Here is a 72089-nt window from a genome sequence, read left to right as displayed (position 1 = left end):
TCGCAATATAAGGAGAATAATCTCATCAGAGAAGTTGTTAATCTATATCAGTAATCGAACTGATACCTAGCGATTTCCACTTGAAATCTCGTTCGAATCCTGCCTCGGGCAAGGATGTGTGTGATGTCCTTAGGTTAGTTAGGTTTAAGTAGTTCTAAGCTCTAGGGGACTGACGACCATAGATGTTAAGTCCCATAGTGCTCAGAGCCATTTGAACCATTTGAACAACTGCATGGCCCAGTAAGCAGAGGACTAAGATGGGTGTGACTTAGTTACAACACAGACCTACCTTCTGATGCTGCGTAGTTGACATGCAGCGGCACACACTCGACCTGTTAATCTACCAGTCCTTACCTGTGATGCTACTGTTATTACACTGTGCATCCATATGTGAACCTTTGCATGAAGACAATGAATTCTGGAAGGGGATGTACACCATGAAAGAAGGAACAAACTTACCTGGTAAAATAGAATATATTATTGTGGCCCTTTGTCTTTCTTTGACGTTTGTGTTCATACGTACAGCATTTATGCAAAGTTGACAATATCACTCATCAAAAGTCAAGGAGCATGCATGACTTATACTAGTTCAAGTTGCCAGTTCTACACTTCTAAAATAGGTACTCACAAGTACCACTAAAATCACAATGCTGCTCCGCCATTTAGGACATAGACACGAACTGCCAGGATAGTATGCTGGCAGTGAGTCACGCGATTTCTGCAAGACACAAAATACGCTAATCCCACAGCCATGACCAGATGTCCGTCACCGTCAATGTTTTGCAACGCTGAGACAGTATGCAACCACATGATCAAAATCGTCCATCCTTTGGTTGAGTGATGATGTGTAACGCGCCGTACACTTCGTTCAGTTATCCTCTTTCTGTGTCATTCTGAAGATATTGCCACCATCAAAAGTATACTTTGAAGTAATATAGGGGCCCAGTCACAGACCCCTACAGTCGTCAAGAGAGAGCCGAGTAGGATGCAGTGGTGGGGACCCAGCTGTACTCGAGAGCGGCAAGAAAACATTATTGGCAATAACACATGTATTAAGCAGTACTATGGGATTGTCTCCTAACGCGCATCAGTCAGGCGGGCAGAGCGGCGGCCTTATCAGCAGGGGGAGGCCGGCATGCGATCGACTTGCAGTTCTGTCAGTTCAGCGAGGCTTCGGGTAGCGGCAGTTGTTACAGGTACTCCAAACTCAAAAATGTAATTCAAATTTTTTGAAATAAGAGGAATAACATCCCTGTCAGACACTAAAAGTTCGTCCAAGTTCTACCTTGGCAATTCGTGGAAGCTGAGCCGCATGCTTCAGTGGCCAGCAGATTGCCAGCTAGGGGGAAACGGAGAATGAGTTGCAGCACACGTGCAAGCTGTTGCTGCACAAGGGAGCGACACAGAGCGGTCGTCGACCCGTGGACGCCGGTGGCCTCCAGCTCGAAGTATGGACAGCGAAGATTTACACTCGGCAGACACGCCCCCAGCACCACCTGGAGTATTCGCTGTCACGCTGGAGTCAACCCTCAGCCTTTGTCTAGCAAACAGGAGCCAGCAGCGTCGATGTGTGCCACAGGAACGAGAAGGGCAGCAGGGGCAGCGGCCCTCCCTCGCCAAGGATAGCGGTGGACAAGAGGCAAGTCTCCAGCAGGCCTGCAGGGTGATGGCAGTCTCTGCACCCCATCAGCGGAGGTTGCCAGCAGTGGCAGAGTCCTTCCTGCAGGACTTTCTTATCCACAGACGATAACGGTGGATAGGCGTGCCGACGATCGACTCCCGTAGCCACCCTCTCATTGGATAGCTGTAAATGAGAAAAGGGGTGAGACAATGCACTGGGCAGTCAACAGCAATCAGCACTCATCAATGAGACATTTATTAACAAGGGTGGTGTATTTATCTAGGTGCTTTCCTTGCGCTCTGCAGCGGTGAGGATGACAATGACATCATGTGTCCTCGTCTTCCGTCGTTTTCTGGTGGTTCAGCTCCTGAATACTTATTGATGTACTTAGGCCTTCCATGCGGTACTCCTTTGCCACTAGTGTGAAGGTTCACTCAGTTTCCACAATGACAATACATTTCACTTCCAAATCTGGGCCCTCGGTCGCTCCCTTTTGCAGCAACAGCTTGCACGTGTGCTGCAACTCATTCACCGTTTCCCCCTAGCTGGCAATCTGCTGGGCACTGAAGCATGCTGCTCAGCTTCCAGGAATTGCCAAGGTGGAACTTGGACGAACTTTTAGTGTCTGACAGGAATATTATTCCTCTTATTTCAAAAAATTTGAATTACATTTTTGAGTTTGGAGTACCTGTAACAATCTCATCACACCTACTTTGCATTAGTAGTTACACAATGTACAATTCTAATCATTCTTTCATTACCATTCAGCTATTTACATGGTTTTCAATGATTGATACACCGAATCGATAATGTAGAGTTTTCCAGCAGAAGTCATTTCTTACACAATAATGCAGTTATTCATATACTTATAGGTTCATCTATTAGTTTAAACGTAATTCTCTTACTACATCTGAGTTTTGTTTACAGACCAATCAACGGGTATTTGGTACACACGTATACCTGAGCGTGTACTGACTTTACTTACAAACGGAAGTACATTACACTAACCGCAATCAGAACCACTACATCGCTGGTAGGTGTCACGTGTCATGCTTATAGTCGTGATACTGTGATGTTATCTGTTGTGGTATTCCTGTTCGTGCTGAAACATTTGTTCGGTCGTAATTCTCACTTTTTGCATTGCTACTAGTTCCTGTAGTGGGCGTAGAATGTCTGGATTCAGGGTGTTGTTTAGGAAGGTTGGGTAATGGTTAGGCAGCACCTCTAGCGTTTTCTGAGGCCAGTGTAACGCAGGTTGTTCCCACTTCCCTGTGGTCCTATCAGTGATCGCAGCTGTTAGGCGATATATCGCGTCTGTAAGTCACAAGTGATGCAGTTTATTGTTATTCCACCATTCCGTAATTCTACTCTATTTATGCAGGTTGGTTTCCCATGTTCATAATAGTTTACTATGACTATTCCTGGTGGAAAAACTGAGTAGACTCATGTTAATATTTCCCTTTGACGTTCACTTACTTCGGCTATTTCCAGGAATAACCGGACGTCAAACGCCAGTAGGCCAGTTTTCATCACCCTACTTGGGCAGATCGTAATATTTTCCCTCTGGCATCTCTGTAGGTCTTCCAACGACATTAGAGCGTAGCCTTCTCTTTGCTTTGAAATTATTAATACATCTTTGGTCAGTACCTGTACCCATTTCCCTTCAGTTTCCCACTTGAGTGGGTAGGGGTGTGTGATAAAACATTGATGCCGCCCATTGATGCCTGATACTGGGAAACGAATTAACACACGTAGCTATGCACCATGGGAACTCATTTCAACGATGGACACGTGATATAATAGTGCAAAATTTCCTACTGTTGTTTCTACTATGTGCCGTACTCCTGCTGTAAATTCTTTTTGCACTTTGTGTAGCTGGTGAGGAATTGCTCTGGTGGCAATAATGTAGAACTTAAGCTGTCCACGGATAACATGATGCACTGCTTCTTGCAGCGTAGTTACTGCCATCCTTGCATCATTCAATCTGTTAGTGCTCGTAGCAAACCTAGCTACGGCCACTGTCCCATCTAATGCGTTCAGTCGACTTAGCACTGTAAGTCACTGATTCAGGCTTGCACAGTATCTCATGCATTCTGCGCTAATTCCTTATGCACTATCCTGGCATTATTTAGCAAATGCTGTTCTAAGTTTTACAACTCAGTGGTATACCATTCCGCTCTGGATCGAGTAGCCTTAGCTCCCCATCGTGTCATTCAAATTCCGTATACCTTTGTGTGCATATGCTACAACATTTATGCAGAGTTGATAGTGTCTCTCATTACAAGTGAAAGATCATGTGCGACAAATACTAATTCCAATTGAGAAAAGAAATCCGCTCTTTCAAACTAGCTACTCGCACATATGATTAAAATCACTCTGCTTCTCTGCCACTTGGGACTTAGATACGAACCGCCAGCATAGTCTTGGATATACTGGCAGTAAGTCACACGATTTCTCTGACACAAAATATGCTAAGCACACACCCGCGATCAGATGGCCATAAAGCGTCAACAAATCGCAACACTGAGACAGTAATACAACTATATCGTCAACATCGTCCAACTTACCGACTTTTGGTTGGGTGATGATGTATATGACGCGCCATAAAATTTATACAATTAACCTGTTTCCGTTCCAGTCTGCAGACATTGTCACCATCAAAAATGCACTTCGAAGCACCAATTAAAAACACTGCCAGTATGAATTTACGTATTCAGACGTAGTCAGCATCAAATGAACAAATACAAAGTTTATGATGTAACTAAGGTGGACTGCCATCTGGCATAGGTCCTATCTCAGCTAAGTCTCGTCGCATTCTCCCACACATGGTGGTCTGTTATTCCTATTTAGAAATCTTTGAACTTTTATGGCACCAGAAAAGGCATTTCACTAATAACTTTCCTCTAAAAGTTTTAATGTCCTACATCAGTTCTTCCAGTTGGAACCCTTTCAGAACACTATCTGGAACAATAATTCTATTTTGGTTCTCAGTTTTATAAAATTTGCTTTTTGGATCAACTATTTTTTTCCCTAGTTGTCCATTCCTTGGAGACGTCCATCTGCTTTTTGCAGAGGGATGTCTGTCTCTGCAAACTGCGTCTCACTTTTAGTTTATGACCTTAGTATTCTAAAGCCGACTTCCTGAAAACTTCCTGACTGCACTCTAAGTCCTGCCATGACGAGTTGGTGTCCTTGGGCACTCTGCCGCCCCACCTCGCGACGATGGTTGCTATAGGTCTCCGCACACTACCTCAAATTCTGATTCCAGTATTTAATTAAAACTTAATTATCTTCTGCCTCATAAGTGTGATCACAAAATGACTTTCATCAAAGCTCTTAAATAAACAGCTGCCCCATACAACTTCTGTTCCAACCTCTTTCTACTGTTACTCAATTCTAACTATTCCAGAACGAAGCACATTGTCAGCGGGTTATGTCAGTTAGTGCACGCATCACTGCCATGTCTAAACTTCCTCTCAGTGACACTTCTGAATACTTTTGCTTAATTCGATGTATTCTGTCACATTCATCTTATAATCTGCCTTTAATTCTCGCCAGGTAGAGGTAGCATTTTCCTTGCTGCATTTGGGCTGTTTTGTGTTTTCTTCATATTTGCTACTTCCCTGCTGTTTAACGAAATACTTCTGTTAATCATATACTCTTTTGGTCATCTTGGCCTCCCGTATCAGCTCACTGAAGCATACTACAACACATATAAAAAGGTTTTGCATCACCCCAGTTCCCAGGACTCCTGAAGATAGATGTTGACTGTGGATATTGTATCACAGACACAGTCCCTTTGACTGTTCAGAGATGTTACTAAACCCGCCCAAAGATGTAAACAACCATGCATCAGCAGTGCCTATTAGACGGACGGGGTCCGACAGCCGATCAGTTCCAGTTATTCCATCAGGAAGGAGGTACACGGTTCGTGTTGTCTGTAGTTCAACAATGCCTAGACGGTCAACACCGCGGTTCGATCGCGTTCGCATTGTTACTTTGTGCCAGAAAGGACTCTCAACAAGGGAAGTGTCCAAGTGTCTCGGAGTGAACCAAAGCGATGTTGTTCGGACATGGAGGCGATACAGAGCGACAGGAACTGTCCATGACATGACTCGCTCAAGCCGCCCAAGGGCAACTGCTGCAATGGATGACTGCTACCCACGGATTATCGCTCGTAGAAACCCTGACAGCAACACCATGTTGAATAATGCTTTTCGTGTAGGCACAGGGTGTCGTGTTACGACTCAAATTGTGCGCAATAGGCTGCATAATGCGTAAATTCACTCCGGACGTCCATGGCGAGGATCATCTTTGCAACCACACCATGCAGCGCAGTACAGATGGGACCAACAACATGCCGAATGGACCGCTCACGTTTGGCATCACGTTCTCTTCACCGATGAGTGTCGCATATGCCTTCAATCAGACAGTCGTTGGAGACGTGTTTGGAGACAACCCGGTCAGGCTGAACGCCATAGACACACTGTCCAACGAGTGCAGCTAGGTGGAGGTTCCCTACTGTTTTGGGGTGGCATTATGTCGGGCCGACGTACTCCGCTGGTGGTCATGGAAGGCGCCGTAACGGCTGCACAATACGTGAATGCCATCCTCCGACCGATAGTGCAACCATGTCGGCAGCATAATGGCGAGGCATTCGTCGTCATGGACTATAATTTGCGCCCCCATCGTGCACATCTTGTGAATGACTCCCTTCAGAATAATGACATCGCTCGAGTAGAGGGGCCAGCATGTTCTCCAGACATGGACCCTATCGAATATGCCTGGGATAGATTGAAAATGGCCGTTCGTGGACGACCTGATCCACCAACCACTCAGAGGGATCTACGCCGAATCGTCGTTGAAGAGTGGGACAATTTGGACCAATAGTGAACTTGCAGATAGTATGCCACGACGAATACAGGCACGCATCAATGTAAGAGGACGTGCTGCTGGGTATTAGAGGTACCGGTGTGTACAACAATCTGGACCACCACCTCTGAAGGTCTCACTTTATGGTGGTACAACATGTAATGTACGGTTTTCATGATCAATAAAAAGGGCGGAAATGATGTTTATGTTGATCTCTATTCCAATTTTCTGTACAGGTTCCGGAACTCTCGGAACCGAGGTGATGGAAAACTGTTTTTGATGTGTGTACATGTTCTCCAAAGGCATTACTTATGACAACCTTGCAATACTTGGTTGCTATCTGCACACTGATTTGGACTTCGTTATTCCTCGCTGTTGGGACACCTCTGTTTCCCTGATGCATTGTTCTCTGTTCGACTGCATGTTGTCCCTTCCGTGTCATGACAAAAGGTATGAGCCTGAAATGAGAGAGCAGTCTGCATTAGACTACTTCCCAGTCGGGCAACTCATAATACTCTTCAGCTCTAACATTTCAGTTATTCAGTAAATCTCCAGATTACTTTAATGGCCAAGAGGTATCCACCTCACGAAGTCTTCGCTTCTGTTTCGTTGAGAAAGAGGATATATTATAGTCTCTAATTACCCTGTTATGTCTGAACTTGATAGTCCTCCTACTCTCGACGAATTATAACTCGCACTTAAAAGTCTCATATTAGGCAACAGTGCGGCCCGTGATAACCTATCACCTGACATCCTCAAACCTGGCCGTGTTCCGCTAATATTGTATCAAATACTACTGGGAAGAAGGCGCAATACCTCAAGATATGCAAGATGCAAATATAGTAACAATCTATAAGGGAAAAGGTGACACGGGTGATTGTAACGAGTGTAGAGCGATATATCTCTTGAGCATTGCCGGAAAGTTGTATGGGAGGATAATCCTGAAAAGGCTGGAAACTTTGGGTGCTCGGATCTACCCTGAGTCACTGTGCGCATTTCGAGCTGGTAGATCCACAAGTGACATGATATTCACTTTGCACTAGCTATAAGAAAACAGCCGCGAACATAGAATGCCATTAGATGTGGCTTTTCTCGAGCTCAACAAAGCCTTTGATATCGTCAGTAGAGAGGGTCTCTACAGCGTATGGAAAAAAATTAGATCTCCATTAAATTTGTTGTTGTTAGTAAGATATTTTCAAGGCAATATGCATGGCTCTGTTATCTACGATGGTGGTGCATCTAAATCATTCAACATGAACTGTGGCGTAAGACGATGATGTGAGCTGGCAACTACAATTTTATTTTTGGAATTTTCTTCTCAGCTCTGCTCCAAGTGGCTTTTGAGAATTGCAGTGTTGGAGTACACCTGCATACTAGGAAAGATGGAAGGCTTTTCAACGTCAGTCTTTTGAAGAGTAAGACAAAGAGCTACGACATAATCGCTCCCGAACTACTATATGCTGATGACGCTGCAATTGTTGCTAACTCTGCAAACGAGCTGTAAGAGCTCGTATTAAGATTTGGTCATGCATGCCACCGCTCTCGATGAATGAAAACAGCAGTAAGACCGTAATTATGGTTCAGTGTGCTTATGCACACACTATATCACATTAGATGGAATTACTCTGCAAGTTGTGAATAACTTTTGCTGTCTTCGAACCACTGCCGAATCAAACATGTCTGTGGGCAAGGAGATTGATGTTCGAATTGGGAAAGCTGCGACAACATTTGCCAAGCTCTCTGGACGTGTTTGGAAAAACAACTAACTCTCTTTGATCACCAAAATTCTTGTATATCAAACTTGCGTCCTCCTGATCTTTTTGTATGCATCGGGAACATGGACTACTTGTGCCAAGCAAGATCGTCGCCTTAATGTTTCCCGCACGCGGTGCCTGAGATCTGTCCTTGGAGCAACATGGAAGGACCGAGTGACCAATGAAGCAATACTATCTAAAACTAACTGCAACAGCAGTTCAGCTACCTTGAAGCAGAGACGACTCCACTGGCTGGCTGGAACACGTCTACAGTATGGATCCTGAGAGATTACCACGTGAGGCAATACCTGGGGGGATTTCTACTGCCGAAGGATCCATACGACGTCCTGTATTGAGGTTCAGTGACTCCTGTAAACGAGATAAGGAGAGCTTTGGCATCAACACCAACAGGTGGGAGGTACGAACTAGCATGAGGCCAGAGTGGCCTAATGATATATCATCTGAAATGTCGAAGCATGAAGAAGACTTGTTAGACAGATTAAAGCATAAACAGCTTCGCAGTGCTACCACTGATCCTGCCTCAGGAGCTAGATATACTTGCGACAAGAAATGTCGTGCTGCCATGGGCTTGATAAGCATACGAAAAAATGGAACTCGTAACCATACAGACACTGTAACAATCACCCACCAAGATGTTGAGTCAATATATATAGTCTATTTGTATTTACATGGTGTTCAATAAACTGGCGTTGTTGGAGAAGCAGACTCATGGCAGTTTAGCGCTTTCACTTGCTGTTAATTTATTTATTGTTTTGTAAAACACAGTCAAATTAGTATTTATTTCCATTTAGTACTCAGTACAGTTTTTTATGGAATAACGTGTTAAGCACAAGTGTATCGTCATTATCACCACATCCAAGTTACCTCTGTCATGTACGGCATTACATCTGAAGTATTAAAACTGAAGAATGATTTGTCAGCCTTCTCTTGCCTTTGTATTATAATCCTCCATTATAACTCGTGTGTGTGTGTGTGTGTGTGTGTGTGTGTGTGTGTGTGTGTGTTGCGCCCGCGAAATAAATCGTAATGTCTGTAAACTGAGAATTAGTATTAGGGAACTCTATCATTACCATGGACAACAACAATTTTCAGTGGCTCAGAAATATGTAAGTAGGTGTCTGCAAAAGTATATTTGTCAATTTCCCAATACCATGAAATACCTGATCATTACCAAGCTAGATTTTAATTTAAACTGAAATCGTTTGTACCAAATAATTACTCTATCAACAAATTTTTCAATAAAAACTAATAGCATATTTAGTATAAAATGTAAAGACGCATTGTTATCAAATCGTGTGTTCAGCTAGTACCATGAGTGGTGTCTAAGCCATTGTACTTTTTAGTACTCCATAAATAGAATGTAGCAATATATACAACCAGCTTGTGTATAATTAGCGAGAAAAACCGACTTGTTCTTCATTATTTCAATAGAGGTAATATAAAATTACTCCCAGAACTTGTAACTGATCTTCTCTGTAAGAACCAGAATGTGAGGTTGTAATTTACACAACAGGTGTCACACCTTTCATTTCATATTAGTTACATCTGTGTTTGCATCGAGTTATTTCTAACTGATCTTCTATTGTGAAGTTTGAGTGCCAAAAATTTGTACATCAGAGGTTTATTATTGCAAGTAGGATATGAACATTTAAAGAAGGGGAGTAGATTCTGAGAGCATATAATGACGCTGTATTTTTTTTACCTTTCTCTCTCTTTCATGTATGAGACCTAAATAAGCAGATGACGATGCATTCAAGCAGCACTGCAAAGACGCCAGATGCCAGGAAGTAAACATCAACAGGCAACAGCCACTTCATTTTAAAAAGCTAAAGAAATGAAGAAGAATCAGTAATATTAGCAATTAATTAGTTATCAATCTCTATATAGAAGCATCTGTAAAAAACAGTTTATACGATTGGACATCATACAGCTACCTCTCTCTTGTTTTCTTGGCTTGTTGCAGAGTATGATCTATTACAGGGGGAGAACATCATTTGTAGTAACTGTAATTATTGACTGAGTAAACAAATCTGCATCAATGAACATTGTAAAAAGAAAATTAATCAATTATTAGTAACCTAACTGGTATTGTGTAGTATAAGTAAATGAGGCATTTCATTATAGCTACCAAGTTTGTAAATTAAAAGATACTTTCATTTTGAAATGAGGTAGAAATTCATTTGCTCTTTGAGGTCAGTTAACTCTGCTGCAATTACTTATTTGTGCATTGACTCAACTAGATGAGACAATTATACACATATGTTACTGTTGAAATACTAAAAGACGAAAATCAGATCTAAAATCTTTTTCATCAGTTTAGATGTAAGAGTCAACACAAATAAAAATGCAAAGACTACAATTGTATGTCAGGAAACACCACCACCATATAGGAACACGATAAGGACAGCAAAACAGTGGAACATGTAAAGCACCTGGCTGGGTTGCGAATACAGACTCGAATTCTAGAGAACATGAAAATAGTAGTTTGGAACATAGCCCTAGCAATGTCCAAGTAACTCGAATCAATTAAGGATTAGAAAATAATAATCAGTTCTGGGGAGATTTGATTTTGAGTCATAAAAGGGAACCGACAATTTCCAACGTTTGGTCCAAAGGGGAAGACACATCCAGTATTATTCTTAAAGACATTCCATGGGATATTAACCAATATATGAAGTGACCAGAAATCAGTGCATATCATAGTGAATCACTTAGAGGGAAATGCACTCCAGTAGGTATTACTTAATGTAGACATATTTATAACACACAGCCAGTTCGAGAGAGACTTCTAGTCTTCAAGGCAAAACATAGTTCAAGTGTGGCACAGCAGAGGCTAAGGTTAGTTTTCAGGGCGTAGACTGTATAATGACTCATGTGGTGGATTAAGTAATTTTATGCAGTGACATCTTGACTAGGCTACAGAGAGAACTCAGCAACTGTTGGGGTTGGTAGATCAGTTTCATTATTTAAATAATTCGTAGGAATACGGTCATATTAGAGGGGAGTGTATTTATGGAAGTCAGCGGAGACAACAGTTGGAACAGAATCGAGGTAATTACGTGTAATACGTGAAACATGATACAGTGATTGGAAAGAATCATAGAGATCCTAATTTTTGTGTTAGTAATTACAGAAGTCGAATTTATGGAAGTCAAAATTATGGAGGAAACAGAATAACAAATGAAATAAGAATGGAACAGAATGTATAGGACAGTGAAAATGTTCTAATCTGATATGGATGTAAAAGCAACAAGACGAATAGTAAGACAAACTGATGCAGAAGGCTTGATTGAACAAAGTAAATTCATGTCTGTCACTAGCAAACAAGTCAGTGTGGATAATGTTGTTCGGAATCTCATTGAGCCTACAACTGGAAAGGGGGCTAGATGCACTGCGGCATTCATTAACTATTAAAATGGGGATCATTTTCGCATGCTCCCCCGCAAGAAAAAAAATAGAAAGCCTTAAACGGTTACAACCAATGGTTAAGGGCAACACAGCCAGGAGGAATTGTCCAACTGCTTACTAATACATGCAGCCAGTCAACTCTAAATAAAAAAGAACTATTGCAAGAAATACCAATAAATGGTGAGGCAGAAGTGGTATCTATCAAAGGAGTGATTGTTTAGTGGCCTCTAGATAATCAGTACAAGGAAATCTGGGAAGAAGCAATGGTTAAATTCCAAATACTCAACGACCAGAAAAGGAAGACGCAGTTGGGGGATACTTGTCAGGATACAGAATTCATTACACAAACTAACTTTCCAGAGGAAGTTCATACCGAAAACGTTTGGAATGTGAATGTAAAGACAAAAGTATCAGTGAAACAGAATTCAAACAGGGTGTCTGGCAACATTCATCGGACAGAAAGGGATAAAAGAAAGTGATTTGATTACGTTCAGACAAACTAACAGCTCAACAGCACAAACAATAGTAATAGACGATGAGTTAAGTACAAACTAGATTCCTTTTTGGAAATGATGAATAATCAGGGACTACATGCGCCAATAAAAAAATAAAATACTAGGTTTTACAAACCCACTTATCTGATACCCAAAAGGTGCCCAAATCACAAGATGAAATAGATCGCATGTTGCATTGGAACATGCGAATGTTCAAACAGTAGATACAAGAAGCCTATAGTACTTATTCAAAAAGCCAATGGTGAAGAATGTATGTCCTTAGATGACAACAGTCGATCAGGGGATTTGAAGAAATTTTGGCAGATACAATACCTTAGTACCATGGACCTTACATAGGGGAATTGGCAGGTGCCACTGGCTCCTGAATCCAGTGTGTACACTGTTTTCCTATTTGAAGGGAAGTGCTACCAGTTTTGTTTTGCCTTTTGGATAGAAGGTGCGTTAGAACTCACTAGAGCAATTAATGAGGCATTAGGCCAAGAAATAACAGAATGTGCCATATATATATACATGACTTACTCTCTGCATCTCAAACATGGGCAGAACATCTTCTCATTATAAAAGTAGTGTTGGAAAAGTTCAAGGAGGAAAATATTACTGTTAATCTGGAAAGGACCAAATTTGGCACAGGTGGATTAAAAGTCCTAGACATGTTATAAACACTGAAGCTACAAGACAATCCCACAAAGTTTGAAGCCACTCTGAAATGTCCTGGATACAGAAACAGAAAGCAACTTTAATTATTTATAGGCTTGGTAGGATCCCACTGGCACTTCTTGCTAGACCAAATACGACGTGCACATGCCAATCCTGTAAAAGAACGATGTTTCATAGCAATGGTTATCTGATTGTATAAGAGAATTCTATAGGATCAGGCAAGTACCTAATGAGCTTATAACTCTAAGCCATTCTGCCTTTGCAAAGGAGTTTTACGTTGTTTGTTGCTCTTTAGAACTGTAGATTCGAAGCACTAAGAGTCACCAAATGGCAGAAAAGGCGGAGGGAATTAGAAAAAAACACTGCCTTCTGCTAGGAGACTGCTAGCAGCCTGTGAACGAAACTACACTACAGACGAGAAAGAAAAATTAGAAATAATACGAGTTTTCTTGCAAATACCGTTATCTATTTACAGGCCAGAAAGTGACGGCATTCAGATTACAGGGCATTAGCTTTTCTAATGCAATGTAAGCTATGCAAAATAGATTGACTCATTGGGCTTTGTTTCTGCAAGAGTTCAATTCCGAGGTGCACTACATGAGAGAAGGACCAAAATTCAGAGGCTGACACTTTGTCAACACTCCCACTGAATGTGAAAGAGGGGTCAACATGTGTCACCTACGGCAATCCATTACAAGTATATTTTCTAACGAAGGCATATTGTAGCAGTCAGACGAAACATTTGCGAAAATATAAAAAAACAGGTATTTCATACACAGACTATCAGAGAAATACAGAAATTATCTGAAAACACTGGGCAAGAAGTAGTGCAGATGAAATGTATACTTCATGAGGGCATACTGTTTAGTTGTTTGGAGGAAGAAATACCGTACTGACGAGTATGCATACCTAAGGATAATGTGATACCTTTGATCAGTAATGTACCATAAGGGGTATGGCCACTCTGGGCCAAGAAGTGCCTAAATCACAAGTGGGAATATTACTTTTTAAAGCAAACGAAGTCTTAAAATCATGTGAGCTTGCGTGAAACTTACTTGCAAAATGCAAGTGTGGCTACCAAAATAAGACGTGGAATTTCAGTACATATTTGTAATTATAAAAGTGTGGTCTAAACTTATAAAGTTATATCCTACAGTCAAAGAGACAAGCAAGATAGCGATGAGGGTTATAGGCAATCAGTATTTCAACAACCTGGGAAAACCACATAAACTTTTGTCAGACAATGCGAGTATATAGGAAGAACTGATACAGCACAGTACAGTATAGGATAGTACAGAAGAGTACAGTACAGAAGGTAACAGAAAGAAAATGGAATGAGACAAACACAAATGACACTTTAATTGGAAAGTAATAATTACAACGAAGTCTCCGCAATTCGTGACGGTTCCCAGGACATTAATAAACGGCAGTACATGGTTCTTAACAAGCTTTGGAGGATCACCACAGATGACAATGCATGCTCTGCAACGTGCTCTCATGTTGGACACAAGGCTCATGAGGAGCATTCTACTCCCGAACCAGTGTGGCTGACATCTGCTTGATGGTAGCTGGTACATCTGGATGTTCTGTAATATATCGCCCAAGTATCCTAAATGTGCAAGATCAGATTTAAGTGGGAGGAACAGGCAGGCCCATCCATTCGCCAAACAAGCTCTTATTCGAACAGTTCTGCCCCCTGTGCTGTTTAATGCCATTGTCCATGAAAATATGGTCAGGGCCTTATGCATCTCTGAAAAGATGCAGATGAGGAAAGAGTAGAGTGTCACAATAATGTTGACCAGTTGATGTCCATATTCAAAGACTTGGCCATCATGTTCAACAATGATGGACATACCCTTATATCGGTGGGAACACACAATGGTCACAGGTATGTTGTTGATCATAACCATTTTGGTGGTCCAGGTGTTATGGTGTAGAGAGATATAATGTTGCATGGACATACTGAACTCCAAATCTTCAAACACAGAATCCTCAATGATCAATGATTACTCTGTACTTCTTTCCAACGTTTGTCTTTTCAGCGATGCTTTCAGCCCAGACATTCTTTCATCGATGTCAATGTGGCCCTTTACCAAACTGCGTGGGTGGACAAGCTCTTGCAATTATAGAATATCAGTGAACGGACTGCCCTGCCTGTTCCACCAACTTAAATCTCATCAAGCTAGCGTCGGGAGTGTTGGGGAGATAAGCATGTCCCCGTGCACCAGCGACCATCCAGCAGTTGTTACTGCACTGGTGGAGGAGTGGAATGCCTTACCACAGAAACTCCTTACCAACCTTGTAGCCAGCATGGGAGTATGCCGCAGAGCATGTAAAGCATGTCCCCGTGCACCAGCGACCATCCAGCAGTTGTTAACTGCACTGGTGGAGGAGTGGAATGCCTTACCACAGAAACTCCTTACCAACCTTGTAGCCAGCATGGGAGTATGCCGCAGAGCATGCATTACCATCCATTGTGATCACACACCCTATCCCACCCTTTGTACCATGTAGTGGGCCATCTTAAATTATGCTGATTTCAGTGTAATTACTGTCTTGTAATGAAAGTGTCATTTCTGTTCGTCTTGTATTCATTAGTTACCTTCTGTATCATACTGTAGCACTTCTTCTTATGTATAATCAAAGTTTCATCCAGCTATTTTACTTGGCAAAGTAACATCCCATGAAAGTTACTTTCATCCTGAAGTTTTCCACACTAGTATACATTCCTTTAGAAGGGGTATTAAATAAAATAATGCAACAGATAAGGGCAAACGCGTGAAGAAGGCTGCTGATACTAAATACAATTGCCAACAACTGGCTCAGGAGTGTTCAACAAAATATCTGGACGATGTATCTAATTAAAAACTTCAGTATCACAGTTGCTATTCAGAGTAAACAAAGTGATACATACATTGATGTATTTGATGACACTGGAAGCAATATGAGCATTTTTAGTGAAAATTTTTTGAAGTGGTTGCAAATGTAAGTGAGTAGGATTTCTAGTAACAGGAACACACATGAGATCTACAGGACTCAGATTAAAAGTAATTCTTAGAATAGATATTGGTTATTTTACATAAGAATGAGCATTTGGTTAGTGATCACATTTATAAATACTGTAATAACATAAACTTCTGGTAAAAGACAAGAAATCTAACCAGCTTTATTATGAGAAAAAGAAAATTATCTCAAGCAACAAAATAAAAACTATGTTGGATATAGTGAAAGGCAGGTGAGTACAGAAAGTAAAATGAACAGATAGCTCTAAAAATAACTGAGATATTGGTAACAACCCCCCCCCCCCCCCCACACACACACACACATGAACCATAGACCTTGCCATTGGTGGGGAGGCTTGCGTGCCTCAGCGGTATAGATAGCCGTACTGTAGATGCAACCACAACAGAGGGGTATCTGTTGAGAGGCCAGACAAACGTGTGGTTCCTGAAGAGCGGCAGCAGCCTTTCCAGTAGTTGCAGGGGCAACAGTCTGCATGATTTACTGATCTGGTCTTGTAACAATAACCCAAACGATCTTGCTGTGCTGGTACTGCGAACAGCTCAAAGCAAGGGGAAACTACAGCTGTAATTTTTCCGAGGGCATGCAGCTTTACTGTATGGTTAAATGATGATGGTGTCCTTTTGGGTAAAATATTCCGGAGGTAAAATAATCCCCATTCAGATCTCCAGGCGGGGACTACTCAGGAGGACATCGTTATCAGGAGAAAGAAAACTGGCGTTCTACGGATCGGAGTGTGGAATGTCAGATCCCTTAATCGGGCAGGTAGGTTAGGAAATTTAAAAAGGGAAATGGATAGGTTACAGTTGGATGTAGTGGGAATTAGTGAAGTTCAGTGGCAGGAGGAACAAGACTTCTGGTCAGGTGAATACAGGGTTACAATTACAAAATCAAATAGGGGTAATGCAGGAGTAGGCTTAATAATGAATAAAAAATAGGAATGTGGGTAAGCTATTACAAACAGCATAGTGAACGCATTATTGTAGCCAAGATAGATACAAAGCCCATGCTTACCACAGTAGTACAAGTTTATATGTCAACTAGCTCTACAGATGATGATGAGATTGATGAAATGTATGATGAGATAAAAGATATTATTCAGATAGTGAAGGGAGGCGAAAATTTAGTAGTCATGGGTGACTGGAATTCGGTAGTAGGAAAAGGAAGACAAGGAAACGTAGAAGGTGAATATGGAATGGGGGTAAGAAATGAAAGAGGAAGCCACCTGGTAGAATTTTGCACAGAGCATAACTTAATCATAACTAACACTTGGTTCAAGAATCATGAAAGAAGGTTGTATACATGGAGGAGGCCTGGGGATACTAGAAGGCTTCAGATAGATTATATAATGGTAAGACAGAGATTTAGGAACCAGGTTTTACATTGTAAGAGATTTCCAGGGGCAGATGAGGACTCTGACCACAATCTGTTGGTCATGAACTGCATATTAAAACTGAAGAAGCTGCAAAAAGGTGGGAATTTAAGGAGATGGGACCTGGATAAACTGACAGAACCAAAGGTTGTAGAGAGTTTCAGAGAGAGGATTAGGGAAAGATTGACAAGAATGGGGGCAAGAAATACAGTAGAAAAAGAATGGGTAGCTTTGAAAGATGAAATAGTGAAGGCAGCAGAGGATCAAGTAGCTGAAAAAACGAGGGCTAGTAGAAATCCTTGGGTAAAAGAAGATATATTGAATTTAATTGATGGAAGGAGAAAATATAAAAATATAGTAAATGAAGCAGGCAGAAAGGAATACAAACGTCTCAAAAATGAGATCGACAGAAAGTACAAAATGGCTAAGCAGGGATGGCTAGAGGAGAAATGTCAGGATGTAGAGGCTTATCTCACTAGGGGTAATATAGATACTGCCTACAGGAAAATTAAAGAGACCTTTGGAGAAAAGAGAACCAGTAGTATGAATATCAAGAGCTCAGATGGAAACCCAGTTCTAAGCAAAGAAGGGAAAGCGGAAAGGTGGAAGGAGTATATAGAGGGTCTATACAAGGGCGATGTACTTGAAGATAATAGTATGGAAATGGAAGAGAATGTAGATCAAAATGAAATAAGAGATATGATACCGCGTGAAGAGTTTGACACAGCACTGAAAGACCTAATTCGAAACAATGCCCCAGGAGTAGACAACATTCCATTAGAACTACCGATAGCCTTGCGAGAGCCAACCCTGACAAAACACTACCATATGGTGAGCAACATGTATGAGACAGGCGAAATACCGTCAGACTTCAAGAAGAATATAATAATTCCAATCCCAAAGAAAGCAGGTGTTGACAGATGTGAAAATTACAGAACTATCAGTTTAATAATTCACATCTGCCAAATACTAACACGAATTCTTTACAGACGAATGGAAAAACTGGTAGAAGCCCACCTTGGGGAAGATCAGTTTGGATTCTGTAGCAATGATGGAACACATGAGGCAATACCGACCCTACGACTTATCTTAGAAGATAGACTAAGGAAAGGCAAACCTACGTTTCTAGCATTTGTAGACTTAGAGAAAGCTTTTGACAATGTTGACTGGAAAACTCTCTTTCAAAGTCTGAAGGTGACAGGGGTCAAATACAGGGACTGAAAGGCTATTTACAATTTGTACAGAAACCATATGGCAGTTATAAGAGTCGATGGACATGAAAGGGAAGCAGTGGTTGGGAAGGGAGTGAGACATGGTTGTAGCCTATCCTCAAAGTTATTCAATCTGTATATTGAGCAAGCAGTAAAGGAAACAAAAGAAAAATTCGGAGTACCAATTAAAATCCATGGAGAAGAAATAAAAACTTTGAGGTTCGCCAACAACATTGTAATTCTGTCAGAGACAGCAAAGGACCTGGAAGAGCAGTTGAATAGAATGGACAGTGTCTTGAAGGGAGGATATAAGATGAAATCAACAAAAGCAAAACGAGGATAATGGAATGTAGTCGAGTTAACTCGGGTGATGTTGAGGGAATTAGATTAGGAAATGAGACACTGAAATTAGTAAATGAGTTCTGCTATTTGGGGAGCAAAATGACTAATGATGGTCGAAGTAGAGAGGATATAAAATGTAGACTGGCAATGGCAAGGAAAGCGTTTCTGAAGAAGAGAAATTTGTTAACATTGAGTATAGATTTAAGTGTCAGGAAGTCGTTTCTGAAAGTATTTGTATGTAGTGTAGCCATGTATGGATATGGAAGTGAAACATGGACGATAAATAGTTTGGAGAAGAAGAGAATATAATCTTTTGAAATGTGGTGCTACAGAATAATGCTGAAGATTAGATGGGTACATCACATAACTAATGAGGAGGTACTGAATAGAATTGGGGAGAAGAGAAATCTGTGGCATAACTTGACTAGATGAAGGGATTGCTTGGTAGGACATGTTCTGAGGCATCAAGGGATCACCAAATTTGTATTGGAGGGCAGTGTGGTGGGTAAAAATTGTAGAGGGAGACCAAGAGATGAATACACTAGGCAGATTCAGAAGGATGTAGGCTGCAGTAGGTACTGGGAGATGAAGAAGCTTGCACAAGATAGAGAGCATGGAAAGCTGCATCACACCATCTTGTGGACTGAAGACCATAACAACAACAACAACATTGGTAACGACTGTATGTGGCGTTGCAAACCTCCTAAACAAGCACTTTGTTTCTGTTACTGACAGCTTGGGGTTATCCGGTTCAGTAAATCGTGCAATGGGACATCTGAGACCAGTCTACAAATAACTTCAGCAAAATGAAAATGACACTCACTTCTCCCAGAGAAGTAGTATCTATTACAAAATCCTTATAATCAAAGTAGTCTGGTGGTTATGATAACATATCAATAATGTTAATCAAAGAGTGTTCATGTGGACTGAGTTCTTTCTTAAGTTATTTGTGTAATCAATCTCTTATCAGCAGGACATTTCCAGACTGGCTAAAATATGCTAAAGTTAAGCCTGTTTACAAGTAGCAGGATAAATAGATATCGTCAAACTACAGACCAATTGCACTTTCATGGCTTTTTCATAAGTGTTTGAAAAGGGTGTGGTCAAATATCTTCTTAAGCATCTGACAGCACATGATATATTATCCAAGTCAAAGTTTGCATTCCTTAAGAGTTCCAATATGGAGAATGCTATTTACACATACAGTGGGAACATACTTATATCATTAGATAATTAATTAGAGCTACTGGCATTTTCTGTGATGTGTCGAAATCCTGTGAAACACAGCATTTTTCTAAGTACATTAGAATACTATGGTGTCACTGGCAGTGCTGTAAAATGGTTTGAGTCTTAACTAAATAGGAAACCAAGGGTGTCATTTGCAAAATACCTATGGAGTAAACAAACAGTCTTTGTCTCACTGGGAATAAATTACATGTGGTGTTCCTAAAGGTTCCATCTTGGGTCCATTGCTTTTTCTTGTTTGCATTAATTACCTCTCAGCTGTCACATTGCCAGATACTCTGTTTGTTTTGTTTACAGATGATACAATCATTGCAATAAACAGCAAGTCTAACACCAGTTTAAAAATGCCTCCTAATGAAATTTTCACTGACATTAATAGTTAAAAGCTAACTATCACCAAACTACTATACGTAGTTCAGAACCATTAAGAATATATAACACATGCAGATAGAAGACACTGACCAAGTCAAACTTTTTTGATCTCAATAATAAATTCAGTTGGGAAGTGTGTACCACAGAATTACTGAAGTGCCTGAACAAATTTGTATTTGCAACACGGTTGATGTCAATATAGGAGATATAAACACAAAAAAACCTTGCATACTTCGTGTTCCTTCATTGAAATGAGTCATATAGTATCATATGTCGGTAACTCTTCAAACAGAGTAAAAGTTTTTACAACGCAGCAGTGTTTGGTGCAAATTCAAGAACATCATATACAAAACCTGTTGGAGGAAATGGATATTCTAACCAATGCTTCTTGGTATATTTATCCATAACGAAATTTGTTGCAAATAGCATGTGTCTGTTTCCAAACAATGGCTCAATACATAGTATCAATACAAGGAGTAAGAACAATCTAAATAAAGACCTAAAATCATTTACCTCAGTCCAAAAAGGATTCCAGTATCCATGAACATGTTTCCAATAAATTTCCAGCAACCATTGAAAACTTTGTTTCAGATAAAGCACAGTTTAAACAGGGTTTGAAAGACTTTTTGATAGGTAGCTCCTTCTACTCTGTAGATGAATATCTTAATAGGGACTGTTAGATCAGCTTAAGGGGTGTCTGTTAGATTTCGGTACTGACAGCACTTGGTGACAATAGTCAAGATTAGGTATTCTGTGTAAAATAAATTTATTGAAAGTGCATAACTATGTGACATTCTGACAGTGTATTAATTCTGTTAATATTAGCAGTCCCAGTTTACTGCATTGTATTCGACAATCTCCTGACATATGATCAGGGAAATGTGTATTATATTCATATGTTCTGTGTTTTTATGTTATACTTTCTGACACGTTCCACACCAACAAGAATCATCTCACTTTTGGGTATATGGAGGGAAACTTGAATTCTAATATGATCTCCAAGACCCTCAACGATGATGGCAAAAAAAGGAGAATTTCATTGAGGACATTACAAGGAAAACAACAGATAGCAGAGCAATACTAAACAACTATTATGAGGTGGATAAATAAACAGCACACTAATATTCAGAGGTAACAAAGTGATATATTGCTCCTTAACACTAGACAGAACTGAGTTTAGAATTATTTTTTGCTTTTGTTTGGTCATGAATATAGCAAATAGTGTAGTGGGAGCACACGTGTCTTTTTAAGGGTCTTAAGCAGCTACATGGAATGACTTAAAACATGCAGGAGATAATCAGTTACAGAAGTAATTTGGCGAAAAAGATTATTAATTACGTATGTGTTGATTGGTGTGAATGTATTTGAGTGAGTATAATTTATTACGGGTAAATACCATCATTATTGTTATGTAATGTTGATCATTAGAAATAGGAATATGTGCAAAAGAGTAATGAGGGATGGTACAGACGAAGTAGTAGAAAGTATTACACTAAGTGTCGGAGAAGGATATCGAAGAAGATAAAAATAAACGTGTACGAAATGGAGTAGACCACATGGGAATGACTGTTGAAGCTTAAAATGGGTGCTGTGACGTAAACGTGTGGTTTTGTAAGTAAATGTGGTGATTTTGGGCTACAACCATCTTCTTGTTGGATATACACACACCAAAAAGAGTTTTGCATCACCCCAGTTCTCAGAACTCCTGAAGATAGACGTTGACTGTGGATATTGTATCACAGACACAGTCGTGCATGGCTCGTGTTCATGCCATTTATTGTTTGTCATCTTCTATTACAGTACTGCCACCTCGTTTTATTATTCTATTTATTGGCATCACTAACTTCCTGCCTTACTTCCCCATGAGTGGCAGAAGCAGCGTGTTTCGATAGTGCACTGTTGTACCATCTCTGGAGTGACTGATAGTATTCACAGTTTCTCGTGTGTCTGGAGTTTATTTGGGAGCTTGGTTGGAGATGGAACAGTGAGGTCTGCACAGCCAGTACCAGCGGCGACGACCGTTGGTTGGTCATTCGATCAGTCGTCTCATCGACAATGTGTATTTGGGTTGATTCCTTCCTGTGCAGAGATGTTGGTTGTGTTCCCTCTGCATGGTTGGATCCGAGCTGGTGTCTCCGGGATGTAGTCTGTTCGAAGGAAGTTGGTTCCATTGGAGATGGACCAAGAGGGTGGTTGGGACGCAGCAGCACTGCAGTCGGGGACGGAGCCCCAGTGAGGGCCACACAGCCAGTACCAGCGGGGACGACAGTTTGTTGGTCATTTGGTAGGTCGTCTCATCAACGAAGTGTATTTGGGTCGGTTCCTTCCAGTGCAGAGATGTTGGTTGTGTTCTCTCTGCACTGTTGGGTCCGAGCCTGTGTCTCCAGGACGTCGTCCATCTGAAAGAAGTTAGTTCAGTTGGGGAATGTCCAGGAGTGCAGTCGGGCATGGAGCAGTGAGTCAGCAGAGTTAGATGGAAAGCAGACAGTGCGAGTACACCCTGGGACCATGGTCGATGCAGACAGAAGGCCGTTGGCCAGTTGGTCGTCACATGGCGAGGTGTGGTCTGCTGAGCACTGACACCAGTATCAGTCGGGGAAGAGTTGGCAGCCAGCAGCAATTGGGTCCGTATGGTGTTAGTATTCACCGAGACCGCAGTCGGCGAAGGTGGTCTGCTGTTGGTCGTTACCTCGGCTGGTCATCTCAATTGACGATGTCTTCGGTTCTCAGGACAAACACTATTTTCCCACTTGGGATGTGGTTGGACCTTGTTGCTTCGTTGGAACTGAGCAGTGATGCAGTCTCCACAGTGTGAAGCCAGGCTGGGTCTTTTGGCAGAGGGCACACACTGTTCCATTTGGAGGCGTTAGCTGTGCAAGCGACTTTTCGCTTTCTTCCAAAGCAGGCTCCTCAAAATGAGTAATTAGTTACCTGTTCGTAAATCTCGACTGTTACGATTTGTTCATTATTTGTGGATTGTTGTTTTCTCAACCCATGATGGGTGTGATATCAATTCGTGTGTTTTCTTGCCTAGAATCTGCAGCCTCCGGTAGTGACTTGACAGTTGTGACTTGTGTTTTCGCATTCTTTTAAACTCGTCTTGAGTGATGTTTGATGCCTTGATCTTGGTGATGCCCAGTTTGAAGTTATTGGTATCTCGGTTTACTCTTCATCAGCCGATATTTTCCATTATCTGTGCGCTTGGATCTGACAATTGGAAATCGGTCAGATTGTCGGTCGGTCGTGAACCGTTCCTTGGTTGTGCTGCCTTCCAATTAAGAGCTTGTCGGTCGGGCTGCCTGTCTCACATAAGCATGCGTTAGTGTTACTTCCCATGCCGACCCTTGGAACCCTCTGAGCGCCTCTCCTTCTGTTTTACATAGTGATTTCCTTTTATTTGTAAGTACTGAGTTTTAGCGTATTTAAATTTCAAGGCTGTTCTTTTAGGACTTAAGCTGTAAAATTGTTTTCTGCATGGTGTGTGTGGCCTTCAGCCGAGTTTTAATCTTTCTTAAATTAGAAATTCAAATCTTGGTCTTGCCCTTAAGTCATAACATTGTTATTCTTTAGTATGAGGGTTTCAGCCACGTTTGCATGAAATGTTTAAGCTAAGGCCCTCAGCCTGTTAAATTAAAAGCTCTTCTTCCTAGGCTTTAAGGCGTTAAATTGTTTGGTTGATATGTAGCCTTCAGCTGAGTTTTAGCGTATTTATAATTAACATTGAAAATCTCTGTTTTGGCCTTAAGCCGTAACACTGTTCTTGCTTACTGTGTGGCCATTGGCCTATTTCTATTGAAGTAAAAATCAAATCAGAGGAGCTCTTTCGTTAAAACCTTGAGAGTTTTTAATGCTTGCTTATGTTATTGTGTGTTTTAACAATAAAGTTTATATGTTGAGTGCAACTGACAGCAACTTATTTTGGCCGTTTTCCACAAATATAACCTCATCCGCTCTGTCCCGCTAGTCCTGGGATTTCAGTGTGGGTTTCATGAGCAATAAAAAGGACGGAAATGATGTTTATGTTGATCTCTATTCGCATTTTCTGTACAGGTTCCGGAGCTCTCGGAACCGATGTGATGCAAAACTTTTTTTGATGTGTATATATACTGCCAGCAGGGAGGTATTCTTTACTCTGCTAGAGTCAGCAGTTCTGGTTCTTCCGCCAATTTGTCAATGTACCCATAACAGCTACTTCCTTTGTTAAATGTTCTTCAACATTATGAACACTTCAGTTGTCAGTGAAGTATAATGGGATCATATAAAAAAGTTTAGTCTGCTAAGGAGTGCTTAAACTGACATCATACAGTTTATTTTTCTGGGGCTATGATGTTATATATGATTGTTAGTTCATTGTTGTAAGAGTGAAATGATACTGTATATGTTTTGTGCAGTCAGTCAGCAAAGGGAAGCAATGTATGATTTCAATCTAGTTTCTTGGTATTGCACCCTTCATTTCATCTTAGCTGCATGTGTTAGTGTTTAATGGATTCTAACTGATCTTCCATTTGTGTCATTAGAATGTGAAAGACACATACATAATAGATTTATTATAAGATGTAGGATTCACTGCTAAGACTATACACTGATGCTAAACAAACACTGGACAGCACATTCTAGCAGCACTGCAAGAAGCCAACCAAAAACTTTTTCTGATGGAAGATGTTAGGCAGTGAACATCAACGCAGCATCAACGTCATTTAAAAAGTATGATGAAATGAAGAAGAAGCAGCAGCAATATCGGCAATTGACTAGTTGTCAGTCCCTGTATAAAGGCATCTGTGACTTCGCAACTCTGGACATGGTATGACTAGCTCTCCCTGATTTTCCTGGCTTGCTATGGAGTACAACATACTAGAATGAAGAACATAATTCGTAGTAACTGTAATTATTTATTAAGTTGTGTGAGTTAACGGATCTGTGTCACTGAATATTGTGAAGAAAATTAATGAAATATAACTTGTATTGTAATGAACACTGGAATGGCACTTGTTAATGACGAATTTTATTGTAGTTAGCAAGTTTGTAACTTGTGTAAAAATTTGTTTTTAAATAAGGTAGAAATCCATTCGTTTCTTGAGATCAGTTAATCTTATTCCAGTTAAGTTTTTTATGCATTAAGTCAGCTACACAAGACAACTATACACAAATTCTTTTTACCACACCAAAAGATTTAAACAAGTTCTAATTCTTTTTCATCAGAAACTTACTGCCAACAAAGTAACATGTTGTGATGAAAGCCTGGTGTACTGGAGTTTTGTATTAATCTTCTCATGTTTTGTTTATGGTCAAGGATTAAGTTGTGGGCACTAATAGTCACCATTAGCTTTTTTTTCTATAACTTACCGGTCAGGGTGCATGAAGTGGGCCATAATTTTTTTTTAAGTCCGTGCATCGACAGAATCAGATCAGAAGTTAAATCTCTTTCCTTCTGAAGCATAATATGACAAACTCATTGCCAAACACATACTTCCCATACCAAAGACATATCAGCCAGTTATTTATGTACCGTCTGTATGCTGCAGATATTCATTTATGCATGACTCTCAGTACTGATACAATGAGTTCTTCACTGCATCGTACTGTTGTATCAAACGAAAATTATTAGGATTTAAGACAATCGTTATTCATTGCAACCATAAATTTCAAACATTATACACTTATTTTCTGTCTTTCAATCGCTGTTTATTCCAAACTGACCAGATGCGGCAGTTTTCCCTATCTTCAGATCATATGTCGTATTACACAGTAACTTATCCTTATGGACTGTCAGTTGACAGTAAGTATATAAGTATATGACAGTGAAGCAATTCCTCTGGGCCGTTATTCTGTAGCCACGACTTTTGATCTCAAGATGGGCAACATTATATAAAACTGGTAATTTTTATATAAGCAGCGTCTGTCAACCAAAAAATAAATGTATTTTGTACAAATAATGATCGTGTGTCAAAATATTTCCAGATTTGACTTCAAACATTGTTGCTACATTAGTCCACAGTGTGGCACATTACTACTTGCGTAAACTGACAACTCTGAGTGTGGTGCTTGTTATTTAATCTGTTTGGCTTCATGTGTAAATAATTACATTCAATAACATGTTCACGTATTTATAATTTATTCGTTTCTTTGAAGAACTTAGATAATACAAGCTGTATCTGGTGTCATGTAAAGCGAACAGTAGTGAAGTTTAATGCATTGTTTATGGGAAATACGATGGCCTTTTGTTGAGTAGGGAACTACTTGAGCACTCAGTTTCTTTGTTTTCTCTAGTGTCAGTTATAAAAGAAAAGTTACATTGTACATCCTTTATTTCACATTAAACTCTGCAACCCTTAAGTCATTATTTTTGCAATAGGTAACACACATCAACACACACACTCTGCTATTTCAGAGACACACATAACATTTCTGTATATATTAAAGTGTACATGTGACAGAATGTATCTTTCACATAAAAAATGGTCTATTTTAAAATGACTGTGTTCTTATTTGTGTACTTTATAGTGAGGGTTTGTTAAGCATGCTGTGTGTTAATAATGCTAACACGCACAGATCAATTCACGTTAGTTGATGTTATATTTTTTAAGGCAACTGACATTGACTGTTTCCAATAATGCAATTCAAGTAGGTTTCGAACAAAGGTGCTGTGAAAAATACTAACTTAATATTTCATTTCCTCACCCAGACAAACAACGAAAAATTCTGTGTTCAAACAACTGAGATAGTTTTCTAATTGATACTACATCATAAACAGTTTTTTATCTTACTATTACCACAAACGACTATACACTGTGTAACAAAGACCTTCATGCCCTCGACTCATGTACCATATAGCGAGGAAAAGAAGATTCACTGAGGCTGACCAATTGAACTATTCTTAAAATAGAAATAAACGCTTACCACAAGAGATATATTTAGAGTTTTGAGTGCAATTTTTGCGTAATTTCATTTGTTAAGTCTCTTGGTGTTACGTGTGTCAGTTTATGTGTCACAGAACAAATGAGTGATATATCTTACTTTTTATTGCTGAATTTTCTAAAATTTTGTAAGATTTTCATTTGCAAACTTCTCAAAAAGTCTAATCGTGGCTGTCATGACTACACACATTACATGTATGCACGTACCAGTGAAAATTGCTAATCTGTGAACGAATAATAAGACAAGCTAGCCAACATTCGAATGAAGTAACACAATGCAGTAAGTAGACATACACAGCCGCAGGACTGTTGATAACATCGTTGAAGTCATCGAGTGGTGAAGCAATCTCGAAGCAATGTCTCACAGCTACACAACGTTACAACAAAGCACACAAGCTATGACTGTGTCCCATGTAAGCCATTCCAAAGATACATCCACCCACTGTGATAGTGCAGCTGTATGAGTGTCTGCTAGCATTCACTGCAACATATGTACTACGGCTGTCCAGATGGGATACAACCACATGAACGCATTTCTGTAAGAGTATAATTTCAGGGGCTGGAATGGCTCTGAGGTTATCGAAGGTGTTTAGAATACACCCAATTCGAAATAGCATCATGAATACCAAAAAGCGCAGTGCTTCAGAACATCTGGACATGTTCTCAGGCCGTATCAAAAACGATAATGGACTCCGTGATATGACATATTTCAACATCTCATGTTCGTCCTGTTGTCACTGTGGTCAAACTGAAGGACAACTCACCAGAAAAGACGAACTGTAGCCAGTCGTCACATTAGTCAATACTGATAAGCATTTGCAGATAGAGCATTTTATGCTTTGGCCACAGTGATAACGATTTCATATATTTTTCTCGACTAATCAAACACTAGGTTAAAACTCGTAAGAAATGGTTGCAGCATCAGGTGCCATGTGCACATAATAGTGCCAATGACGATAAAGCCATCTATCGGAAACTTTAGTAACTTGCTGGAAACAGTGAATAAAGGTGCTTTCTTCAGTGTTTAAAGTGCTATTTATATTTAATACTGCACACTTTTTATTTCTCTTTATGCATCATTCAGAAAACATTACATACTACATATAAATTTTATTTAAATACTGTCAGGGAATGGCGAGTACTAGTTACTGTACGCATGAGCCATTGTTAATGTCTGGAGGCTCGTTAGCCAGCACTGTGAGGTTATCTGTACGCTGCCAACAGCTGCACTAACTGCGGAATATGAGGCCGTGCACGTTTCCGCCAGGTCTGAAAGCCAAGACTAGTTCAGTACTGTCAGCTTGGAGCTGTGCTCAAGTACTGCGCACTATTTTTCACAATCATTGTTCATTTTCTCAGTCGTTCGCCAGACATTTCTGTGATTGCAGTAAAGAGTTTATTTTAACCATTCCAAATGCCAGAAGCAGCGTTCAGTGGCATGCAGTGTTAAATATGTTCGAAATTTTCACTGACCTGCAACTAGTATCTTTTGTCACCAATCGCACTTCACCTTGGCGTCGAGTTCAATTTTAGGTTAGCAACCGCTTTGATTAATTGTTGTCACACAGCTCTTACTATCCATGCAAGATAGTGATGAACAAGTGTGCTACTGCGAAACAGTGTGTCTGAAAATTTTTTCCCGCAGTCTTCTCTATGCTTAGACGAGTTGCTAAACTCTGCACTGCAGAAATGCATACCGGGATTATTTCATACAGTACTACATACCGGATTTCACTGTCTCCATTAAACCGCGAGGCACGATCTGAATTACGGCGATCGACTGTTACACAACTTCATTACGTGCCTAGATGATGACAGAAAAATAAACGTTAACTGCAGATACGTTTCTGGGTGTTTATCGAAGTATTTCCAGTGTGACCATGACAAGAACGGTGGCCAGGTGTGCCTTCATTAGACAGCCAGTTCGTTCGCCAGCAAGGCTATACGATTTTCTGGATTAAATGACATTTAGCGTGAACCAGATCGTTCAGTGTACGTGGCAAAAGAACTGCTTCAACAGACCTATTCTATAGCACAGGATGAGATAGCACTTGCAAAAGGATAATAGCAGACACCACCAAATTTGAAAATGAGAAATTGATATACGTGCAGCAATTTACCAGCGTTGTGCCAACATTTGAGATGAATCGACACGCTGCGACACTGTCCTAATTGATGTGGCTTTTTATCCTGGAGATACATTTTGTACTGATATGCTGGCTTTAACCATATATACATACTTAGCATGTAAAAGCTAGGCTCAAACAAAGCTCTCGATATTGCTCTGTAGTTCAACCACTTACGTTCTATAATAAGCTTTGAGTATTATTACAGTTTCATATCAGTTGCATGCTTTCTTGTGGTTTCTGAAACTGTCACTAGGATCAACGTAAATGTGTACCATAGCATGAGTGTGGATAGCATTGATTGTCCATAATGGTATAGTCTTCAGTAGATCACAAAACGTTTTCCGCTGGTAGTATGAATTGCTTTCTAGGGTTTGCTTATAATTCTTGTTTAAGTGAGTTTGTGATTCACATGCGTTCTTTCCAGGATGTTCAGTTAAACAGTAAGCATGTCACAGAAACTATGAAATTCAAGACACTTACTTGATTGTCTCTGATGATACTTACCATTAGGTGAGACAAATACAAAGGACACTCCTGTAATTAAAATGTGGTGGATTCGGTGAAAGGAATAAGGGAGCAAAATGTACATTTACTGCACTGTATGCTACTTTTTATTTTTTTATTTCGTTTTGCAAGTATACCTTTTCACATACACCACTTTTTATTGTAATCTGGAATGTTATTTTGCGTAACAAGCAACCAAGCCTTCTTCTGATGGCTTAGCATAAAACCAGAACAATCATACATTTATTCCACAAACTTTCACGTACACTTTTACCAGCTTAAAAAGAACTACGAAAATTCTAGCATAATGCCTCACTTAAAATAACTATACATAAAACGTATGCAGCATATTTACAAGAATAAAGACAATACTACATAGCATAAATAAATTATAAAGATAACCAACGTAGCAAACACGATGGGAAAAAGAAATGTGCGCTCATACTGACCATTATATTACAGAGATTATTTCGAAGAAGTAGACACTGACCTGTGGTGTGCATAGCTTTTTCTTCTTGGCGATATAATCATAAAATTAATGAACGACAAAAACAAAAACAAAAAATTTGAAATATATTAAAATAAAAAAACACTGTAGTGGGAACACGGACCACCAACCTCTTTCACGCGAGAAATATGTGACAGAAGCGTCTGAGGCGCTGCATTGGCAGCAACGCCCCACATCAGAGATGGGACCTTCTGGTAACTAAGTCGGCAGGCTCGCTAGCTCAGTTGGTGGTCCGCGCCCTCCACAGCTTCCCCTCAACTCTCACTGGCCTTTCCTCTTTATCACACACAAAAACTCACACAACCACTCGAAGACAAACAGGCACTCACCCGCCCGCGTAAGCAGGCGTAGGACGGAAGTTAATAACTCGAATCGGGATGTGACCACAGAACACTGAGCCAGACATTTCTACGCGTGAGGCTAATTAAATCCTGGCGAGGCCAGTGTAGTGACTGCCCCACGACTGCGTGTGCTTTGAAAGCACGCAAAGGCAGCCGTATGGAGTGACCGTCTGAGGTAGACTGGCTCAGTATTCTGTAGTCTCACTTCTGTTTTGTTCCCTCTTATTGCTTCAGCGTATATGATTCAGCCAACATCGAATAAATTACTATCAGTTTAAATTCAAATCCCAAAACACAGTTATCCACAGCCATATCAATTATAACCAATCCCAGTCGTTTCTATTAACAAGAATCAAAGAAAAATTATTAAGATATCTCTCAGTTGATCGGCAAGAACGTTTAACAGATTCTTTTTTTTTTCGCAAGAAAGATAAAATTAAATAACAGTTTTGTACATTATCAAAACGTAATATATCTCCTAAAATATAGATTTATGTCTATATGTACAATACAGAAAACTCACGTTCTCAATCGCTGTACAATTGTATTTACAAAGGGCTGAAACATTCAATAAATTAATTTCTTAAACTAATCACTTCATAGTAGCAGTCACTGAAAGCGAAATACAAATGATGTTTTCTTTCCTCTTTGTGCCCAATTTCTCTGGCTGATAAACAAAGCATAGTGAAACCTTATCACTCACAGGTAAAAACGTCCAAATTCATTCCAGTGTACCTCCTTTTTCAAGTACGATTCAAGCCATAAAATATTAAGTGAGATGATTAAGAAAAACTAGCAACAGACTCCTCATAGTCGTTCTCCAATAGTTGTATCACTGCATTCTTCTTCTACTGTGCCGAATAAACCCCACTCCAATAGTGATAATTAACAGATACACAGTTAAAGTGTGAAAACATCCTAAGTAATTATTCAGCGACCATGAATGAAAGCTGATCTCCACTATTTCCCCCTCCCATTACAACTGTATCTGCACTCAGCATTATGTTGCAGTGAACGTATAGATTAGGCCTTTGATGCTTACAAATTGTTATATCACAGTAATGTTACGCAACAATGTACTGATTGCTTACGTCTGGCAGTCTGCCCAGATAAGATCACAGTAATTTGTAGTTAAATACTCTCTTCGAATATATTACATTTGCACAATTCTTTTTAAAGAAAAATGAAAATTTAATCGTCAAATTTGTCCAAGCCAATACGTGCAAATACTTCAAGATCGCAGATTTCATAACTGGAAGACTTTTGTAGTTGGCAGTTTCCTTAATGGAATGTGAAGCTCACGTATGAAGGCTATCCGAGGTTTTAGGACTCTAATTAAGGACAGAAACTAGTGGATCTTGTAAAGCTGCTGAAATTGATAGACGTTATGAATGGATTATTACTAGCTGCGTATAAAGGTACCTCTGTGTGTATAAAAATGGTACAACACTTCTGATAAATAAAATATTACCAAAGTATTACAAATTGACACTTTCAATGGACAAATTTGTGTTGTATTGCCGTTTATACAATATCTGTTTAGTGAATCGTGAAATGGTCTTGAGGAGACATTAAATCGAAGGATCAGCAGATTTTGTACTTTCTTCGATGCTCTCTATTTGTTTATCTCGCTCAAAAGTGACGTAGCTCTACGCGAACAGTTTTTATGCGTCTAACTGCTATCAACGTGGCCGAAAAATGAATTACCATCTTTCTCCACAGCGAAAACTGTTCTGTTCGAACGCAAATCGTGGGCACACGTGGACGCAAAAGGGGACAGCCGTTTTAATGACTGTCGTTGGACGGAAAGTACACATGCAGAGAGGTAAGTACCTGGAGTCGGCAGACAATTTGAGACGCGACGGCGGGGCAGCGACGAATTCGTTTGGACGAGAGCGGAGGCGTGCCGGAACGCTGCCGACACCGCCGGCTGCGCGCTGAGTGTGGAGGAACTGGTTCCAGCGGAACCCTAACAGGTGGCAGACGGGCGGGCTGGCCACTGCGCCCCGTGCGGTCCGACATCTGCGCTCAGCGCCAGCTGCTGGGCTGCAAAGGCAGTACGTGCAAGCTCTCGCGTCATTTGTTCGCTCTATCCGACTCTCTAGCTATTTTGGAACGACATCTCCCAATCAGCGAAGTGCTCTGGCGGGAGACACGTGGATGTTAAACTTGCGAACTGGCGGCGACTAGGACTGTTCTCTTCCAGCTGGCTGCTACACAACGAATTTACTGCTGGAAGCAATCTTGGGCACGCTCGAATGGGTATCTAAAAGCAGGCCGTTTCATACTCAACTTTGGAGTCTAAGGATGCGAGACTCGCTGGTGTAAAACTCCGGTCATCGTGCCACGCGCACCAAAAAATCTTTGGACTCTATATAGCTTTCTTGGCACCGGTATCGAGCTTGATATTGTCTGAATTCCGTAATTTGTTTTTAAACGAAGTTGCGTTTTCGCCATAGGTTAAGAAGGTGTACGTAACCACTCCACAGGCTGGCAAGGTGTTACACATATATCCAGTAAATCTAAAGAGAAAAGTAGTTCTCGGTGGGGGAAACCCTGGCAGCAGACACGAGTTTTCTGATCTCTCGACACTGGCGGGCAGAAACGAGGAGGAAGGTCAATCGTGACGAAACAGTGAGACGACGCGGAGACATCGACCGGTAGCGTCCCCGACTTTAGTGAAGGTGCCTTAGAACATTCACGTGTCTTCTTTAGTGCGGAAGGTGTTGGCAGCCGCGACGGACGCAGGCACTGTCGCAGACTCGGCAGCGGCGCGACGGCTCGTCTTCTCAGTGGCGCTTCATGTGCAGCGACAGGTGGTCGGAGCGCGAGAAGGAGCGCTGACACAGGTGGCACTTGAACGGCTTCTGGCCCGTGTGCTTGCGGAAGTGGCGCGTCAGCTCGTCCGAGCGCGCGAACTTCCACGTGCACCCGTCCCACATGCACTGGTACGGTTTCTCGCCTGAAACATAAAGAAATGGAGACAATCAGCGCTACTGAGAATCTAGGCAGGGCTATAATAATGCAGTGGGAGGACATGATGTTGTTATATGACGTTAATATACAGGGTGTAACGGGTATAAGTGCACATAATCTTAAATTTGGTACCTTAAATGCACAAACACACTGAAGCGCCAAAGAAATTGGTACAGGCATGCGTATTAAAATACTGAGATAGGTAAACAGGCGGAATACGACACTGCGGTCGACAACGCCTATGTAAGACAACAAGTGTTCGGCATAGTTGTTAGATCGGTTACTGCTGCCAAGAACGGAACCAACGATGACTTAAGACAGTCGTTCAACGTGACAGAAGTGTAACCCTTCCGCATACTGCTGCAAATTTTAATGCTAGGCCACCAACAAGCGTCAGCGTCAGAACCATTCAACGAAACATCATCGATATGGGCTTTCGGAGCCGAAGGCCCACTCGTGTACCCCTGATGACTGCACGGCACAAAACTTTAGGCCTCGCGTCGGTGTGTCAACACCGACACTGGACTATTGATGTCTGGTAACATGTTGCCTGGTCGGACGAGTCTCGTTTCAAATTGTATCGAGCAAATGGAGGACGTGTTCAAATGGTTCAAATGGCTCTGAGCACTATGGGACTTAACTTCTAAGGTCATCAGTCCCCTAGAACTTAGAACTACTTAAACCTAACTAACCGAAGGACATCACACACATCCATGCCCGAGGCAGGATTCGAACCTGCGGCCGTAGCGGTCGCGCGGTTCCAGACTGTAGCGCCTTTAACCGCTTGGCCACCACGGCCGGCGGAGGACGTGTACGTGTAAGGAGACAACCTCATGAATCCATGGACTTTGCATGTAAGCAGGGGACTATTCAGTCTGGTGGAGGCTATGTAATGCTGTGGGGCGTCTGCAGCTGGAGTGATATGGGACCCCTGATACGTCTAGATACAACTGTGACAGGTGAACACGAACGTAAGCATCCTGACTGATCACCTGCATCCATTCATGTCCACTGTGCATTCCGACATACTTGGGGAATTCCAGCAGGACAATGCGGCACCCCACATGCCCAGAAATGCTACAGAGTGGCTCCAGGAAGACTCTTCCGAGTCTAAACACTTCCGCTGGCCACCGAACTCCGCAGACATTCTGTCGTCTTTATGCATCTTGTTAGAAACCTCGTACGTATACCTTATGTCGTTTATGAGTTGGTGGTCTCTAATCTACGCGAGATACCCAAAACGCCTGTAGTGTCACTTCAAAAAGGGGGAAAAACTCCCTGTATGAGATACATAATACAATATGATCACTTTGTGCGGCCTGTCTGAATTTCTTATTGCTCTATATTCGTACAATGTAACAGCTTATTCTCAGTCATTTAACAGATTTTAAATTAACTTTGAGAAACTTTTGGGACTAACAGACTTACGGTGTAAATGACATTCATGCAGCATGAAGCGAGAATAGTAACATGATTTCCGGAACCAGGGAGCCCCAGCGTATATTAAGTAATTAGTTACAACTATGTAATTAGTTACACCGTTTGAAGTAAATTATATTAACAAATATTATGACTTTCTGAAATCAGCTACATTGACGGAGCTGATTCAATAATTAAGACATCCAGATTTATATTTTGTATGGTATTCCTGCATCACTTTAAGGTCGCGATAGATTTCCTCCTCATTCATGTCCAATTCTGAACCTGTGTTCTGTCTTTAGATGTCGTCGTCGACGGGTAGTTAAATCCCAATTTTAAATTCTTTAATTTTTTTAAAACTAGATCAAGCCATTCTTCACGAGCCAGCTTGTTATACAAGAAAAGACAAGTATGTCAGTCCCTATGTCCAATATTTTCAGAGATGTTAGTTGGAAAAATTAAGTTAAGCAGAAAGAAGCTTCTCTGTTCTTGCTGCCTCAGATTTCACGCAAACTTCGTGCTTTCGCAATTTTAGCCGTCTAATCCTGACTATTGGGCATAAAACGACAGAAAAATTTACAACTGTCAGCTGCTTGGTCCTGGCGCAGTCAATGGAGAATATCTTCGGCAGATTTAATTTTTTAGCCAAATTGTACATGGATGGAGAAACAAGAATGGTTTACCTCACGATGCTGTTCAGAAGGACCAGTCAGACCAGAAGGGTACAGAGATCGCCTTGAAGGTGTCAAGGATACTGTGTCACGAAAGATAGGATGGACAGAGAACATCGAAAGAGTTTAAAGAAGGGCAGCTCCTTTTCTGGCGAAACAGGATGGAGGGTGTTATGGATACGATGCGTGAACCTGGGTGGTAATCATTAAAACAAAGGCGTTTTTCGTTGCAGCGAGAACTTTTCATGCAATTTCAATCACCAACTTTCTCCTCAGAGAGTGAAAATATTTTGTTGCTGCATCCTATATAGGAAGAAACGATCAGCGTGATAAAATAAGGGAAATCAGAGCTTTCGCGGAAATATTTAACTGTTCGTTTTTCTCGCAAACTGTTCGAGAGTGGAACGACAGAGTTTGAAGGTGGTTCGATGAACCCTCTGCGAGTCAGTCATACTTAGATTTTGTATGGTTTTCCTAAATTACTTACGGGAAATGACATATTAGTGTTAGTTTCTCCCACGCTGTTCGAGAGTGGAAGGGCAGAGAAATAGGTTGAAGGTGGTTCGATGAACCCTCTTCCAGGCATTTAATTGTGAACTGCTAGGTAGTCATGTAGATACACATAATTAGCAGCAATTACTGGGTGAAAAAGATATGAATCGGCGGTAGAAATGATTATGTGTTTAAGCCCAGCAATCATAGCATAAGCAAATCTATGTGAGAACACAGTGCAGGGATGCGTGGCAATGACCGTAGTATGTGATGTACGACGTGCAAGTACCTGGTACCCTACTAACAGCAACGCGACAACTTTCTTGCAATTAATGATCCAGGTCCTTGCACTTTGTGTTCTCCCAATAATAACAGCCTTGTTAATGAAAAGTACAGCAGGGTGCATGTTTCCTGCGAAGCGCGTGTCAAGTGCACAAAGCTGTATAGGAGGCTTTAAGACATATAGGCAGTGCTGCGTATCGAGCACAGCAGAATGGTAAACGCCTATATCCTCCAGAGTAACAGCAGCTACAGCGACGAAGCGAGATTAATTGTCGGAAGAAAGACCAGCGTCGCTAACACGTTACATAGCGCCACATGTGGGATAGTTGGCTCGCAGCAGGTGACATGAATAATGCGTCGTTAGGTCAGACAATGGCGATTAGATGCGGGGCGCTAAGTAGCGCTGCGCCGTACACGAGTCTCCAGAGTGTCCGCGCCGCAGCTAACGACCAGTAAGTTACGTCGACAATTATTTTCCAGCCGTCGAAATTAGAAACACGCTTCGTCTCGCGGTTAATGGCGTCGTCCATTGAGGCGGCGTCGCCACGCAAATTAGTGACTGGGAAGAGCGCAGAAGAAAGGACGCGTATTTCACGGCGCGGCGCACGGGCTTGCTGCTCGCGGCCGGTAGAGCGGCTCCCGCCGGGAGAATCGATCCTAAATTAGCCATCGGCGATCTAGAGGCTGTCGCGCGCGGCGGAGTACCCTGCCAGCAGTCTTTGTACGACAGCGGCGCCCGCTGCGGGCGGACACGCGGTCCGCGTGACCAATAAAACACCGGTCCCTACCCACCACGCTCCCTTCCCGCCGAGCCACGCCTGCTCCCCACCCTACCCCCAGGCGTAAATGATACTGTCTGTTCCGATTGCGGTGGGAAATACGAAACCAATTAGGTCATATTCACCGCGCCCGCCAGCCGGCAATTCTCGGCCATTGTCGGCGGCGGCGCAGTGCACCGCGAGGCTCGTTTCCAGGCCCTGATTTACCGGTGTGCTTTGCCGGCGCCCACTTAGGGCACATAAGTCGTGCGCCGCTGCGGCCTCGCCACAAAGTAAATAAACAACCCTACTCCCCCCCCCCCCCCACCACCACCACCACCACCACCGCCACCACCACCTGCGTTTCCACCGAGCTCCTCTCCTGGCCCGCGTAGCCACATTCCCGTTCCGTCCTTCGACATATATTTATTTGGGCTAAACCGCTGTGCTCAAATCTGACGCAATTTCTTTATTTATATGAGTCTGTCTCGCGGTTCGCCACCCTCTGCCCCTCGTACGCCGCCGTCTTCCCACGCCTTTGGCTTTTATTCGTTTTTGGGGTGCGCCGGTGCTCGTGGCACGAGCAGATAGGCCACAGCGGTGTCGCGTGACGGAGTGCCGAAGCCGACCCATTGTTCTGCGCCCCGCCAGAGATGAACCCGGCCCGGGCCGGCCCGCTGCGGTCCGCCTTGCATCATCGCCGCAGACGTCCGATTTGTGCCGAGATTAACATCCCAGTTGCAGCAACCTTCCCACGTCTGACGGACGAAACCCTGACGCCAATCAACATTTCACTCCTTTCATACTGCGTTTGAATTTATCACAAAGAACATTAGCGTAAACCCCTTACGTTTTTACGATATTGCACGATAACAATGGAACATAAATTCCAACCAAGTTACACACAAAAAAGATATACATATAGAGGATGATTCAGCAGCCCTCACCTATGGGTTTTACGCAACCCGTGACGCCTTCAAAAACCACAAGCGAGATTTTCATGGTCTCTCGCTCGCTAAACGCAAACAGAAAAAATGAGCAGAACCTTTTTCTAGGTTCAAATGGTTCAAATGGCTCTGAGCACTATGGGACTCAACTGCTGAGGTCATTAGTCCCCTAGAACTTAGAACTAGTTAAACCTAACTAACCTAAGGACATCACAAATATCCATGCCCGAGGCAGGATTCGAACCGGCGACCGTAGCGGTCTTGCGGTTCCAGACTGCAGCGCCTTTAACCGCACGGCCACTTCGGCCGGCTTTTTCTAGGAAATTTAATGTAGCTAAATTTTGTAGTGAGATAAGTTTTCGCTGGAAGCCACAGTTTTCGAGCTATTCAACAAAAGCGCGTTTGAAGGTCACTTTATCCGTACGTTTTTGTTGAATAATTCGAAAACTACCACCTCCAGCGGAAACTTATCCCAGTACAAAATTCAACTACGAGGGTTGGAACTTTAATAGTGGCAACTATTTATTTACAGCTCGAACCAAATAGATGTGTGTTTCAAAGTTTTACTGAGGTTCACCAGCATTGTGCATAACCCTTTGCCAGCGATGTGAAAGTCGTAGGCTACTCTTAGCAGTACCATTTGTGTTGACAGTTCGAGCGGCTTTGTAACAGCTCTAAAACGAATTCTGTGAAGTGTTTCCTTCTGTTTAGAAATCGAATTGAACTCACGAGGGCTTAAGTCAGGGGAGTGGAGTAGGTGGTATAACACTTAGCAGCCCCAACAGTAAAACAAATCAGTAACAGCTTGCACTGTACGTGCTTGAGCATTGTCCTGCAAAATGACGGTCAGCCCCTGCAGAAAATGTTGTCATCACTTCTGTCTCAATGCTCTTCAGTTTTAGAACACAACCTACGACCGGCTTAGAGACAGAAGGGATGACACTTTCTGCAGGACCTGACAATCATTTGGCAGGACAATGCTCAAGCACGTACAGTGCAAGCTGTTACTCTTTTGTTTGACTGATGGGGCTGCTAAGTGCTATACCACCTACTCCACTCTCCTGACTTAAGCCCTCGTAAGTTCAACTCGATTTCTAAACTGAAGGAAACACTTCGCGGCATTCGCTTCAGAACTGCTACAAATTCATCGGGCAATAGACCGCGCCGCTCGAATTGTCAACCCAACTGTCACTGCTAAGAATATCCTACGACTTCCACATCGCTGGCAACGGGTTATACACAATTCTGGTGACTACTTTGAAGGTCAGTAAAACTTTGAAACACGTATCTATTTTGTACGAACTGTAAATACATAGTTGCCACTATTACAGTTCCAACCCTCGTATATTATTTCCTATAAAAATGTCCTGATGTTTTTTTTTTTTTTTTTCCTGTAGGACTAACAGTCTGCACACAGTGAGCGAGAGAATATGAAAATGTTGCACGTGGTATTTTAAGGCGTTGCGAGTTGCGTAAAACCCGTTGGTAGGAGCAGCTAAAAAAATCTTACAGACACTAGACGCTACACACGGTGATTCTGTGATGATGTTATGAAGTTTCAGGGACGACTGAAAAGAGTGAATATATTAATTTGAAGTAAGGGACCCTAGTCTGGAAAGGACAGGAGTCCATGGACATAAGCGAAAATGTACTCGAGTTGTGCCTTAGTCTCGCACTGCATTCGAACTAAGGATTCCAACTTCCCCAACTCTCATCGTGACGTGCAGAATTCCCGCTGAATTCTCCGCAACACAACAATTGTTGAAAATTGCGTCCATCAGCCTCAATGCAGGCATGGCATCGTTGCGCGAAGTTCTTTCATACCCACTGTAATCTCTCCCGTGTAGTTTTAACAGTGCCACAGGCAGCGAGAATTCTTATTAGGAATATCCTCTTCAGTGTCGACGTCTCGTACACAAGATGTTTCACTTGTCTCTCCAAGAAGAAACCAAATGGAGTAAGATCCATCGCCACGAAACATGACCTCCTCCACCGATCCACTTTTCAGGGAATGTCTGACAGACGTGTTCACGAACCATCAGTCTAAAGTGAGGTCAAGCTCTATGATGATGTAGCCACATCCGTTGACGAATAATAAGTGGGATGTTACAGGAACCTGCATACGCTGGTACATTAAGCAGGGAGGAAGAAAAAAAGAATCTGATTATGCCCGTCCACTCGTTGAATGATAATCTGTGTTGATGGCTTTCCACAGCTGTATGGTAGGGTTTCCCTCGACCCAATCATGACTGTTGCTACTATTTAGCATTCCATATCTGGTAAAACATGCTTAATGCGTGAAAATAACATAAGCAGAAAGAGAAGATCGGCTGTAAACAGCAGGAATAAGCACTGGCTGGACAGGACACGAGATCCGAAGTCAGCAGTTCAAGCATGCAGTTTCTGTGGATGTAGATGTGTAGTTGTTTTTCACGTAATACTGGCCACATAGTACTCTGCGACATATTTATTTCACGTGCAGCTGGTCGAGTGTTGATTGCAAGCGCCTCATCAACTCAAGCAAGCACTGCAGCTTCTAAGTCGGGAATCCGTGGGGTTTGTCGTCTTCGTCCTCGGTCATTGTACTGTGTTACTGCTTCAGTTAATCGTTGGAACACTCTTGGAAACATGGTATGAGCCGGACGTGTTCTATACGGATATTTGGTCCCTGGATTGTCTAAACTAGAATCTTAGCAACAACAGTACAATTAAGAAATTTCGCTCTGCAGCGGAGTGTGCGCTGATATGAAACTGTGTACCGGACCGAGACCCGAACTCGAGACCTTTGCCTTTCGCGGGCAAGTGCTCTACCAACTGAGCTACCCAAGCACGACTCACGACCCGTCCTCACAGCTTTAATTCCGCCAGTACCTCGTCTCCTACCTTCCAAACTTCAAAGAAGCTCTCCTGCACACCTTGCAGAACCAGCATTCCTGGAAGAAAGGATATAGTTCGAGTCTCGGTCCGGCATACAGTTTTAATCCGCCAGGAAGTTTCAACAGTACAATTATTCCGATGTCAGAGGTAGCAGCATAAATTTCGGTTTAGGTTTCGACTAGGTCGCTTCCGCGCCAGGGTCCCTTACATAAACCTGACACATTTACCATTTTCTATAGTCCCAGAAAGTTTGTATGTCATCACGGAGTCACTTTGCATAAAGATAAAGGTCGAAAGTTCAAAATGGTTCAAATGGCTCTGAGCTCTATGGGACTTAACTTCTGAGGTCATCAGTCCCCTAGAACTTAGAACTACTTAAACCTAACTAACCTAATGACATCACACACATCCATGCCCGAGGTAGGATTCGAACCTGCGACCGTAGCGGTCGCGCGGTTCCAGACTGCAGCGCCTAGAACCGCTCGGCCACTCCGGCCGGCAAGGTCGAAAGTGACCGAAGGCATAGTGGCACGAATGCCGACTTAAGGAAGAAGACAGCAGTAGTCTGGGGGAAATACGACATAAAGTCACATCAACAATTAAATTCGATAACATCAGTTGGCCAAAGTAATACGTACACCTGCACAATATGGTGATGAGATACGCTTTTAAACGACACCAGCTTGAGTTACTGCGAGTCGAAAAATGTATGGTGGTTAATGGGAATTTATACCATTTCCTATACTACCTTGTAAAACGAGGTGGAAGAGAGAAAGAGGCCGTTTTTACCCTTCCATACGAATTACCACTCCCGTTCGTTGTGTTCCTAGGAGCCATGATCTGACAACAGAATACACGAAAAAGGTGGTACATATTCAGGAAGTGCGGGTTTCGAACCTCATGTTGTTAGCCTTATTAAGTTTTACGGTACAAGCAGTCACATCTCTTGGAAAAAAATTTCTATCACAGAAAGTCTCGTGTGAAATTTGAGAAAACCTTAATAATCGTTCATTAGACACAACGATGTGTTCGTTCTCCTCTTACGAAATGGAGAAAGAAACAATTACATTTCCACTGTACTGACGATTATATATGTTGGCAGTAATTAAAATTATACATAGACAACGTTCAGGAGCTATAGTTTTGAAGACAGTCTAGTAGGCGCATAGGCTGACTAACGTAACTCTGGCCTGAACATTTTGCGGAAATGTCAAGAGACAGTCACGTGCGCAATCTTAAGAGCACTCGTGGAAGTTGCTGAAACTGTCACGACAAGGCGGGTGGTCTGACGAGTTGGTAGCGGCCAGAGGAGGGTCCTGCTGGGACGCAGCTCGCGGCCCTGGTAGACGCAGCGCAAGGTGGCGCGCGGCCTGCGTTGCCGTTACCGTATTTGCATGCGCGCGGCCGCGGCCACAGCCACGGCCATTACCGTAAATCAGGAGCGCCGATTGGCGGCTCGCGATGCCATCGCCGCCAACACTCGCCGGCCAGCGCGTCCTTCTCGTCTGCTCCTTTCCCTCACTTCTATTTTAGCCCACACTTTTGCAATTCCGAGAGTAGAACTTGTACCGGAGGCGCATTAGCAGACAGTGCAGCCTTCTAGTATTAGCTATATCTTAGGTACACCTGTCTATAGATATACTCCGCAAACCACTTTACGGTATGTGGGAGAGAATACTTTGTGTGCAGCTGTCATTTCCCCCAATTCCTTTTCCTGTCGCGAATGGTGCGCCGAATAAGTGACTGTTGGTAAACTTCCTGTCAGTTCGAATCTCTCTCATTTTTACCTCTATGGCCTTCTTATTAGGCGTATGTGCGAGGAAGCAATATGCGCTGAGGTGACAAGCGATATGCATACATACATACATGTAGCGGTAGTATCGCGTATACAAGGTATAAAAGGGCAGAGCATTGGTGGAGCGTCATTTGCACTCAGCTATTCTTGTGAAAAGACTTCCGGCGTGATTATGGCCGCATTACGGGATTGATAAGAGTTCGAACACGGAAAGGTAGCTAGTGCTAGATGTAGAGGACAATCCGTATCGAGAATCGTTAGGGAATTCAATATTCCGAGATCCACAGTGTCAAGAGTGTGCCAAGAATATCACATTTCAGCATTACCACTCACCCCAGACAACGCAGCAGCCGACGACCCTCACTTAACAACTGAGAGCAGCGGCGTGTAAGGCGAGTTGTGAGTGCTAAGAGACAAGCAACAATGCTTTAAATAACAGCAGAAATCAATGTGCGACGTACAACGAACGTATTCATCAGGACAGTACGGCGAAATGTGGCGGTAAAGGGCCATCACAGCAGACGACCGAAGCGAGTACCTTTGCTAACTGCACGACATCGCCTGCATAGCCTATCCTCGGCGCGTGACCTTCCCGGTTGAACACTAGACGACTGAAAACCGTGGCCTGATCAGATGAGTCCCGATTTCAGTTGGGAAGAGGTGATGCGAGGATTCGAATGCGGCGCTGACCCCACGAGGCCACGGGTCCAAGTTGTCAACAAGGCACTGTGCAAGCTGGTGGTGGCTCCATAATGGTGTGCGGTGTGTTTGGATAGAATGGACTGAGTCTTCTGGTCCAACTGGACCGATCATTGACTGGAAATAGTTATTTAGAGCTACTTGGAGACAGTTTGAAGTCATTCGTGGACTTCATGTTCCTACACAACGATGGAATTTTTATGGATGACAATGCGCCATTTCACCTGGCCACAGTTGTTCGCGAATGATTTGGCTATACATATCGCCCGATATGAATCCCACCGTACATTTACGGGACATAATCGAGTGTTCAGTTCGTGCACGAAATCCGGCGCCGGCAACACTTTTGCATTTATGGACAGCTATAGAGGCAGTATGGCTGAATATTTCTGCAGTGGACTTCCAAAGACTTGTCGAGTCCATGCCACGTCAAGTCGCTGCACTACGTTGGGCGAAAGGAGGTCCGACACGATATTACGAGGTATCCCATGACTTTTGTCACCTCAGTGTACTAGTTGACTCTTCTAGAAACGTACGGTCGCTGAACGTTGACAGTAAATTTGTCTTTGAGGTCAGCCACTGAAGGTGGATGAGAATCGCGCTACGCTTTCGCGCTTACCAAACGAACCCGTGACCCGTCACTCGCTGCTCGTGTTTGGATCTTCTCTACTAGTATATGTAATCCTCTACTTGCGTATGTACTATGCTAGTACATAACACAGGTATGCATGCAGATGCTCGAGCCTTTCGAATTTCGCAATCCTACAAATGGGAATCGCTAAAACAGCTGAGTTATATTTAATCAGCCGAGAGATCGCTTCAAATATATTTTCTCCGTGTATATTAAACATGATTACTTTCGATTATGTTGTTCAGAGCCGGCCGGTGTGGCCGAGCGGTTCTAGGCGCTACAGTCTTTCAGCAACTTCCACGAGTACTCTTTAAGATTGCGTACGTGACTGTCTCTTGACATTTCGTTCTGGTTTAAGAATTTCTAAGTTCTAGGGGACTGATGACCTCAGATGTTAAGTCCCATAGTGCTCAGAGCCGTTAGTTGTTCAGAAACGCTTTATCTGGCATAGGTTTCCTATTTACTTTAACTGCCTGTCTTTACAGTTCTTGAGCTTTGCTCGTCCCGGCCGGCCGGAGTGGCCGTGCGGTTCTAGGCGCTACAGTCTGGAACCGAGCGACCGCTACGGTCGCAGGTTCGAATCCTGCCTCGGGCATGGATGTGTGTGATGTCCTTAGGTTAGTTAGGTTTAATTAGTTCTAAGTTCTAGGCGACTGATGACCTCAGAAGTTAAGTCGCATAGTGCTCAGAGCCTTCGCTCGTCCCCTTCCAGTGCTCTGGCGGTTAGCGTCGTAGCCTCTACATCTTGGGTTTCCATTTTCGAGCTGGTTGAGGATTCTTTTCGCTTTTCGCTAGGGCATTGGGCTTTCGTGTTATCCTCATTATTTCATTTCATCTACACCGACGGGGATGTCGCCGATGTGGCGTCAAAAAGACAGACTTGCACCAGGCAGCCGAAGGACCCCCGGACACAGTCTCCTCGCCAATAATGCCATACTATGATTCGTTACATTTCAGTTCAGTTCTGCGTAGATTTCCTTCTCTTTTTCCCCAAGTTTTGTTAAGTAACTATACTTGTGTGCCAGAATTCCGACCAAGCAAGTACGTTGTTACGATCCGAGAGGTTAGAGAAGACCGAAGCAACAATGAATGATTACGGTGGCGGTTAAAAGGTTGACAAGATGTTGGTGTCCACTTCTTTAGGGAAGATACATAAACTCAGTTTATGAAGGACAAGGAAACGTGACGGTTATGGTCTTCCTTTCGCCACTCTGATACAGTAAATGTGAGTTAACGCTGAATACCTATTTCAAGAAGCTTCGTCCAGGATTTAAAGCCCACCGCTCTCGGATGCATTTCCACTGTATTAATTACCACGCCGACCTCATTTAATCGTCTGTGTGTGATAGAGTGTCGTGAGAAGAATCTCGTAACTGTATTTCAAAAGGCACAAAAGGAATAAATGAAAGGCGAAGCATAAGGCAAATGATTCAGTAATGGAAATGTGTCACTCGATATCATTGTAATTTGGAACGAGCACCCCTCGAAATTATCACTGGACTCCTTGCTGGTGACACTTAGGAAGACTATTACACGGTCGTAAATACGTCTTCGCGTTCCCATTACAACGGCGTCGTAAATCTCGTCAAGATGAAGAGGAACGTACGACGCATAAACACGGCAGAAAAAAATACGATAAATAAGAGGCAAAGAAAGGGCAATTCTGAACTGTCAGAAGACACAGAATCGGACAGGTGTCGGGAGCAGCTGTGGAAAGGTGGTTGGCCGCGCATTTGGGGTGGGCCGCCGGTCGGAAGGAATTATGTGCTCGGTAAGCCTAGGAGTCACCGTGGGTAAGGTGCGCGGGTGGGGAATAAATCACGCTGCCTCCCCTCCCCACTCCCCAAAAGAGAAGAGCGGTATGTGGGCGAAGCGTAAAAGGAACGAAAGCCGGGGAAAAGGCACGGCGCTGCCGCCGGATAGCGGCCGGGGTCCCGCCCGGCTGCGGCTATCTGCGCCCATTTATCTGCGCGCGCGCCACAACTTACATGTATGACAGCGGCGGACCCACATAAATAGCGGCGACAACGCGGCCGCGAGCCGTCCCCGCGGGTAGGACCGCGCTCTGCCTACCTGGCGACGCGGCCGCGGCAGGCCGGAGCAGAGCAGAAGCAGGGGGCGCGACGGCTCAATCCGCGCACAGCCTCCGTTCCTCATCGCCGGGACCGCGCATTCTGACCTGTCGGCGGGACGGCCTAACTAATGCCTCCAACATCTCGTCCCCCCACTCTTCGCCCGTGCCCTTTTGTAGGCGTTACCCACATTTCTGAGGTGAACGACACTGCACGTGCTTTCCCTTTGAATACTGCAAGTGTGCTTCACTTCTAAATGCCGTCTTCCGCTCCAAACGCCGTCACAGAGCGTGTAGTAGCGCATGTACATTGTGTCCCGTCCATCTTGACGCCCCAAATAATTTATGGTCTAGAACAAAATAAAAAAAATTATCACGCAAAAGATGTTCAAATACTATGAGAACATTAACCTACATGCCGCGGTGGTCTCGCGGTTAAGGCGCTCAGTCCGGAACCGCGCGACTGCTACGGTCGCAGGTTCGAATCCTGCCTCGGGCATGGATGTGTGTGATGTCCTTAGGTTAGTTAGGTTTCAGTAGTTCTAAGTTCTAGGGGACTGATGACCACAGAAGTTAAGTCCCATAGTGCTCAGAGCCATTTGAACCATTAACCTACATGGCAGAATGATACATGTTATTGCAATTAGTAAATAAATAAACAAACATTATTACAATTAATGTAGTCATTCCCATTTTCAAGAAGAGACACAAGATATATGCAAATGATTATAGACTGAGGTGACGAAAGTCTGGGGATACCTCCTAATATCGTGTCGCACCTTCTTCTGCTAGGCACAGAGGAGCAACTCGTGATGGTATGGACTCTACAATCCGTTGGAAGCCCCTGCAGAAATACTTAGCCATGCTGCCTCTAAAGCTGACCATAATTGTGTAAATGTTGCCGGTTTAGGATTTTCTATACGAACTGACCTCTCGGTTATGTGCCATAAATGCTCGATGACATTCATGACGGGCCATCTTGGTGGCCGAATCATTCGCCCTATTGTCGAGCAGGTTCTTCAAACCAATCCCGAACAACCGTGCCCCAGCGTCAAGGTGCATCATCATCCATAAAAATTCGATCAAAATGGTCTCCAAGTGGCCGAACATATCCATCTGCAGCCAACAATCTGTTCATTTGGACTAGAGGACCCAGTCTATACCATTTAAACACAGCCCACATTATTATGCAGCCACCAACAGCTTGCACAGTGTCTTGTTGACAACTTGGGTCCATGGCTTTGTGAAGTCTCCGTCACGCTCGAACCTTACCATCAGTTCTTACCAACTGAACTCGGGACTCAAGTGACCTGGACACGACTTTCCAGTCGTCTAGTACCGAACCGATATGGTCGCGAACCCAGGAAAGGCGCTACAGGCGATGCTGTGCTGTCTGCAAAGCCACTCGCGTCGGTCATCTGTTGCCATGGCCCATTAACGTCCAACTTCGCCGCAGTGTCCTAACGGATACGTTCGTCGTATGTCCCACATTCATTTCTGCGGTTATTTCACGCACTGTTGCTTGTCTGTTAGCGATGAAAACCGTACGGAAACGTCGCTTCTCACGGTCGTTAAGTGACGGGCGTTGGCCACTGCATTGTCCGTGGTGAGAGGTGATGGCTGAAATTTGGTATTCACGGCACACTCTTGACAATGTGAATCGCAGAGTAATGAATTCTCTAACGATTTCCGAAATGAAATGTCCCATGCGTCTAACTCCTACTGCCATTCCGAGTTCAAAGTCTTAATTCCCATCGTGCGGCCATAATCACGTCGGAAACCTTTACACACGAGTCACCCGAGTACAAATGACATCTCTGCCAGTGCGCTACCCGTTACACCTCACGTACGCGAATGTGCATATCGCTATCTCATGACCTTCGTCACCTCAAGTTTAGGCCTATCTCGTTAACAGCAATCTGTTGCAGAACTGTTGAACATATTTTATGATCAAGAATTATGACGTTTTTGAGATCGAAAATATGCTCTATAAAAATAAACCCAGATTCCGTAAAGAGGGGTGTTATGAAACTCAGCTCGCTCTGTTCCTCCTGACATGCACAGCGCCGTAGACAATGGGGCTGGGGTTGATATCGCGTTCCTTGACTTCCAGGAAGGCTGTTGAAATCATCCCGCACTGACGCTTAGTGAAAAAAATAATACGAGCTTACCGAGTATAGCTGGATTCTCGACTTCCCTGCAGAAAGAACTCAGAATGCTTCTCTCAACAGAACAAAATCAAGAGATGTAAAGGTAATTTCCGGTGTATCCCAAGGAAGTGTGATACGACCGTTACTGTTTACGATTATATAAACGATCGAGTGGAAAGTGTCGGAAACTTTTTAATTCTGTTCGCGGACGATGTGGTTGTTTATAAGAAACTAGCAACGCCAGAAGACAGTATTTGCAGAACGACCTGCAAAGTATTAACGAATGGTCGAGGCTCTGGCTGTTGACCCTGACGTAAATAAATGTAACTGCGAATACACAGGAAAAGAAATCCATTACTGTACAACTGCACTACTGATGACAAATTGTGGGAGACCGTATCCACCGTAATATACCTAGAAGTAACTACACTGAGCGACACTGAATGAAATTACCTCGTAAGGTAAGCGGTAGGAAAACAGATCAGAATGAGCAGAGCTTTTTTCGTTTAGTAACCTAACAAGAAAACAAATTTTTATGCATTTAAGCGTGGTATTCTGTTATTAACTTATTCGGCATCACAGAATCACACATATAAGAGCCTATTCCCATTCAAAAATTTTACATAAAGTTACTGAAATTTTAACTTGTGTGAAGCTGCAACTACATGAGACTGGTGTGAATAGTTCCGATGAGTCCAACCCTGTAACAATTGTGCCCCCCCCCCCCCCCCCGTCCTCCCCCATATACAGGGTGTTCGGGGAGGAAAGGTCAATATTTTACACTGTGACAGTATAAGTAATTCTGAACAAAAAATGTTATATGAACATGGTCCGCAAATGCTTCGTTAGGGAGGTATGGGTATTGAAAGGAACTTTAATTTTGGAAAATTTATGTGCACAACGTGAACGTATACGCAATACAACTGGACCGTAACGTGATTTTCTTGAAAACAATGTTACAGACAAATGGTTCAAATGGCTCTGAGCACTATGGGACTCAACTGCTGTGGTCATCAGTCCCCTAGAACTTAGAACTACTTAAACCTAACTAACCTAAGGACATCACACACATCCATGCCCGAGGCAGGATTCGAACCTGCGACCGTAGCATGTTACAGACAAGTATAGTTATGTTACATATTTTACATAATGTTTACTTACTTTGCATTTAGTACATAATGCATTACAACATGCATGTTGCATGTATTCAGTTGAGAAAGACGTACCACGTCTTTTACACACGGCTTTCACACTTATCGCACAGATGTTGTACAGTTCACAGAACACGTTCGAATATCCCACCATGAACGTCAATGCACTTTTGCGCTCTAGCGATAACATGTTGTGTTGCTTGTTCAATTGCCTGTGGTTGGTTCCTAATCAATTCAGCATCGTCCATGATGCGACGAAGCAGTTCATCTCGTGCATTTACCTTCACTTTGTGCACCACTGATTTCATCCAACCCCATAAACATAAATCTAAAGATGTAAGGTCAGGTGATCTTGGAGGCCAGTTAACAGCACCGCCACGGCCAATCCATCGATTGTGGTAGGTGAGGTTGAGATGGTCCCTGATACGTAAGGTAACTTGTGGAGGGGCACCGTCATGTTGAAAGTTCATTAAAGTTCGCTTGGCTAACGGAACGTCTTCCAACAGTTCCACAAATGAATTTTCCCAAACAAATGAATTTTCCAAAAATGCAGGTACCTCTCTCCCGTCAATTGCTTATTGGTAATAAATGGACCTATCAAAAGGTTACCGTTCATGTCGCACCAAATATTTATGGCAAAACGAACTTGGAAATTGCTATCCACTGAAGCGTGTATATTTTCCTGTGACCATCGATGATTAATGGGTGTATTGTTTATTCTATGTCGTGAAAACTGGGCTTCGTCAGTGAATGGTACGTATGGAAACAAATGACTATTCTCAATTACCCAGTGACAGAATTGAAGTCGTTGGGCACTGCCCCAACGTGGAGATTTTAGACACGCTGTATGTGAAATGGATACAGGTTTTCCGCATGTAATGTTTCCCATACACGTATCTGTGGAAAATTCATACGCAGGGACATTCTTCGTATGCTCGTACTGGGACTTCGCTTCACACTTGCGATAATTTCTCCCTGTTCTTGCAAAGTTTGTTGACGTGTACGCTCGGGCGAAAAATATCTATTTGGAAGAGAGCCTGTTGCACGCGTAAGTGATAAACGCTTTGGTAAACACTCTGCGATCAGGAAATCGTCGAGTCGGAAAGCGCCTGTGGTATTCTTCCCTTGCAGCGATATCACTACCGTCGCAGAAGCCATAAACATACACCATATCTGCGTATTCCTAATTACTGTAGACGTGTGGCATTGTTAGCAGCGCTTGTACGAATACAGTTAACACCACACACTACACAGCTAACCGATCCGTCGCCGGTACACTAAATAATGCGGCTTACACGGCACAACTGGGCAAACAAAGGGTGATTGTATTACGTACGTCGCACGACCATAATACGTGGTAGGCTGCACAGCGTAAGCATGGCATGTACCCGTGCATTGTTTGTAAGAAAATTACGTTACGGTCCAGTTGTACTGCGTATACGTTCACGTTGTGTATATCTATTTTGCAGAATTAAAGTTCATTTCAATACCCACACTTCCCTAATTTTTTGGTCAGAATTACTTATACTCTCACTGTTTAAAATATTGACCTTTCCTCCCCATCACTATATATATATATATATATATATATATATATATATATATATATATATATGTGTGTGTGTGTGTGTGTGTGTGTGTGTGTGTGTTTTTTGGAGGTTTCCTTTGATTATTATCAACGAATTCTGGAATGGGAAATCTCCTCCCACAGTTTCCCAATTGTCAATAAAGCACACTGACAACAAAAAGATCCTCATACTTCAGCAGTAAACTGAAATGTAGGTTGCTGCCTGGCTCAAAAGGAGTCCATTGACAGCTAGCACGACATGTCGGTCATTTATTTCCAAAACTTGGTCGTTACCAACTTCGAGTAACTCTTCTGTTAGTAACAGAGATAACGCCTCTTTATAAGCCGTGAATCTGTTGCCTACGCTCGTGCGATCTTTTTACGGTGAGCATCCAACGAGTCACCATCTAACTGGACGGTTTCAAGAAGTTCTTGGTACTGGCGCATACCTAGCAGTTGCTCCAGGAACGGTGTAATGCCGAGACACAGATCTTCATCAAGAGAATTAGACACAGCCGAGATGGAGATAGGTAATATCAGGAAGAAACCTCGGGGAAATGAACGGCGCGAGGCCTGGCGATTAATTGGGCCCGTAGGAGGCAGCGCGGGACATTAAACAGGGAGAGCCCGCTCGTTCGTCATGGCGGACCCTAGCGACGACACACAGCAGGAATTCCGGCGATTAACATCAGCTCAGTATTTCCTCTTTACGGAGAGCGGCGGGGCATCGGAAGCTCTGGCATTCGCGTTACCAAACAATCGCTCGCCTCGTCGGAGATGACCAGGCAGCCGCAAGGCCACGCTCTTGCGCTCGTCTCTGACACCTGCTGCCTCGGTCGTAAGTCCCTTCGGAAGAGGCGCACGTGCGTCTTTATCTCGGACAGGCGGAACATAAAAGGCCTCACGACTTGAAGCAGCTTGCTTTCAAACGTTTCTCTCATCCAATTGCTTGCCAACAGTTTAAAGACTACCGGCGCACTCGAAGAAACCTCTGGCAAAGCAACGACCTCTCGGAATGCAGTGGTCCAGTAAAGCAAAACTATGCAGACTCTTGCAGGCGACTAGTTACGGTTCGACAATAAGACATAACGAAAGCCTTACATGTTTATCAACCCCGCAGATGAACAGAGCCTGTGCATGTCACTCTGGTTCCATCCAAATTCTGAACAAAAGCGCCAAGCAGTTGAAGGGAGTACCGGTCTGTCACGTTTGTCCCCAGCAATCTTTAAATACATAAGATTTTTTTGCAACTTTGTTGCAAGATTTTGCTGCTGACTACGCAGAAACTCACTCTCTCACTAGGTTTTAAGATTCTTACACCAACTGGTCCCTTTTTTCGTCTACGTGACGTGGTGCTACACAGTCCAGGATGTCTCAAAGAGCGCCGAGGCTGATGTCTACGGACAATGGGACAGTACGAACTTCCCTCACCGATTTGATTTATACCGACAGGGCGTGTGCTACACGACTAGGACTTTCAACATAGAGGGTGACAATTATTGAAGTATATGAAAAAAAAAGTAAATTAGTTACAAACTACGGCATGCACACGCTTTATTCAACATGTAAACGTCATTGCAGATATTCGGATTTAGGTTATGACATGTTCGATATGCCTGCCATCACTGATGATGATACGGCGCAGGCGGATAGCGAAATTCTGCTTGACCCGCAAAAGTGTCGGAACATCGATGCTGTTGATGACCTCCTGAATGGGTGTTCCCAGCTCAGCAATGGTTTTGGGGTTCTGCACAACATGTCTTTAATACAGCTCCACAAAAGCGAGTCGCATGTGTTCAGATCCGGAGAATATAGTGGCCAATCGAGGCCCATGCCAGTAGTTTCTGGGTACCCCAGAGCCAGAATGCGGTCCCCAAAGTGCTCCTCCAGGACATCAAACACTCTCCTGCTTCGATGGGGTCGACCTCAGTCTTGCATGAATCACATCTTGTCGAAATCGGGGACACTTTGGGTAATGGGGACGAAATCATCTTCCAGTACCTACACGTACCGTTCGGTGGTCACCGTGTCATGAAGGTATATCGCACCGATTATTCCGTGACATGCACAACACACAGCAAACCAGTTGGGAGCGAAAAGACTTCTCGATCGCGAAATCCGGATTCTCAGACCCCAAAAACGCCAATTTGCTTATTGACAAACCCGTCCAAATGAAAGTGGGCTTGCCGTGCGTGATCAGCCGAGCGGTCTCAGGCGCTGCAGTCATGGACTGTGCGGCTGGTCCCGGCGGAGGTTCGAGTCCTCCCTCGGGCATGGGTGTGTGTGTTTGTCCTTAGGATAATTTAGGTTAAGTAGTGTGTACGCTTAGGGACTGATGACCTTAGCAATTAAGTCCCACAAGATTTCACACACATTTCTATTTTGAAAGTTGGCTTCGTTGCTTAAACAAACCATACAGCGTATATTAATTCCCATCACGCCCCGTGGCCAACCGTGCAATTTGCACATCGTAACATGAACCGTTCAGAAGTTATGACGATTACATTTCGTATAGTTCAATAAATGTCACCCTGTACAGGATGCCCCAACTGTCAGCCGTTTTCGAGAAAACTGTGTTTGGAAATTTTAGGCGTTCTCATTTAATTTGTATGGTTTCTAATAATCGGGGGTTCCGCAGGGTAGCGATTAAGCTTTTACTTTTGTAACGGGAGGTCAGCTGATTAAATCTCGCTGCCAGTTTGCGACGTAAGCTACAAGCTACGAAATTCAAGGATGATCGAGAACCGTTTATGGACGTAAAGACACAGCAGGGTTTTTTTTCCAACAGACGTACTGAAAAAACGAGGCATATGCAAAAATGCGGTGTTCGTTATAAACGCTGTATGTTATAATACCTTTTGTTTCCCATGTTTCTATGACCAGCATCATCCTGATTCGTGCAGTGCTTCATTAGCTACGCGTGGCATAAATGTTGATATACTAATATAAATAAAGTAACTACAGAGATTAATTTGAAAGTTCTTGTGTGTCCTTTTTTACTTCCAACCTCTCGACGAAACTTTTTTCCTCCTTATCCCAGGCCAAAGTTTACGATAATAATAAAAGAATCATTAAATACTGATAATCTGCAGAGTCGTAATAAATCTGTTGTTAGAAGCACTTGGGAATAAAAAAAGGACGTGACTGCAGGTAGATTCGATACAAAGACTTCACACTTTTGAAACTGAGCAGTTACTCGCTCACCTGCGGACTCCTTGAATACGTTCTAGGCAACCATACAAAGCATACAAATACGACTAAAATTTTCAACGTCCATTTTCTCGATAACTGTTGCAAGTTGTATCTTTCTGTTTACTTATGCTGAAGTCATATTCGTGCCCTACAGGCCTTGGACAGTATGAATCAATCCGGCGAGGGGAAGTTCCTACGGTCCACTTGTGAGCCAGCGACGCACTTAGAAGAAGTAACAGTTTCCGCCCTGATAAGCTCGCAACAAAAAATTATCTTAAAACTTTTAACGAACAGTCGCGACATCCTTTATATTTTTTTTTTTTTCTCATTTCCACGAGGAGTGCAGCCCTTCTTTCGTAGTGAGAGTGATTCAGTTTCCCGTAACTGAACATAGCTCCGGGAGGAACATATTTACATTTCACGTTTTGAACTCTGTCCACAGACCCTGTAGGCCCCTGTGGTCAGCACACCGCTCTCACGGCCGTTGCCAGTCTTCGTGACACGGAGCCGTTAACGCTCGTCCAGACAGCTCCTCAGCTGGCATCACGAGAATATGTGCACCTCGTTCCAATCCTCACACGATGGAAGAATCCCTGGCAGTACCGAAAGTATAAGTTGGGCCCTTCGCAAGACAGTCAACCACGTTAACCACTATCAGCCACGGAAATGGGCTTATGCGCAACGGCGATGCTTATTATTAATGCCACATGCGAAGAGACACTTTCTCCTAGTTGATTCTAGTGACTGCTCTGACAATTTGACTGAAAATGCGCCTCTGAACCGTACATTATGTGAATAAAATGAGTCCAGACAACACCAAAATCGGATAGAAACCAAACGCAGAAACGTCATCTGGCGATAATTCAGAAGTTCTCAAGCACACCATTTAATTACCTTGAGTTGCGTTCACTCCAAAATAAAATTCCTGTTAACATGACTGGAACTGACAGGAAACTTCGTAAAATAGTTTCTCCTGAAATTATTTTACATTGTGCCACAATTAGGTCTCTTCAGGTCTCTTCGTGAAATATTTTTACGATGCGTTCTATTTTGAGAAAACCTGGCAAACGACCGGAAATCACTAACACGTTTTACTACGAGTAGTATTCGCTAAGGTCCAAGAGGTGTAGATATCTGAAATAGCTGCGCGTAGCATGTCGGCAGCTCGATAGCGCACATCAGTTGAGAAGGTGCGCGCAGCGCTACTGTGCGAAGTATTTTCAGAAAAGTGTAAGTGTACGAGTAACACGACAGAGTCCTTGCACACTCCTTACGGAGAGTGATGCAGTGCCTCGTGAAATTAATACTCGGCACTGGATAGATCGTGAAGCGCTGTTGCACAGTCACCGGAGTTACAAGACCTTCTTCCACTGATTATCGTACACTTTGTTGATTATACACCGAAGTATAAACTAGTTAGGAATTACTAGTACGCGTTTTAAATGCTCGAGCTTCTATTAAAGTTGAATGTAGACACTATTTTTATTAGTAACATATTGTCCTCCTACATCGACATGGCGATAGCATTTTTGAACAAGTTGTAATAAAGTAGTAGAGTAATAAAGTAGTAGAGTAATAAAGTAAAAGTAATAAAATACAGCGGGTACGCTCTATTAAAATACTATAGCATAGGAAGTTTCCATTCCTGAGTGTTTCAAGTGTTACTTCTGAATCACTGAAAATATAGCTCAGCCTGACACGACAGATTCCTTCAGTACAGTCCTCTGTAAAATATGCCCGTTCCCACATGAAATGCCGTGAAGAGACGCTCGAGGAGAAAGGTGGTACATGCATAACATTGAGTGCCGCGTCGACATACAGGTAGAGTCAGACACTTAGGGCGGACCAAACGCGCCTGGGAAACGATGGGCCCAAAGGCGCAGCTTATCGAAGGAAACAGACGTGTGTGAGTTCCTAAGGGACCAAACTGCTGCGATCATCGGTCCCTAGACTTACACCCTACTGAAACTAACTTATGCTAAGAACAAGACACACACCCACGCCCGAGGGAGGACTTGGACCTCCGGCGGGAGAGGCCGCGCAATCCGTGACATGGCGCCCAAAACCACGCGGCTTACCGAAGGAACTGTGAGAGACAAGCATGAAGTAATGCAGGGCACCAAGGTTAACCCACGGCTCGATAGCTGCAAGAGGATTAACTGCTATGCTACACAATAAAGAGTCCAGAAACGTCTCACGGTCTAAACGTCTCGGGTTCGATACTCAGTCATTACTAGGATTTTTATGTGTCAGTTTTCACTTTTTCACCTCTGGTAATATCTTTTGACGTGAAAACTACTAGCTGCATCGTGGTTCGGAATTCACCTAAAACTGCAGATCCCACTGTGCCTAGCTGGGTAAGCTAGTTCAAAAAACACAGGAAGGCATCAGCATACAACCACAGGACTACGCCAAGTACAGTGTTGGCGCATTCAAACCGTTTTTCGGACTGATGACAGCTTTACAATTCTAGGGTTCCGTAACTCAATTGGTAAAACCATAACACTTGAATGATCGAGATAATTCTCATTTATTGTTCTGTCTGAGTTGAACATTTTTAATTACATTACATGTTTCGATTACTCTGGAGCATCTTCAGATGCAAGCAGTTGCGTCAGCAACCCGTCTTGCCTACTCAGAACCACGTATCAGAGTACTGTCAGACTTATACGATCGCTTTGTTGTCCCTCCGCCCGTCCGAGCGTCTGTCCGACCGACCGTCTGTCCAACTGTAAAGAAGCCTTTTTCTCAGGAGCGGGTGGATGTATCAAGTTAAAATCAAAGTCACATACTAAGGTCCACTAGTTATATAAAAATTTAGGCTTGTAAGTCACTGCAATTAAAAGACATGTCCATTTACGACACATAGTTTTGATACCCGCAATCTTACTCATCAAAACCTATAGGGTTCTTAACGTTGACCTAAAATCACGAAATTCGAAAAGAAGCAAGGTTTCACAGCACAAGTAAAGGAAAAAAATCCGAAAACTGTTAAACTGTAATTATATCATATAAAAATACCATTGTTGTCATTATAACTTACACTGCAATCATTATCCGTCAAAAGCATAAGAGAAAAATATTACTGGATGCAAACAAAAAAATGTAAATCTTTCTCTCATTTTATTATAATGATCATTTCTCTCTGTGTAGGCGGGAGGGAACAACATATTTTCACACTCTGAGGAGAAAGTTGGTGACTGAAATTTCATGAGAAGATGCTACTGCAACGAAAAACACCTTTGTTTTAAAGACTGGTACTCCAAATCGCCTATCATACCCGTGGCGTTTTCGCCCCTGCTTTGCGATAGTACAAAACTAGCTGCCCTTACTTCAACTTTTTCGATGTCGTCCGTCAATCCTTACCTGATGCGGATCCCACACCGCACAAGAATATTCCAGATGAGGACGGACAGGCGTAGTCTAGCAGTCTGTTTAGTAGACCTGTTGCATTTTCTATGTATTCTGCCAATAAATCACGGGCCTTGATTTTCTTTGCCCGTAATATTATCTACAAACTGCAATCCATAAGTATTTAGTTGAATTTACGGCCTTCAGATTTGTGTGTTTGTCCCGTAACCGAAATTTAGCGCATTCCTCTCACGAGGGGACCTTCTGGGAGGTGCATCGAGTTATGAGCTCCCACTATGTCTGCTTATAGTGTGGGTAGGCACCTATCACACCCTAAAATTGTAGGTACCAATGTGATTTCGTTTTTGAAATATTGCCTGTTAAAGTTTCGGTAGCTCTTTATATACAGAAAAGTTTCACTATTGTGCCAAGTGAGCGAGTAGCCGAGTGGCAAGCGAGCGAGACCTCCGCCCAGGCGACCCTGGTTCGAGACACATTTATGCTACTAAACGACAGCATCATCTGCAAACAATCGAAGAGGGCTGCTCAGATAGTCTCCTAAATCGTTTATGTAGATCAGGAACAGCAGAGGGTTTGTAACACTTTGTTGGGGAACGCCGGATATCACTTCTGCATCAGTCGATGATTAGGAAATCACGAATTCAGTCGCACAACTGAGGCGACACTCCGCAGGCACGCAATTTGGTTAGAAGTCGCTTGTGAAGAATGGTGTCAAAAAGCCTTCTGCAAATCTAAAGTTATGGAATCATTAACCATACTAATAAATTTAAACCATTTCAAACTCAATTACATATTACATTTCAGTGATCTTTATAACTCCGTGTGTTTCACTTGCTTTCGTTTATGGGAACGCAGACATACTGAACGTAATGTCGTCTACTAGTTGACACGTTTGAGGATGCGGTCGGTAGCGAACAGGGCCATTCGACTTCCATCGATACCGCTACTCAAGTCAGCAAACGATTGGTGCATGAAAAATGAAGGTAGATTATTGTTTAACGTCTCGTCTACAAGAGGTCATTGGAGACTGAGCAGACCAGTGAAGGATGGGGTAGGAAATCGATTGTGCACTTTGAAAGGAGTTATCCCTGCATTTGCCTTAAGCGATGTAAGGAAATCACGAAAAACCTACATTTCACTGGTCGGTAGGGGATTTAAAGCGTTGTCCTCCCGAATGACAGCCCCACCACCTCGCTCGGCATTAGCGCTTAAAAGTGGGAGAGAAGGAGTGGTGTGGTACCTGTATGCGTGCGCTTGTGCGCCTTGAGGTGGGAGCTCTTGGTGTAGACTTTGTCGCAGCCGGCGACGTCGCAGCGGTGGACCTTGCGGCGGCGGAGGCTGTCGCCGTAGTCTCCGGAGGCGATGGAGGCGGCTGCGGCGGCGGCCGGCGTCTGCTGCAGCGCGGGCGGCGACCCGGAGGCGGCGCGCCCGTTGTGCTGCCGCGACGCCGCCGACGCGGGGGAGGGCGACGGCGCCGACGAGGCGGCAATGCGCGGCGGCAGGTGGAACGCCAGCGACGACTCCTTCAGCCGCTGCGGCGCCGGGGGCGGAGGCGGGGGCGGCTGCTGCGGCCGCGGCAGCGCCGTCGTCGTCGCCGCCGACGCCACGGCGCCGTTCGCCACGCCCGCAGACTCGCTGCCGCGCGGAGGTGACGCGTCTGGAACGCAAGCAGAGTCCCTGCTCAGACGCCTGTTCTGTTGTTGCCACTACACACCCATATTCTTTAACTAATCAAACTCTCACGTACAAGACGGCTTCAAACGTCTGATCATCTTACGAATGAGTTAATGCGTTTCATATTTGACTTTACGTATGGAAGAAACATTAAGTTTAGAAAAGGTGCATGTTTAAAGTTTCTTGAAAATCGCAAAGTGCTCTCAGTATCAAACACTGGATACTAGTATAGTGTGGTTAATCTGCGCTCCGTTTTCAGGGACAGCTAGTTTCTCATGCGACTCACTGTTTATTACGTCGTATATCCTGAACTGTGTGTCGTAAAATGACATACTTTTGCAGGTGCTGTCAAAGAAGGTACATGTGGATACTATCTATAAAATGTCTTGCAAATAGAACTGGTGAAAAATACAGTGAGACCTCTCTAATCTGTCCTCTACGGGACTGCGAGTATGGTCGAAACGCAAAAAGGTCGGATTATCAGAGGAACGCTTCCGTTGACCCACAACATCACAATACAGTACAGTACAAATTTAATTTCACCTGGGAATACGGTCTAAAATATTGTTCCATGTTAAAATAGTAACAAAACGAACACATGCACACAGTACGTAATCTTACACGAAAGTGTAACGTACAGTAGCGCAAGTACTTTAAAACACCTCTGTATCGTACAGAAAACATTTTTAACTTCGTCCGAACAGGCCTCGAAACGCACGACGGTACCGACCGCCGTATCATCCTCAGACGATAGGCGTTACTAAATGCTGATTAGACGGGCATCTGGTCAGCACACCGCTCTCCCGGCCGTTGGCAGTTTTCGTGACCGGAGCCGCTACTTCTCAGTCAAGCAGCTCCCCAATTGGCGTCACCAGTCAAGCAACACCCCAATTGGCGTCACAAGGATTGAGTGCACCCCACTTGGCAACAGCGTTCGACAGTCGGACTGTCACCCTTCCAAGTACTAGCCAAGCCCGACAGCTCGTAATTTCCGCGATCTGACGGTAACTGGTGCTACCACTGCGCCAACGACGCTGGCAAAATATGTTGTTAGTGTGAGTGAAAGTTTAACATCTGTACATACGTTATTACAGCACTTCACTGACACGCAGCTGATTTGCGCTCAACTGTTTAAAACATGAGAAATCACATGGTAAAAAAAAGGTTCTGGCGTTAAGAAGGACAAAAAAATCTGTAATGTTCTTTTGCTTAGCAGACGATAATATTGATTTTGCCGCTATTTTCCGCCACTTCTTAACTTCCAGACTATTGGGGTGGACCTAGAGCTTTGTTCGATGTACTGAAGGGGTATGTCAAACGCATTTTTAGCATCTGCATGTGATACTCGAACCGCAGATTCATTGTCTTCGTTGGCGTCATCATCTTTCTCGTTCTCATCAGTTGTTCGAGTTACAGCGTAAATGAGTTGGTCGTCAGTTAATTGTGCTTCTGTTGTGCAATGAGCATCAGCTGTACTGATCTACTCACTTACGTCACTTAGCTCAGCGTCCGCTTTAAAGACAATGTCACCTGTTTACGTTAATTTGGTGCCAGAATTTAGTTTTACAAACTGTAATATGTAAGACTAACACTGAAACTACCTGGCAGATTAAAACTGTGTACTGGACCGAGACTCGAATTCGGGACCTTTGCCTTTCGCGGGCAAGTGCTCTACCAACTGAGCTACCCAAGCACGCCTCACGACGCGTCCTCACAATTTTACTTTCGCCAGTACCTCGTCTCCTACCTTCCAAACTTCACAGAAGTTCTCCTGCGAAACTTGCAGGACCAGCACTACTGGAGATGAACACTGTCACTAATTTATAAAAAAAATGTGCGAACAATAACAAGTTAAGAACAAGTTATTTCACACAAAAAATGATAGAACTATCTCACCTAGCAACGGTCTACCGTCTACTGATCCACATCTCAGACGATGAGCCATGGACAGCTCCTGCTGCCTCTGGATCACGGGTTCCCGGATTCGAGTCCCGGACGGGTTGGGGATTTTCTCTTCCAAGGGGACTGGGTGTTTCTGTTGTCCTCATCATTTCATCATCATCATATGTGAGAGTGACTAGATTGGATTGTGAAAAGAAAATGGACTGTGTAAAAATTGGGACTTTGTACGGGCGCTGATGACCGCGCAGTTGAGCGCCCCGTAAACCAAACATCACCACCATCATCATCGACAGCTCCAATCCAGACTGTAACAGCGACCTGCGTAGGTAAACAAACACCGGAAACACGTAAGCGGACGCTGAGATAAGTGACGTACGTGAGTAGATCAGTACAGCTGATGCTCACTGCACAACAGAAGTAGATTAACTGACGACCAACTCATTTACGCTGTATCTCCAACAACTGATGAGAACGAGAAAGATGATTAATATGTTCAGTGTTCTTGATAAAATAACGTCTCCACTGTTTCATTTAATCCTGTTAATCTTGTAACTGAGTCACTGATGGGAAGGTTACCTCATGTCAAGTTAGTAACTGTGATATAATTTCTCAAATTTAAAATCATTCTTTAGCCCTGGGTAGCATGTTTGGTTACGATTCTACCGTTTTTTCTCTAATTTTTTTATGACTGAAAATCACAAACAGAAAGAAACACCAACTTTGGGAAAATTTCTAGCCTCTGTTTCATTCTGAGAAAAATTGTCCTGACTATGGAATTTGTTTTAACATGTACGAAACTGACAACATTTTTCTGGGCAGTCATAATCCATTAGAATTTTAAGAAAAAATGAAGCATCAGAATTATAGCCATCAGTGGTTTATACAGACACATTACAGTGTGAATGAATGTTGTCACAGTGATAGTGTTAGAGGAGTATTGTGAATTGAAAGTACTGATCAAAGTATAACTGTTGTGCTATTCAAGACACTGGTGGGCTCCTCTTGCAAAGATATTGTAGTGTACGTTGTACACATAGGGTAGTAAGTGATGCTATGCATTCCGGACACACTGAAAGGAAAGGTCCACTGCTAAGACGCTTGTTATGCGTAATAGTAAAACATTACGCAAAATATTGATGGAACATGCACAAATATAAACAACGAGACTACTGCTACAAACCACTCTTGCCTTGTTTTGCCACATAAAAGGGGTTAACTGCTCTTCGGCGACTTCACCGAACAGTAGCATTACTCTGAGACATTATTTTCTTCTGGGCTGCATCATACTTCGTTTCTTTCCACTTCGCCACATAAATATACCAAATACGACATAATATCACGCGTGATACTACTGATATTGGCCTAATAGACGGGAATGGAAATGGAAAGAACTGTAACAATGGCAAGATGTTTTCCATTTGATCAGACGCAGATGGATTGATCACCTGGACGTATAACTCGCCACAATAAATTATTTCATCAGCGGTAGCGAGAAGTACGTTACTCACAGGAGTACGCATTCTTGTAGCGACGTTACACTCTCACGTAATGGATGCTGCACTCTGGTACCTCGCGGACATCTTCGCGCAACAGGCCTGATGATTTGTTATAAACGCCGTGAAATTTTATGATGTTGGAAGTAAAATACGAGTGACAGTGTCGAGGGAGAAGGCAGTGGAATACGCATGCAACATTCCAAAATTTTGTAAGGTCTGTGGTTTGCAAAAAAGGGAAGGAACGATACAATCTCGAGATATCCGAGATTCAGCCATCGCCGCTAAAGTGGAAATGATTGGCCTCGAATAAACAATGAACTGACGACATAGAAAAACTACTATTAGGCATTATGTTAAGCGTGAACATTAAAACTGAATTAACTCTGCGAACAAATTCATATCTGTTTTTCGACTGGATTTCAAAATTTAGCAGTGATACTACTCTGACAGCAGCGCGTGTCGGAGAATATCGACACGTACGCTGTTGCTATCTCCCTCCCTCATTGTCGGTCGAAAAACGTGACTGCGCTATCTTCTGGCAAACGGCAAAGGTGCTTTTGGCAAGTAATACAAATGTAACTTACACGGATTGCTTGTCGACTGATAGTTTGTGCTACATCTTCTTAGTTGCGTGGCATGTCCTCATAGTTATTGCACAATAAATCGTTAACTACATCGTCTTTTTACATGCGTGACATGTCCTCGTAGTTACTGCACAATAAATAATTAACTACGGCCGCGCGGGATTAGCCGAGCGGTCTGGGCGCTGCAGTCGTGGATTGTGCGGCTGGTCTCGGCGGAGGTTCGAGTCCTCCCTCGGGCATGGATGTGTGTGTTTGTCCTTAGGATAATTTAGGTTAAGTAGTGTGTAAGGTTAGGGACTGATGACCTTAGCACTTAAGTCCCATAAGATTTCACACACACAATAAGTACGTCGTCGCAAAGCCTGAATTCTAACTCAAAACAGCAAATTATGAAGCCCCTAAAGGTCCACTCATCCTGTCAGCTATGTGGTCTATCAGCGAAACAATGGAACGGAATAGGGCTAAGCTTCATCATAGTTACTAGAGGCGCACCTCAGACGACCAGACAAACTTCAGAATGATCGTCATCTGCGAGAACACAGGTGTATCATTATCGTGTGGACGAGGCCACATGGATTATGGAGAGAATGCGACGTGGTAGTGAAAGGCGAGCACGAACTATCGGTTGGCACTCTCCAGCAGCAACAGCAGCAGTTAACAACAAGAAGTCATTATCGGAGGGGCGGAGTACTTACAGTGTGGCTTCGGCGGCGAGCATGGCGAATTCTAAACCTGCAGGACTATCGATAGCGCAGGCGTTCCAAGCGCAACTGGGACGGGCTGAGATCGATAGCGTGGAGGCACACGTATAAATAATGGCCATGGGCACCGGGTGGAGGGTCTCTCTCTCTCTCTCTCTGTGAGTGTGTGTGTGTGTGTGTGTGTGTGTGTGTGTGTTGGCGCGCGCACTAACGAGAGAGAGAGAGAGAGAGAGAGAGAGAGAGCGCGGAGGTGCTCCTAGCACTGGCTCTGCCTCTGCAGACTCATGATTCATAAGTGCGACTAGCGGCAACCGTTTCAAGTTATGTACGGCGCTCCACATTTTGCGGCAAGTCGCGCGCCTGCTTCTTATCCGGCCGTGAAATTGTACCTGGCAACGCAAACTGCTATGAAATAGCTGAATATTTCTCCGACAACACTTTAGCCTCTGCAGCAAGTTGTACGCTACGCATCCTCCACCGGTATCTACATCTTTAATCTGACGTAATATATTTAGTGACATGGAAAGTTTGCTGCACTACTACATAAGCTGCGAATACAAATGTATGGCACTGAGAGTCGTTGTAGCGTCCCGAAAATTGTTAATTTTATCTTGTTACCCGTCATGAATGTCGTTGAAGGCGAGGTCAGTGGGCAACTGTTCAGTTCCAACAATGCTAGAAGATAGAAAGCCGAAACCATGTCAAGAAAACTTGTCACTCGACATTCGGAATGCACAAGCCGGTACGACAGGAGAGCGCTGTCCTGTGCAGTGTCATTTCACTGCGACTCAAGCACGAGTTCCATCACTGTATCACTATAAAGGAATGAAAAGAGGTGCGTATTAAGCAAACAGCACAAAAGGTTCGGTAAAACAAGTGCATTAAAATTATTACAAATGGCGCGTTCTTCATAAAACCAAGAACGATCTGAAAACTTGACCAGCTACTATCTAAATCAGAAGTGGAAGTTCAAGTGTTACTTTCGGGAGTGGAGGACTCGGGTATCAATAATCTTATTTCACTCAATCATTGGGACAGTTACGCATAAGAGTCTATAAATTCAACCGTCCAAGTTCTGCGCGATTCTGGCGATGAAATCAGCTATACGATGAGCTGAGCCCCTTGGAGGAAAGATGGAACAGTAAGTAAAGTGTCTCCCAGTTCATTTTACTTTCCTCTCCGAAGAAGGAAAAAGACGCACTGGATTTACTGCAAAAGAAGTTGTCCAAAAATGCAACATTCACTGTGGCACACGAAGTATATGCCGCACGAGACCCTTGTAAATGTAGTGATCACTGATATTATTTTGCAATAGTTTCTCTGTTACATAGCATGCTACTGCCAATTTCTCCAGTTCCGCGAATTTTGCATAAGTAATGTGCTTGGAGTAGATTTAGAATTGTCCAGGTTTCCTTTTGGCTTTAGAACGGAATGAAGGAATTACGCGGCATCTGGAAGAAGATGACTCTTTTTGAACTAGGATCGTCTGGGAAAGTCAGGTCCAATCTGTATGTCGAAGCTTTCCGTAGAGAGAACACTAAGAGCTTCCAAAATTGAGCTTGGTTAATGGCTCGCCAATACCGCCGATGTGTTTAGGAGTCACCTTCATATATCGAATGCCACGCTGTTGTCTTGTTCAGTCCGAAGACTGCTTTGACGCGGCTCTCCACACTACTATATACGTGCAGGCCTCTTCACCTCTGCCTAACTACTGCAACCCACATCTACCTGAACCAGCTCACAGCACTCATTTTGATTCATTGACGCCTCAGGATATATTCTGTCAAGTAATTCTTTCTTTCAGTCGTGTTATGATAAGTTTTTCTCTCCAATTACATTCAGCACCTCTTAATCAGTTATACGCTCCATTCGTCTAATTATCAGTAGCACCACATTTCAAAAGCCTCTACTCCCTTCTCAACACATTCCACTTACGCTACACAAAACTTTCAGAGAACATTTCCTCATATTTACATTTATTTTCGAATACGGTAATACGGTAACTCTTTTCGTGCTATTGCCAATCTTTGTTTTATATATATCCTCTCTACTTCAGCCGCCGGCCGGTGTGGCCGAGCGGTTCTAGGCCCTACAGTCTGGAACCGCGCGACCGCTACGGTCGCAGGTTCGAATCCTGCCTCGGGCATGGATGTGTGTGATGTCCTTAGGTTAGTTAGGTTTAAGTAGTTCTAAGTTCTAGGGGACTTATGACCACAGCAGTTGAGTCCCATAGTGCTCAGAGCCATTTGAACCATTTTTTCTTCTTCAGACATCATCCATTATTTTGCTGTGTAAATAGCAGAGTTAATCTAATACTTTCACTGTCTCATTTCCTAATATAATCCCCGCAACATTACCTGATTTGCTGCGACTACATTCCACATGCCATTTAAGTCTTACAAGAATAGTGAACTGTGATACGCTAAAAATCTTAGAGATAAGCGAACCAGTAAACCCCAGTAAGACTATCTCCTCTTGAGGGGGCAGGGATGTTCCTGACGATAGAAGGGTCAAATGGAAATTTCTGGACCGCTTCGCTAAAGACTCAATTTCGCATGTGACGTTGGCTGGGCGGATAGTGGAGAACTTTGTATTGTCAGAGCGTTACCTCGTGAGATATATGGCGCCGGCGAATTCAGCAGGAACAGATAGGACAGTCTGTTCCCGGCGTGGAGTTTATTGTAGAGAAGTTGGCATTCGCATGGCGCACGCTGCGCCAGCGCTTCGCGCATACCCAAGTAGCGGATTCCTGCTGTCAGCTGCCCGACGCAGGTTCCGTTACAACTCGCAGTAGCGCACAGTAGTATACATGGTTGCGCATACTGACTGCCGGTTCGTGTTTCTGATTCCGCTTAGGGAGATGAGAGGCAGTCGCAAGCACAGTTCACGTCTTCGTCGACGCTGACAGGGCTGGAGTTCCCACTAGCAATGCCTGGATTCAATGCGACAAAAAGAATCAAGTTGTAAGGTAGCCTTGTTGCAGATGTGCGTGCTGTTACGCCTGATTCTTCTCTGCATGACGTGTGTGGTGTAGTAATAGTCACTATAACAGCTGGAGTATTTTGTCGTTAGTTTATTGTTTGGGCTGACTGGGGTACGTAGGCGTGCTCGTACAGCTTAACGCGCTACCTAGCGAGACATGGAGATGCCCCTCACCAGAATCGAACCTGCGCTCCAGACTGTCGGCCGCTGGCTGATACACCGGCCAGCCCGAGTTATGGTTCTTAGGCGATTTTCTCCGCTCGATCAGGCAAATATAGGGCTGATTCCCAATCTCCGTCTCACAATGTACAATGCAGAACATTTAAAACACGGTAACTGACAGCATAAAGTTTATACGCGGTACTTGTTGTAACATGGACATATTAAAAACTGAAATGCACAGCACTGATGTTCCAGAATAATCTTTATTTTACAATTCGTTGTCAATCGGGTTTCGGTTTTCTATGGCATCCTCAGACAACTTAAAATTAAACAGACAATCCACACAACATCAGCGAGAGTTGATAGCTGTACAAAAGTTGTTTCCCAAAGATTTATGACCTTTTAGGACCATATATCTTCACAAATATAGAAGCATAATGAAACTCACAAAGAAGTTATGAACAATAAATTACATATTGCTTTAAATACAAAGATTAAAAGTATAACAATGTTCAGAAGAAAAATGGCATACTAACGAGTATTGGCCCACACTACTATGTAATGTGAAGAAAGTAACTTATTCTTTTCTGTCTGTTCGTCTTATTCACCAGTTATAAAATAAAGTACGCCCAAGAGTCTACTTCCCTCGGTAGCGAGGATGGCTAACGCCAATGAGGATCGGTAAAGCCTAATAAATGCCACATTTCCAATGTTGCTTTGAATGGATCATTTGTGAGATTCTATTGGTACTCACTCATAAAGCTTGTTCTGAGGGACTGATGATCTCGTAGTTTTGTCCCTTCACTCCCGAAGGCAACGAACCAAAGCTTGTTCTGGACCTCTGTACGGTGGCTACGATTGGTGATCAAGTTCTTTTAAACGTCACGATGGATCTACGGATGAGCAATAGGCCTGTATACCAGATAATGCACATTGGCAAGTACTGTAGGCCAACAGAAAGCCTGAAAGTCTCATTCAGTGCCCTGTCGAATGCCGGCCGGGGTGGCCTAGCGGTTCTAGGCGCTACAGTCTGGAACCGCGCGACCGCTACGGTCGCAGGTTCGAATCCTGCCTCGGGCATGGATGTGTGTGATGTCCTTAGATTAGTTAGGTTTAAGTAGTTCTAAGTTCTAGGGGACTGATGACCTCAGCTGTTAAGTCCCATAGTGCTCAGAGCCATTTGAACCCTGTCGTATCTTCGACATGGATAGTGCGCCTGCCACCGAATGACACAATGATGATGCCGTTACTCTTCGAGGTCGAGGATTATGGCCCCATGTGCTACCATTTTATCGAACTCAGAATGTCATTTCTGGCTTCTACTTTCATCTTTATGTTATAACACTGTTGCTTGAGTGTCAGTGTGTGGTCACGTGTGGCATCGACGTACTTTGGGTACGACTTTACAATACAACTGCATTTTTTGCCGTAAGGCACTGAGATTGCGATGTGTTTGTCTGCGCTTAAGATAGAAAGCACACAGTTGGTTGTAACAAGGCTTTTGGCGTAGTTGATTCTCGTTTCATCGTATGGAACAACAATATTTCACCTTCGATATTTCGGTCTTCATGAAGGCGAGTCGATGACTAAACTCTGAGTGTCCAAACGTGGCTATTTATATGCTGAATTGCTAAAATCACTTGACACAATGAGATACTGTGGAGTAAAATGCGCATGCATCTAAGACAGTCGCCACAGGAGCGCCAGTCATAGATAAAACCTGTGCGTCTAACAATAAAATTTAGCAAGCGCCGAGTGAGCAAATCCACAGTGCTTGGAAATTATGTGCTTAATTATTACAATGGATGCCAGGTCTCAGAATGTCAGGTACCGAAGACTGGGAGCAATAATCGCTCTGAGAGAGCGGAGGGGAAATGAGTGGTCTCCGTGAACGGTCGAATTGGAAACTCACGTCTGTATTGAGCGGGTTGTCTGCCAATTGTGTCTGAGCAGCTTGCTTGACTACTTAATCTCAATAGGATGAGGCCTTAAGGCGCACAGTAAACTACATCTCATGCAAAAGGAATCGACCGATTTGCTCCATAGCCCACGGGCTATCTAAAACACTTCACCCTACCTGCCAATCGGCAACAGGACCCGAGGTATGAGCCCCGGAAAAATCCCGATTTTATGCGCGGCGTTCTGGAAGATATTTGGCAGCGCATGCTGTCACACACCTACCGATATTCTATCCGAATCTCACAAGTTTATTCGAAGCATCTACTCCTGAGAGGACTCGGCCTGAGATTGCCACGGTTACTCATTGCAGGGAGCAGAAACAAGGTGCGGTGGTGGTGTCCATCCTTGAGGATGAACTTAGTTTCTGCCCAAGGGAGCAGGCAGCGGAAGGCGGCTGGCGGCACGCAGAGGCCCGTGGCTGCAGGCGGGCGGCCGATAGCCGCTCTCCTCTCCGCTGCGCGGCGCCCTGCTCGTCATTACAGATTGGCCACGCGCGGCCGCTACGTGATCGACATTTAGCCACACGGCCGCCGCGCCGCACGCACGCCGCGGCCGCAGCCGGAGGTGGCCCAGCATCACATCCGCAGACTTCTGCCACCCTCACTGCCTAGCGCTCTACTAAACACCTCGCAAATCACGATGCACAACCCATTTGACCAGTCACTAACGTTCGCAGCGCGGCAAATTAATCGCATACATGACGCCATTGAGGCCAATCGAGAGTAGTTTTCCAGCGTTTCATGTCCTCATCAAAAAGGCTTGACAGCAGAGAAGGAACGAATTCGGTGACGCGCTGCTACAATCGTAACAACAGAGGTGCTCGGAGAACTTCAAATATCAGTCGTGGACGAAATATGAAGTAAATCTCGCGAAATCGTGTTGGCTAAATGCAGACAACCTGTTATCGAGAACGACTGTGCAACAACTCTGTTACCACCATCGCATGTCTCACGTGTCCATCACGAGAACAGGGTAAGAGATATTAGGGCACGCACACACACACACACACACACACACACACACACACACACACACAGTCGTATCAGACAGTTACGTTTCCTTCATCCAACAGGCGGCTCTAATAGGACATAAAATCGCTAATCCCTTGCGGAGTATACACAGCGTATCCTTCCTGAGAATCGTCTGGCAATTTCTCTCGTGTTTCGGCAGATATTCACTATTTCAAATGGTTCAAATGGCTCTGAGCACTATCAGACTTAACTTCTGAGGTCATCAGTCCCCTAGAACTTAGAACTACTTAAACCTAACTAACCTAAGGACATCACACACATCTATGCGCGAGGCAGGATTCGAACCTGCGACCGTAGCGGTCGCGCGGTTCCAGACTGTAGCGCCTAGAACCGCTCGGCCACCCCGGCCGGCTTTCACTATTTCGCTTCTGAAATATGTTGCTGGAGTCGGCCCAAACAAACACTGCCTGTCAAGTCTTTCGTGCGATGCCCAGTGTTGACGGAAAGCGTCGGTTTCAAACAAAACGATTTTTACGGTGGAATCTTACGTTCAGTTCGACTGTATAGTCACATTTTAGTCCTTTGCGATGTTTTTTTTATGGATATGTATTAACAGTGACAGCAAAACATGAAGAATAACCAGTACTTCGGCAGCCGCATCAGCGTCCTGGCCCGCGCTGACTGCTACCGCCCTGCAGTAGCGCTGCTCAGTCGCTGCTGGAGTACTGGTTATCTTCGGGTTTTGCTGTCCCTCTTAACATATACAGAAAAAAAGAATATCGCACTAGACTAAACACGTAAAATTCACCTTTAAAAGTCATTTTGTTTCTAACTGGAAACAAACCACGCTTTCCACTGACACTGACCATCGCGTGAAAGACGTGATGAGCAGTATTTGGTTGGGCTGACTCGAGCTACACCTTGGAAAAACCGAAACGCAAGCATCAGAGAAAATGCACGTGACGACCCTCAGGAAGGACACCCGGTGTGTCAACGTAAACTTGGATCAGAACACCAAAGTGACTGACAGCTACTCGTTTACAGACCAGCAAACACAGCAATAACCACTCACAGACTGAGCTTGGTCACCCCATCTTGTTCGCAGTCGTAATGGCGCTCTGCTTTCCCACGCACCGATTTCCAAGTCAATTGCACACGACGCTTATGCTCAGTAACGTAAGAGTTGTAATTCGTTTTTCTGTTTACATTCTTTCCCTGCGTGAAGTGGTGTTTATTTTACGCTACTCAATGTCAGAAACAAATTGTGCAGCTGCGCATTAAAGTGATCAAGCTATTACCGTCCCGCTAAGTAAACCCAATACTGCACACTGACGTGAAGCGTGTGAATGTATTCAGAATGCGAATCCACACCTGCTGCAGCCGTAGCCATATAGCAGGCGAGGGCCAACGCGAACCGACAGCATCGCACCGTTCCAAGCTAGGCTGCTTGACACTCAGTTATTTAGCTGGTGGTGTAGAGATAAGAATGGAAGATCGGTGTCTACATCATATGTCAGTAACTGTACAGTCAGCGTGCGCTGCAGCACTCGGTACGACATATCTGAATTACTACGGGTATTATATGACACTGATGCTAAGGACTTACAAGAACCGGTATGCGCTACGTACCATGTGTTGGAATACAGTGTACCTATTTTCAGCAACCAACGGCTTCCTCAAAGGAAGCACACTCACGGCCAATATTCTCACTTCTCAGCTGTAAAAATTCAATGGAAGAGCTACATGGGAGAGACAAGTAAGGTGATGCAAGAAACAGAGTAGACGGCTTAATCAATTACAG

The 72089-nt window shown here is 43.5% G+C and overlaps 1 protein-coding gene across 1 annotated transcript; it reads right to left on the bottom strand.

Moving 5' to 3' along the window:
* Window positions 1–30064: 30064 nt before the first annotated feature.
* LOC124711357 (Krueppel-like factor 3) lies at window positions 30065–59218 on the bottom strand (the record flags this gene model as incomplete). Its single annotated transcript, XM_047241393.1, has 2 exons — window positions 30065–33769; window positions 59098–59218. Coding segments are annotated over 2 exons (294 nt in total), but the record flags the coding sequence as incomplete, so codon positions are not given.
* Between the last annotated feature and the right edge of the window lie 12871 nt (window positions 59219–72089).

Source organism: Schistocerca piceifrons, chromosome 8 (assembly GCF_021461385.2).
Source record: "Schistocerca piceifrons isolate TAMUIC-IGC-003096 chromosome 8, iqSchPice1.1, whole genome shotgun sequence".
Classification (NCBI taxonomy): domain Eukaryota; kingdom Metazoa; phylum Arthropoda; class Insecta; order Orthoptera; family Acrididae; genus Schistocerca; species Schistocerca piceifrons.
Note: the sequence above shows the minus strand (reverse complement) of the source record. Positions and strands in the feature narration are given on the sequence as shown.